Source organism: Chenopodium quinoa, unplaced genomic scaffold (assembly GCF_001683475.1).
Source record: "Chenopodium quinoa cultivar QQ74 unplaced genomic scaffold, ASM168347v1, whole genome shotgun sequence".
In the NCBI taxonomy this organism is placed as follows: domain Eukaryota; kingdom Viridiplantae; phylum Streptophyta; class Magnoliopsida; order Caryophyllales; family Amaranthaceae; genus Chenopodium; species Chenopodium quinoa.
The window spans coordinates 8886291-8958379 of NW_018743252.1; the positions used below are offsets into that span (position 1 = coordinate 8886291).

The window sequence follows — 72089 nt, forward strand, 5'->3', positions numbered from 1 at the left end:
GGCTTCTCAGGAGGCGGCCCCCTATTAGGGGCAACAAAGACAATATCAGGCGGTTAGATGTAAATTCCGTTCACCAAGAACGGCCGTCCAAATATTCATTTCCTGAGATTGTCATCACTGAAGAAGATCTAGGAGGGGTAAGAGGGCCGCATGACGACCCTATCGTTATTGAATGTAAAGTGGCCAACCAGAGAGTTGGCCGAATCCTCATAGATACCAGAAGCTCCTCAGATCTCATCAGTAGCAAATGTCTGTCGAAACTAAAATATCAGACTGATTGCATACATCCGGCCTCCCACCCTTTAGTAGGGTTTGGAGGAGAAGTCGTCCACCCACTGGGATGAGTGGATTTACCCATCCGCCTGGGCGAAAAAGGGGAAGGACGACACATGGTAGTCCGGTTCCTGGTAGTAGAAGAACTCTCGTCCTACAACATGATTCTGGGTTGACCAACCCTGAATAATTCCAAGGCTGTTATAATCCCATCTCTTATGTTGCTCAAGTTTGAGAGGGATAACGGAACAGTCGGCTCCCTAAGGGGAGATCAGAGGATGGCCCGAGAGTGCTATCTCTCGGATGTCAAGCCCACTGTTATGGCCACTGGGTCGACTGGTGGGAAAACAGATCTTGACAAAGTCAAGGAGAGTGCGCCTGTTCAAGAAGCAGGCGGCAAGAAGAGAAAGGCATCCCAGACAGGGGCCGCAAGAAAAGAAAGAAAATAGCAATCATTGGCAGAGGAGCGGTCGGATGAGTTCCGCCCTCAGCCGGCTGGTGAGCATACGGACCTGATCTTAGACGACTCACGTCCTGATCGAACAGTCAAAGTTGGGACAACTGCTCTGAGAGACCTTGGTGACGACTTTCACAAACTATTGAAAGAATACAAGGACATCTTTGCATTCGAAGTCCATGAAATGCCAGGCATTAGTCCTGATCTGGCGGTACATAAACTGGTCGTGGATCCGAAAAATAAGCCAGTACGGCAGAAGAAGCAGAACCATGGCGAAGAAAGAAGTCAGGCGGCAGCCGCCGAAGTTAAAAAATTACTTGATGCAGGGTTCATTCGATAATGTTACTTCCCAGGCTGGGTTGCAAATGTGGTGCTTGTTAAAAAGCCGAATGGCACCTGGCGAATGTGTGTAGACTACACAGACTTAAACAAGGCGTGCCCCAAAGACAGTTACCCTCTGCCTAAAATTGATAACCTGGTCGACTCAACAGCCGGCCATGCTTTGATGAGCTTTATGGACGCCTACTCTGGTTTCCATCAAATTCCTTTATGGAAGAAAGATCAGGAGAAGACGGCCTTCGTGACTGATCAGGGGTTATACTGTTACACGGTCATGCCGTTTGGTCTTAAGAATGCCCCGACCACTTTCCAGCGAATGATAAACACTGTGTTCTTTGATCAGATTGGGAGAAATGTCGAGGCATATATTGATGATATGATTGTCAAGTCTAAACTTCAGAAAGATCATCTTTCGGACCTCCGAGAAACTTTCGCCACACTCAGGCGGCACCATGTCATGCTCAATCCCAGGAAATGTTTCTTTGGAGTTGAGTCTGGGAAATTTCTCGGATTCCTTATCAATCAGAGAGGAATAAAGGCGAACCCTGAGAAGGTGCAGGCGGTCATCGACATGGAGTCGCCTCGTACCATCCGAGAGGTTCAGAAGTTAACAGGTTGTCAAGCGGCCTTGGGAAGATTTCTAAACCGATCAGGCGACAAATGCCTATACTTTTTCCAGGCAATTAAGAAGAAGGCAAGGTTTGAATGGGGGCCGGATGCTGAGGCCGCCTTCCAGAAATTGAAAGTTCACTTGCATTCCTTGCCGAGGCTGGTCAGCCCTTTGCCCAAAGAAGTACTCTACATGTACCTAGCCGCCTCTGATCATGCGTTAAGCGCTGTTCTCCTTGCTGAAAGAGACGGCTGTCAGCTCCCGGTCTACTTTGTCAGTCATGTACTGAAAAATGCCGAGTTGAGGTATCCCCTAGGGGAGAAATTTGGTCTTGCACTCTTCATGGCTGTTAAAAAATTGAAGCCCTACTTTTTGGCACATGCAGTCGTCGTGTATACAGACCAACCTATCAAGCGGCCACTGACCATCATGGAGTCGTCAGGCCGAATGATCAAATGGGCCATAGAAATACAGAGCCTCGAAGTTACTTTCGAGCCTAGAAAAGCAGTGAAGGGGCAAGCCTTTGCTGACTTTATTGTTGAGATGACTCGTCCTCTTGACTCTCAAGTTCCAGACCAAGTCTGGAAGGTATATGTGGACGGAAGCTCTACTTCAAATGGTTGCGGAGCAGGCGTCATATGTCAGTCGCCAGAGGGCGACAGGTACGAGTATGCTTTACGCTTCAGTTTTCAGGCCTCAAACAATGAGGCAGAATATGAAGCTTTACTAGCCGGGATCCGCATGTGCAAGGCGGCAGGGGCAAGAAAAATAGACGCCTGTTCCGATTCACAATTGATAGTGAGTCAGTACAATGGCGAATACGAAGCAACCCATCCGGCAATGATCAAGTATTTACAGGCGGTCCGACAAGAAGTCGGCTCCCTTGAGGATTTCCATCTGATCCAAGTGCCGAGATCAGAAAACAACCAGGCGGATGCACTGTCAAAATTAGCATCATCCGCCTCCTCTGATACTCCTCGAACTGTTTTTTGGGAAGTAATGGAGAAGAGAAGCATCGAGGAAGACCCTATTGGAATCCTAGACAGAAGCTAAACCTGGATGAATTCAATCAGGGCATATCTGACAAACGGTACACTGCCGGATGATCATCAACAGGCGGCAACACTGAAAAAACGAGCCACCAGTTTTGAAATAATAAAGGGAGAACTTCACAAAAAGGGGTACCTTCAACCCTTCTTAAAGTGTGTTACTCCAGAAAAGGGACGAGATATACTAGACGATCTTCACGCTGGTTACTGTGCTTCTCATATAGGCGGTAGGACGCTTGCTCAACGGGCAAGGCGGTAGGGCTACTTTTGGCCTACTTTAGAAGCAGATGCAATGGAGATGGTGAAAAAATGTGACAAGTGCCAAAGGTTTGGCAAACTAATTCACCGTCCGGCTACTGACCTCACTACCATTCATAGCCCACTACCGTTTGCTAAGTGGGGCATGGATATTCTGGGTCCATATACGCCTGCTACAGGCGGAAGGAGGTACATACTTGTTGCCGTCGACTACTTCACTAAATGGGTAGAGGCGGAGGCTGTAAAGGGAATCAAGACGAAGGATGTAATTTCATTCATTTGGAAAAATGTCATCACTCGGTTCGGGGTTCCCATGTCTATGGTTTTTGATAATGGTCCCCAATTTGAGACGCCTGTTCTCAAAAGCTGGTTGGGTGACCAAGGAATTGCAAACTACTTTGCATCTGTCGGCCGTCCACAAGCAAACGGCCAGGTAGAAGCCTTTAATAAAATCATCTCAGACGGTCTCAAGAAAAAGATTGAACGAGCAGGCGGCTTATGGGCGGATGAATTACCACATGTTCTCTGGGCCATTAGGACGACTAAAAAAGGGGCGACTGGAGAAACTCCATTCCTCCTAACTTATGGTGCGGAAGTTGTTCTTCCAATAGAACACTACGAGTCGACTCTTCGAGTAATGCTATAGGACCGTCTGCCTAAAAAGGATCCAGTCTTTAAAATAGTTCGAATACCGATTGGATAAATGGCCGACTGATCGTCTATCCTGGAAACAGACAACCAGTCGTCCGGGGGCATAGGCGGCGTGACTAACTATCCGTACCTGTATGCAACTATCGGCCATGTAAAACAGTCGGTCTAGTGAACAATTGGATATTAGAATATTCAATACTCAGACAAATTTGAAGCAAAACAAACGGCACGCAGGCCGTGGAAAGAATACATAAATCTTAAGAAGGGGGCAGATCTTCAATATTAGCAGCTGCCGCCTGGTCAGCACTCTTCTTGCTGGACTCGGCTTCAGCTGCATCCTTTTTTGATGCATTACCCCCAAGCGGCACAAGCACCACTACCGGCTCCTCCTCCTCCAACGCTTCCTCCAACGCCTCTTCCTCAGCAGCCGCCAGGATCTCTTGATTATATGTATCAGAACACTGGCGGTACGTTTTTTCCCATGAGGCAAAGTCGGCATTGGGGAAGAGGCGGCCCCAAATCATGCGCTGGATTTGAGCGGAGTCTTCCATCATCTCCCGGACCAGCTCTTTCTTCTCTTGCTCGGCCTTTTCCGAGAGCTCCTAAGTAAGACTCTTCTCCTGGGTCACCAGGAGTTCCTTTACGTTGGCCAAGGATTTCTCCAAGGCTTCGTATGAGTACATCTTTAGGCGAAGAGGTTTCAGCTCGGCCTTGAGATTGGTGATGGTCGCCTCTTGCTCGCCATTCCTCTTCTGGGCCGCCTCTAACTGAGCCCGAACAGCGGCGGTAGCCTGCGCCTGATAATAAAGAATATCAATGGTCAGAACTTCATTTTGGGCAATTTGAAACATTGCCTTATCACAGTCAGAGGCGGCCATAGCTTTTGCAGCCTTTACCTCTTTGTTCTTCCGGTCAAGCGGCTTGCGAAGGCCGTTCACTCGGAGCAGGGCCTAAGTACAAAGGAACAGGCGTCAGTTTCCAAACAAAAAGAAAACAGGCGTCCTGGAATTCAAATACTCAAAAATATGCTAAGTATACCTCAGCAAGGACCCCTGCAATCCCGTCTAGGTCAAGGGTGCCGACACCCCTGACCGCCTCCCTTTCAGCTGGAGGAACGGCCCTGATCATAGACTTGGCCACCTCTACCAAGTCAGGCTCCTGAGGGCCGGCTGCATCAAGCATAAACAAACGGATTAGACCTAGTAAAAAAGGGAGCAAGTCTAAAATTTAAAAGGACAACTTCATACTTCTAGGCGGCCTAGTTGGAGTTTTAGAAGAAGTGGCCGGCTGTTTCTCAGCCGCCACATGTTTCCTGGCAAAACCAGGAGAGCTCGCAACAGTCGTCCTCCGGGCCTTGGGGTCCGGCTGTTGGGAAGATGAAGCTCTCGGAGCACCCGTCTAAAAAAGAAGAAAAAAGTCAGTATATGTATAAACACAACTCCAAAGAGAGGGTGAAAGGTTCGGAGCTCACCAAGGGTGCCCCCTTCTTGGGGGAGTCGGTTGAAGCTTGTTGCATGATGGAGGCCCGCAACATGGCCGCCGCAGTCTTGGAGGTGGTAATTTTGCTCATGGCGTCAGCTGCAAAAACAAACATCAAAGTTAATTAAAGTCATAACAAGAAATGTATGGAACAACAGAGTATTCGACAGGACGACTACCTCTTGAGCACCGACTGCTGAGGCCACAGGCGGCCAAAAAGTACTCGTCGTAGAGCCATTTGAAGCTCGGGACGCAGTGCAGGGGTACTTGCTCTCGTACCCCTGAAGTAGAGTCGACCCTCGACTCTACTTTAAAGAGTCCTTTATCAAGGATCTCTTTCTTAGCCTTGGGGGGAACAGGCGGCATGCTACGGCCGCCTGCAAGAAGGGGCGGATTCCTGTTCCACCTATTGAAGCGCTTGTTCAGCTCAGTGTCTGAACTCTCAATGATGAGGAAGGTGCTCCGCCAGTCCTTCCACTTGTTTGCTTTACCTCTCGTCATGAGGTAGCCCCTGTGGCTTGTCAATTGATACCAGCCGGTACCGCCTGCCTTAGGGGTCCGGGTGAGATAGTTCATATGGGCGAATGCCTCGAAGCTCGGCTCCACCCCGTGCAGTTCGCACCCGGCCACATAGCCGAGTACGTTGACCCAGGACTTTGGGGCTAACTGCCATAACCCCAACTCATACCCATCCAAGATCCGCTGAACAGCCGGATGTAATGGGAAGCGCAGCCCAGCCTTGATGGCCGCCTCGTAGCAGCCAAAGCAGGCGCTATCATAACTGGTACTAGCCGGCCAGACGACTGTGTCTTCTGGATCCGGCACAAACACTAAAAAGTCGGGGCCCATTGTGTGGTTTGCGATAAAGCTCTCCACTTTCTCTTGCATGACTGTGATCCGGCCCCGAGGTACCATGCAGTAGTAGGGGGTATTTTGCTCTCGGTAAGAGGCGGATGGCTCCGCCCAATTGTCCCCCTTCTCAACTGCGTGAGAAAGCCTCGCCTCTTGCAGGCGACTGTGTTTCTCTTCTGCGTCCAGAGAAGCATGGCTAGAAGAGCTTGACTCGGAATCGTCCTCTGACGAGTCCGAAGAGGACGACTCCTCCCCTCTCCCGGAGGGGCCCGCCTCCTCTCCTTGAAAAGGAGCAGAATTGTTAACTGTAAAATGGGAAGGGGTCACTATGACTCCTCCCTCAGAATTGCCGGCTTTCAGGCCGCCTTGTTTCACTTCCACATCTGGCGCCTGGTCAGATGTTTCACTAATCGGCACCCTGTGGGAGGAGCCGTCTAAATTTGAGATCCTAGTAGTCTTTTTTGTTCTGGCCATCCTGCTCTGCATAGACACAGATACAGTCGGACTTTGTATAAAGGGCAAAGATGGGTCCGGAAAAGGGCAGGCGGCACTCCTAGTCCTAGATTCAGCCGTCCCCGGTGACCGGCTGATCACTAACCTAGGTCGTGTCGTGTGCTTCCGTGGTGCCATTTCAAAAAAAAAAAAGTAAAAAGAAAATTAAGAGTAAGAGAACCGACAGTTACCTGAACGAGTGACGGTTGATGAAGTTCTGAAAATCCTTTGCAGGCGGCTTGTCAGAACAGGCGGTAGGCAGAAAAGGTCCAAAATGTCAGAGCAAGTTCAGGGGTCCGAATGTTCTCAAAAAGTTCTCAAGTGTGAAAATGACTCAAGACAACTCTCCCTTATATAGGCGAAGTGAGAAGGCGAAGGGTCACTTTCAGAATTCAAAATTTGGGCGGGAAAATCTCTCGGCCTTTCGCCGACTGACACCTGTAGCAGGTCGTCGCCTGTTATAGTGTGGCACCTGTCACAGGTAACACGTGACCAGTCACGTGCCACCTGTGAGGGGCAAATGATTAGGGGATTTTGCTCCCACCAATCGGAATGTGCCACGTGGGCCAATCAGGTCCTGCCAAGTGTCCCCCAGATGGAACTGTCAGGGCATGCCACGTGGCACACGCTTATTCGTCCACCTTGGACATGTTATGTCATGACACGTGGCATACTCCATGCCTAATGGAGAAACCGGCCACCCAGGCCCAACTTCCGAGGGAAGCCCAATCAGCCCTAGGTTAACCTAAACCTAGGATTGGCACGTTTCCCAAGGTTATAAATACCTCCCTTAATCCTCATTAAGGGGGATTACAGAAAAAACACATTGATTACACACAGAGTTACAGGCTGATTACGCTAAAAACTCACATTAAACACTCTCACCTAGAGAGACTCAATCACTTTAATTTCCGCATTAATTACTCCTTAATCAAGTACTAACTTGACCGTTGGAGGCGGAGCTCCCACCACCAGGAGTCTCCGTTGTTTTGCAGGTACAGGCGTCCGGTTCCAGTCTCGGAATTGTAACTCTCCCGCAGGACATCAGAAAACCCCGAAACAATAGCTATGCTAGCCTACCTAGCCCTCGATTGGCTGGGCCACATAGAGGCTACGATTTTCACGTGCGTTGACTTGTTGTTTGACTGATTTTTCCGTCTCGTCGACTCATAAATTCGACTCGATTTTGGACGCTCGACATCGACGCTCTGAGCTCGGTATCCAACGTCTTAGTTCATAAAATCTCTATTGACTCATTTAATCCTTCGGAATAATTCATCACTTCGGTTCGGTTACACGATTGGGTGTGACGGAAAGGGTTCAGTCAAGATTAAGCTGTAATTTTAATTATTCATTAATATTACTAATCGGAAGCGGCCTCCAGCTAGGCATTCCAATCACATGAACTCACTGAATAATTAGCTTTCTAATTAATTCCGAACCCTCTATCAGAATAATACACTTGTTTGAAGGACACCATTCCTTTCAATATCCCACTTGTCTTTCCGAATAAGTGTGCTGATTATGTATAGCATGTTTCCTATGTCACTTAATGTCTCTTTATGAAATATAAGGTAAGATTCATCATCATCCTTATTATATCCAGAAGTTTTTCTCGATTCCCGAGTTCCACTGTCAATAAGCAGATTATTTCTAAAATCCATCTGAGCATGATCGTGCATTTTCACAGTCTCGCTCTTCGAGAGGCCTTGTAAACAACAAAGACATGTTCCTTATGGTTAATAGGGGGACATTCCCAGTCTTGCAATGTTAGCTTCCCTTACTAAGAGGCCCTAGCCGCCCGAGTGTTGTCATTATAATTTCCTTGTACGGAAGACGTTTGACAACATTAAAGCGGACTAGTACTCAAACAAGAGAACTTATATTACAACACTCATGGTTAAGGAAAGAGGTTGCGATAGCCATAATGCGTAATATACTTATGACGTTTGTTAAATCTCTTAAAGTATTCTCATAGGTCGATCCAGTATAGCTCCAAACCAATACCTGTGCAAATGATTTATGACATTCTTGTCCTTGGAGCACAAGAAACAGTGCTATAAATCATACTACACACTAATCTCACACTGTCATTAGTCGTTCAACTTTCAAATGACCTCGATTGGGAATATATTTCGATTTGACATTCAATGTTCACTTAATAGGTGTTCCCCTTGATGTAGGGTGAACTAGGTTGTTGACTAATCCTCCCTAAGGTCAAACAAAATTTATAATCAATTAACAAACTTAAATACAAGTATATAAGTAAGTCAAGGGTCGAACCACTAGGAACAGTTATGCTCAAGTTTTATAATGTGCGCCTAAGCTAAGTCAAAGTCGTAGGTGAAGGATAGAGTAACCAAACCTAATCAACTACCAAAATAAGAAACAAACAAATGAAACACTAGGGAATGGGGATCAACATGCATTCATTATAATCAAGCTAATTAGGGAATTAAGCAATGTAAAGACAAATAGTAGGAGCAATTAGGAGCATTCAATTAATCATCCTCATACTCTCTAACCTAGATTACTCTAGTGCTAAACAATAAGAAGAAACATAATCAAATTCTCAACCAATTATGATCAAACGGATATCAAGTGGTCATGTCGATCAATCAATGCAATCATGCAATCAAGTTAAGCATCATGGTTAGCTACTCCAATCAAACTAAACAACATGCAAACCTCCATCAATCAATTTAATTACAGCACAAGTACTACTCAAATTCCCAAATTAATCTCAATCCATCAATCATACATGCTTTACCCATCCCTAACAAATAACTACTCTCTAACAATCATAATCAAATCAAAGGAGCAAGTAAATGAAATTAAGAATCAATCAAAACATGAAGAACAACTAATCTAATCAAGAATTAAGCAACAAAACTAAATCAAACAACATGAAATTAAAGAAAGCAATAAAGAGGAGAGAGAGTAAGAAATGCTCATTGATAATTGAGAAGATCTTCAATACAATTGTCACCCTTGCATTTCAATCTCTCAAATCACCATTGAAATACCTCACTTTCTCTCTCTACGACTACTCCTAAAACTAAGCTTAAAACTAGAGAGAGAAACTCTCCTAAAACTAGAAAAATGAAATCTGGAAAAAAGGTTCCTAAAATGGGAGGCATGACCCCCTATTATATCTTTCCCAAAAGAAGAGCGAAATCGAGTAAAAATTAGACGAAACCCCCAAAGTCGCGCCCGCAGAAAAATGGGTTTGGGAATAGGGCAACAGGGTCGTGCCCGCGGTGAAGGTGGTTCAAGCCCGCGACTACTCCCTGCCTCGTTGCTGCGCGCCCATGGTGGCAGGAGCCGTGCTCGTGGTGGAGGCGTTCCAAGCCCGCAGCTGCACCCTACCTCGTAACTGTTGCTCGGCTGCTTGGTACAAGGAGTAGCTCAGGCTAACTTAGCTTGCTTGCTTTCTAACTTCTCGGACTCGGTTTCATTGATTTTGAAAGCTCATGTTGGGCTTCCTCCTCGACATTTGAGCCTCGGAAAATCCCGCCACACCTACAAAACAAGTCAAACAAAACAGAAAGCGAGAGAATAACCAAAAAATGCGTTAAATGACAAGAAAACCATTAAAAGCACGCATTTCTCTAAACACACACACAAGCACGCAAAGCAAGCATTATTCCATGAAAACACGACTAAAATGGCTAAAAACGAGCATAAAGTAAAGAAGAAATCTACCCTATGAGTGTCATAAATGGCACTCTTCACAATCTCAATTTAATTATCGAAAGACACATTAAAATATTATGAAACTTAAATCTTAACTGTATAAAAAAATAAAAAATTAAAAAAAATAAAAAAAATTAGCTATAAATAATGCCTTCTACATTTATTTGTATCACTCATATCATATTCTTAATTATTATCCTAGTTATTTTATTTAGTTGCTCAAAGTAAGCACTATGAAGAAGAAAAAACGAAATAATAATTTCATGGTTGTAAGAAAATCAAATAAGTGAATTACCTGCATAGTTTGTTCAAAACAACCAAAGGTGTGTAATTTTTTTTCTTTTTTATATATATGATAAGTATGTAATATTAGTGGTACTTTTTATCATTTTTTCATTAAATATGTAAAGGATTTTCTTTCAATATTGGTTTTTTTTTCCTCCACCATGAAGGGAAAAGCCTAACCTTAGCTAAACCACAAGGCGGAATTTTTACATAGTTTTGCACTCAAATTTGTTTAAACAATATTATGAATAATTTCAAAAAATTATTAAATTTCTAAGAATATAATCTAACTAACTTTTTATGCATGAATTTACAGTAAATCAAAGACAAAGGAAAGGAGAAGGTAATGGCTATCAAGTTCAATTTTGGTCAACAAGACTATGATTGGAAGCTTCGATTGACATTGCCACCAATTTTTACTATGTTGAGTCTAAATCAAATTACTAAAAATCTTATTAGGCGTGATTTCAAATACAAATTCCCTAATAAACCTGCAGGAAAAGGTATGATCAAGCAATAGCAATGAAATCATGAATAATCAAGAAACTTGTGATTAGTATAACAATCATTATCATAATCAAACCATTGTTAGTAGTAAGATCCTAGGCATGATACTAAACGGATTAATAACAAATCCTAGCATGTTACAAATAACAAAATCAATTAAATCATCCTAAACATGATACTAGTAATCAAATATCAGTATATTATTGTAAGCATGATACTAGTAATCAAAATCAATAATCCTAAGCATGCTTTCTATTCAAAATCAAAAGTAATTAGATTACTTACTTTGATGATTTAACCCTCTTGCTATAAAATCAATACACACGTTAGTAACTTTAAGAAAATTAATAAAGTAAAAAATAACCTAAATTAAAAAATGAGTAGAAATATATTTGGGATCCAAACCCTCATTAATATTAATCTTTCACGTCGAGGTCGAAAAGAATATCGAGTATGGCTTAGAGTATTCAAATCTCGCGAAGGAGGTATGGTGTTTAGTGTATAGATATATCAAGGATTTTTTTAGGATGATATGTTTATGCTCGAGAACATAGGATTAGGATTTAGAATTATTTATGATTGATGAGGGATATCGATGATTGTTGTGGCTAATGGTTGATGGGCGTTGTTGCTAATTTGGTTTATTAGCGTTGCAGCTGATTTGAAAATGGGGAAAACAATCTCTATTTATAGGACAAAAGAGAGTCGAACTATCAAAAAAAGATCAAACTTTAAATAGAAGTAAAAATGACTTCGACGCGCCACGTTGGGTCTGACGCGCCGCGTTAGGGCTATCGCCGTGCGTTGGTATCGATGTTGTGTGCTGGTTTTAAAAGATAAAAGACTTCTTACAGAGTTTTATTTCCAATGGAATTATGATCGTAAAATATATCTGAACGTCTTTGAATTTGAAGAGGATAAGGATTATCAAAAGAGAAGTTTATTCAATTTAGAACTCTTTAAGCTTAATCTTTTCAGGAAGGATAAATTAGAACCTTCTACAGGATCCTAGGAGTTCCTAACTGATTTAGGATTAGAAAAATATTTTGGCCCTCGTATAATCATTGAGTTGTAGCTAAGGTGGACTTAGGCTCGATTTGGGCTCGGTTTAGTATTTTAGTCATATATCACCCATTTTAAGTCAGATTTGGGCTTATAATATATATTATTGGAAAGCTCTTTTCAAGCCCCATCGAATTAAATAATAATTGGATTGGGATAATGGACCAAGATAATCAGATTGGACGTATTTTAATGGTTAAGGCACGAAAAGGATGATTTAAGAACACAAAATGAACGATTTTGGGTTTAAGGACACGAAATGAATGATTTTGGGTTTAACGACACGAAATGGATGATTTTGGATTAAAACACTTTTGGTGAATGTTAGAAATATGGTCAAGGCTTAAGGAAACTTTGCGAGACTCTTCAACTCTTTACCGAACTCGTTAACAAAAATGTGTAAGGTACTCATTACCGGGTTTGGATTTTGGGGAGACACAATTAAGTGTCTACAGAGGCCCCCACTTTGACTGAATTTGGGGAAACGTAAGTTTTGAAAACGCTAGTCAAAGTAAGTCGATGGGGATGGAGGATGATTTTAGATCGTTCTGCGATCCTAAATCATTCTTTCAACACCGATATTTGTAGAAAATATTAGTTCTACAAATAAAGGAGTTAAGGGGAAAGAAACACGTATCTGGGTTTGCCGAGCACACGTCTCTAGGTGACATCTTGTCGAATCAAAGTTGTTTTGTTTAACAACCTCCACATTCTCAAGGAGCACTGTCGAAGACCGATTCGCTTTGAGCCATCTTCTCAAATAAGGAGTGACAACCTCCACATTCTCAGGGAGCGTCGTCGAAGACCGCTACGCTTCGAGCCATCTTCTCAAATCAGGGATGACAATCTCCACATTCTCAGGGAGCGCTGTCGAAGACCACTTCGCTTCGAGTCATCTTCTCAAGTTGGGTAACTACCTCCACATTCTCAGGGAGTGGTGCCTAAGACCGCTACGCTTTGAGCCATCTTCTCAAATCTTCTCGTCTTCACGCTTTGGAAGTGATAGTTCCTCACGCTTTGGAAAACCTATTTACTCTTCAAGATTTTACCAAGCCCAAATTGATTTCCGTAGAAATCTTCCTCCAACGGTTATATCTCGCTTAGATAATCTTATCGAACCATCTTTGGAAATTGTGATCGTAATCGGGCCAATCACCAATCAATGTAATTGTAATCGGGCAGATCACTTCTCAAATGTGATCATAATCGGGCCAATCACTTCTCAATGTGATCCTAATTGGGCCGAACACTTCTCAATGTGATCGTAATCGGGCCGATCACTTTTAAAATATTAATTAATAAAGATACGATCGTCATCAAGCTGATCTCTAATCAAAAGTGATCATAATCGGGTCGATCATCAATCAAATGTGATCGTCATCGGGTCGACCACTTCTCAAATGTGTTCTAATCAATTTGTTATTATGCCAATCTTTAATCAAGGTGATCGTAATCAAGCCGATCATCGCTCAAATGTGATCGTCAATGGGCCGACCATCAATCAAATCAAGATTTTTGATAAATTACTCATCACGAGGCTTCTGGAAAAAATCAATTGCTCATCACGAGGCTTAAGTGGATAGCTATTGTCCAATAGGATTATTCTGCAGGAATTCAAGTCTGACGCACCACGTCAGCATGTATCGCACAGCGACAATTATATCGCGATGCGTCAAGTTTATCGTGCCACGATGAATCTATCGCACCGCGCTGAAGTCGTGTTTCCAGTTTTAAGCTCTTTCTTCTTCTCTTTCTTTATTTGCATTCTGCTTCTTGTGTTGTTTGCTCATTTGCGCTCTATCGAATCACCTCAAATCATTTTTAAAGGTTACTCGTCCGCCAGGGAATTAGTGTACCTGCATTGTACTTTGGACTATAGGACTTTGCTCATGTTTATTCTTATTTATTGACTCTTGTGTATTGACTCATATTCAACTCAACTCGATGTGATGTGACTCAATGTGTATATCATGCATACGACTCGTGTGTGTAAACTCAACTCGATGTGGTGACACGACATAACTCAATGTGCATGACTCGTGTGTGCATTGTGTTGTGATTGTGCTCATGTGACTCGAAAATGTAGAAAAGCAAAAAATTTCCGACATTTTTGTGGAGGGTACCGACTTTCTCCCGGAAAGAAAGACGTGAAAAATGAATGAAGGTAGGTGAAAGGGGTAAAGTGTTGGTGAAAGACGAATTTTTTGAACTTCCCCAAATGGAAAAATGATGAAAAGAATTAATCGAGTAATGATGCATGTCGAATAAGCTTAATCAAGTGTATGCGTTGATGTTTTATCTCATGGTGGAAGGATTTGTATCATCCTAGACTATCTAAATTGATGAAGAAAGTATTTTAGTGACTTAGGCGCGGAGGCTAAGTACCTTATACTTTGGGACGCGATGATGACGATATTGCGTGATTCTAAGGTGACAAGGCATGCTTTAGAGTCATATCAGAATTTCATGACAAAGGGTTCCTAAGGGAAGGATTATTTGGCTACGTATTTTTGATGTGTGTGACAGTGACACTAAGGTTAAGCTGCAAAGGCTAAGGGCGTGGAAAAATATTTTGAGAAAAGCTAAATGATGGTGACTCTTAGTCTAGGTAGGCTAATGAAGTAGGGATCAAGCCCCCAAGTCTACCTCTAAATGGATAGGGATGAGCATTGGAGATCCCTTGATATGAACATGCATGAGTGTGGATGAATTGAACATGGTGAATATATATTATGGTCGCACCCTTATGTGAGGTTGCTTACGTATCCATTAGGAATTAGCTGGTCGAACGTAGCTCTAGCCGAACCTCGCACAAGTATGTGTACACCTCAAAGAAGTCTTTTAAGGGTTGTAACGGGGTTAGGCTAAAGGTTAAAGGAGAAGGGTATAAAGGCTCAAGACCCAAAATAAGCCCCCAAGGTGTACAACCATGCATTTGAATCATGGTATTTGTATGCTTGTGGTTTTCTCACTATTGAACTTGTTTTTATTTTTGCATTTGAGATTTGTATTTGAGTGTGGGCAATCCCGATCATGCGGTCTATCACTAATTTGGCACTCATGTTTATCTGCCACGCGGTGCCAAGCACTCGATAAGAAACGCAATCTGAGACATGTTCATATCAAAAACATTGGAACATTTGCCCCTTTTGCAAACTTTTATTGCTTTTTTTTTAAGACTTTGTTGAATCACTCAAGATTTTTGTATTTGTCTTTAAAAATTGCATAAGTTGCACACCATCCCATCCCAAGGTTAGGTATATGTGGGTTGAAAAAATGAAGGTTTATCGTTAGACGAGGCTCAAAGTGATTTATCAAGAAAGGATCATGTAATTAAAAAGGTAAAGGTGATATAATATGGCTATAAGAGGCGCCTCAAATCACTGGTATACCCTGTGCTTAGTTCGGCAAGGATTTTTTTTTTTTTTAAGAAACGCAATGATCATATGCAAGGAAATAGATGTTCGTTTTATTGAAATGGAAGGGGTAAAAACAAACTCATGAAATAAATCAAATAAATAAGATGCAGTGTGTTTATGCTAGACTAATTGAGGGAAAGGGAAACTAATGAACAGAAAGAAAAATCACGAATATCCTAAAAAATCAAAGCGCCTCATGCCTCTTTCATTATTACTCGGTCTTCTTGGCTTTCGAACTATCCTTATCGAGGGCCCAGATTTCATCGTCATCACTATTGTTGATGTAGTTACTATTTTGATGGGAAGAAGCGAAATCTTCCTGCTCTTACTATTGTTACCATCATCATTAGCCTTAGCTTTCAAGAGGTTATCTTCAATGTTAATACTTATGTCATAGACTGCCTTAAAGGTGGTCAACCCCAAGAATCTTAGGTGCTTACAATACTCGTCTTAAAGTTTTTGATGAACATTCTTATAGAGTCCTTTTTGTCTGGGGCCTTAATCATTGTAGCAGAAACTTCCTTCCACCTAGTATAGAATTCGGTGAAGCCTTCATTGTCCCTTTGCTTCAACATTTCGAGCTCTCTGTGATCAGTTTTAACTTGGATGTTATACTTTTATTTATCAATGAAGGCATGTGTGATACCATCCCAAGTAGTAGTTTTCTCAGAGTCCATATAAAAGTACTATTATTGGCACACTAGCTCCAAAGAAAGAGAGAAAACTGAAGGGAAGATCTTCTTGTCAATCCTCTTGATTTCATGACTATTTTAAAAACTCTTAAATGAAAGTGAGGGCTATCTGTGGGTTTGAAGTTAGGAATGTCAGTGGTAAAGAACTTTTGCGGAAAAAGTTCCTTAGCTAATGAGATTCTTTTGGTACTCATATCAAGATACTAATAACCATTGGAAACATGACTTAGTGTCTCTTGGATGCGCTTGATGGTCTCAGGCGAAACTTGTTTCTTTGGTTCTTCAACTCTCTCCATTCGAATGGAGAGTCCTTTGACAAGCTCAGTTAGATTATCCATAGTTTTTTGGATTTTTCAACGTCTTCCTTGCTGGCCGCCATTGGTTTCTTCTTCCTACGAACGGTGTTCCTAAAGAAGATCTCTTGTATGTAGGAGTTGTCTCGAACTAATCGACCCTCTTTCCTTGACCAAACGCTGTAGAAAGGGAAACGATGGACACTGACTATCAATCACATAACTCAAACTCGATTCAACATGCATGGATGAGGAATTATTGTAAAGATTATAGTATATGAGGGAGCTGAGAAAGATATGTATGGGGAGATCATGTAGGAGGATATATGTGTATAAGGAAATTAAGTGAATGTGGAAAGTGTTTAAGAGAGAAGGTGTATTTACGGAAAGATGTGGGAATTTCCAGGAATAGAACGGAGCCACAACTTCAAATGACAGAAAGGACAACTCATGCATGGACCTAAGACATGGTCACGGGGTGAAAAGGATATGTATAAGGTGTGTGCGAAGACTCGTGAGTGTAAGTGTTATTTACAAGACTCGTGTCATGACCATGCGACTAGACATGTGGTATAACTAAAACAAGACCAGGGAAAGACTGTATATTAACATCAAATTGGTTAATCATGATAGTGAGACTCAATATGAAGACTTAGGAAGAAACGACTGAACTATCGCGTAGCGATAGAATTGTCGCATGGCGATGGTTCCATCGTGGGACGACAATCATGTCGTAACTCGATGGTCACCATCGTTCTGCGCCACAAATAAAAAGTGGCGCGCCAAAATTGAAGCGTCACAGTGATCTGTTTTCAACCGTTCTTTCAAAGGTTTAAGCCTACGGTCTTCTAGGTCGAGCATATTCATACTTTAGGTTCGTTTTAATTAAGCAAATTAATAAAGCAAAGTCTTTTAGTATCTGGTTAGTATGTTTATGTAGTACATGGATATATGTACAAGAAACCAGTCAAAGTAAAGGGTTAGTTTAATCACAACTAATATATGCACAAGTAGTCAAGTAGGCACAATATGATTGTAGGGAATTTTTCAAACATCAACTTTGAGCCCCACTGTGATCATGAGTATGGTGGCATCCAAAGGGAAAGAATCTAGAGATAAAAGAGTTGCCAAAAAGTTTTAAGAACTTGTAAATCGTTCACGGGTGTGAAGGTTACACCCCATTCACGATCACGGAGATCGCTAACTCCATAGTGGCCGGAACCATGACTGGATATTAGGGGATGATGGTACGAATCCAACCTAAAAGAGATTGAACCCGCCCTAAATCGGCCTCTACTTAATTCTTATGATATTCATGTGCGCTTTCCGATCAACATACATACAATAGGTTAGCCCTAAACCTGTTTAATCTATGTTGGTTGATTATTAATGCACAAATAAATCTATTATTGGAGATCACTTGAATTAAAATCATATTATCCCTAAATCAAATTATTAATTATCTTATTATGTGTGATTTGAAGTACAAATACCCTTTAAACTTGCAGAAAGGGCGTGATCAAGCAATAGCAATAAATCATGAACAATCAAGCAACATAATATCATCAATAGCGTAATTAGCAAGATCCTAGCCATGATACTAGAAACATGATATTATAAATATTAATTAACACTCTAACATGATACCAGAAATCATAAAACATCCTAACATGATACTAGGAATTAAAATAATATTCTAAGCATGATTTCTATATCAAAGGAATAAACATTAGGGAGATCAAATTACTCACTTTGATGCCTCGTATCTCTTTTTATCAAAACAATACACATGTTAGTAACTTCAAGAAAGAAATAAATCAAATAATTATTGAAATATAGATTTGGGACTAAACCCTCAAAACTATCAACCTTTCACGTCGAGGTCGAAGGCAACTTTGAGAAGGGCTTGGAGTATTCAAATCTCGCAAAGGACGTATGGTGTTTGCTTAGGAAGGATCAAGGATGTGTTTAGGCTAATACTAGAAATCAAGAGAGAGAGGGAAAGAATAAACTTTAGCTTAGAGAGGGAAAGAGATGATGATTGTTGGTGATCAAGCTTGTTGATGATTGAAAAATGGGTGAAACGACCTCTATTTATAAGAAAAAATAAGGTCAAAATATCAGAAAAGAGTCAGAATTTGATTCGGAATAAAAAAGGATTCATCGCGGCGCAATAGGAGTATCGCGGCGCGCTGGAAATATCGCAGCGCGATAGACCGCAGTTTTTTGCGGTTTTGGTTTTATCATAACTTTGATCCAAAAATCAGAATAAGATAAATAATATATTGTTAATATATTGTTGGAAAGAACTAGAAGTATACTTTCCAAAACAATTAGAATAAGATTAAAATATTTTGTAGAATAAAAGATATGAACGAAATAGTGGGATAGCGTCAGTTTTGGATAGAGTTTGGTATTTCGTTCATATCTTTTTCGTTATAGCTCGGAATTGGGATTATGATATATCGAAAGAAATATAATTTCAAGGGCTATCCAACCATATAACATTTTGAAAAAAATTATGAGGCACAAAAATCATATCTAAACATCTTTGAATTCGAATAGAACAAGGACTTTCAAAAAGAGGAGTTTTATTCAATTTCAAATTCTTTGATTTTTATCTTTCAAAAAGGATAGATTAGAACCTTCTAGAGACTTCTAGAAGTTTCTAATGAATCCTAATTGGTTTAGGATTGGGATTAAGGTATTGGACCCTCCACATGATCATTGGGTTGTAAGTAAGGTGGACCTAGGTCAGTTTGGGCTTGGTTTAGTATTTTGGCCATAACTTATCGTTTTAAGTTGGATTTGGGCTTATAATATATCATTGAAAAGCTCATTCCAAACCCCACCCAACTACACAATTTGACCGAGAATATGGACCAAAATATATTGGTTTTGACGCTTTTATAAAGAGGACACGAAATGAATGATTTTGGGTTTAAAACATTTTAGGAAAGGTTAGGAATGGTTAAGGCTAAAGGAAATTCACGAGACTCTTCAACTCTTCACCTAACTCGATAAATCAAAGACGTAAAAGGTACTCATCACTAGGTTTGGTTTTTGGGGAGACACAATCAGGTGTTTACAATGATGCAATCAGTTTGCCACCTAACCATGGCTCTAGTTCTCTAAAGTCAATGATTATGGTGTCCAAGAGGGTTCATGGTTAAGAATCCGGATGCATCACGCGAAAACCTTACCTTAGAAGGGTTGGCACGATGGGTGAGACCCGCGAGTTAAACTTAACTCCATGGTTTGGTGAATACAACAAACTCAGATGCACCCACTATTGCACGGAGCATTTATTAGGGTGGACGAAGCGTGAATTCCCAAGGGCTAAAACCATATGTAAAACACATATGGGTTCAAAAAGGTCGATAAAACTTAATCTAGAAGTAAAATCATCGAGACCGTACTAGAATCAGGCGAAACACGCAAACAGAAAGCTGGCGCAAAATCGCCAGATTGTATCGCATGACAGCAGGGTCCAACGTCCGGCGACAGCATTGTCGCGATGCGACAGTGTTTTCCCGTGGCGTTAGTCACTAATGCCATGCGATGGTTCTAACTCTCTACAGCAGTTTCTATTTTAAGTATTTTTTTCCGATTTTTCGCAATGTCTTTTCTACTTTAGTTGTGAAAAATATTTCCAACCTTTCCTATGTGTGTTTCCTATGTTTTTATGCTTATGCAACAATGTTAATCAAAATTACGCACATAAATATCAAGAATATTTCAAGTCTCATCCTTTTACTCTAATCAATTGCCAAACAAATTGGGAATCAATTTAGAGATCCTCCCCAGTTGAGTCGCCAAAAACTGTAGGGAATTTTTCAAACTTAATCTTTGAGCCCTAATGTGGGTCATGCTATTATGCATAGTGGAGTTTCAAAGAAAAGAAGCTAAAGAAAAGAATCACCAACAAGTTTTAGGAACTTGTAAACCGTTTATGAGTGTCAAGGTTACACCCCATTCACAATTACAGTGATTGCTAACTCCATAGTGGTCTGAAACTATGGCTGGATGTTCGGGGATGATAGTACGAATTTGACCTAAGAGAAGCCAAACCCCTGCCCTAAAATAGGCCTCTACTTAATTCTTAAATATTCATGCACGCTTTTCAATCAACATACATAAATTAGGTTAGCCCTAAACCTGTTTAATCTACGTTGGTTATTATTAATGTACAATCAAATCTAATATTGGTGATCACTTGAATTAAAATCATATTAAGTCTAAATCAAATTATTAATTATCTTATTAGGCGTGATTTGAAGTACAAATCCCCTTTAAACTTGCAGGAAAGGGTGTGATCAAGCAATAGCAATGAAATCATGAATAATCAAGAAACTTATGATTAGTATAACAATCATTATCATAATCAAATCATTGTTAGTAGTAAGATCCTAGGCATGATACTAAACGGACTAATAATAAATCCTAACATGTTACTAATAACAAAATCAATTAAATCATCCTAAACATGCATGATACTAGTAATTAAAGATCAATATATTATTCAAAGCATAATACTAGTAATCAAAATCAATAATCCTAAACATGCTTTCTATTCAAAATCAAAAGAGAAATTAGATTACTTACTTTGATGCTTTGACCTTCTTGCTATAAAATCAATACACACGTTAGTAACTTCAAGAAAATCAATAAAGTAAATAATAAACTAAATTAAAAATGAATATAAATATATATTTGAGTTCCAAACCCTCAAAAATATCAACCTTTTTACGTCGAGGTCGAAGACAATATCGAGTATGGTTTGGAGTATTCAAATCTCGCGAAGGAGGTATGGTGTTTAGTGTTTAGATATATCAAGGATGTGTGTTAGGATGATTTGTTTAGGCTCGAGAACATAGGATTAGGAATTAAAATTCTTAATAGAATTATTGATGATTGATGAGGGATATTGGTGATTGTTGTGGATAATGGTTGATGGGCATTGTTGCTAATTTGGTTTATGAGCGTTGTAGCTGATTTGAAAATAGGAAAAGAGACCTCTATTTATAGGGAAAAAAGAGATTCGAACGATCAGAAAAAGATCAAAATTTGAATGGAAGTAAAACTGACTCTGACGCGTCGCGCTAGGTCTGACGCGCCGCGTTGGGGCTATCGCCATGTGTTGGTTCTGGCTTAGCGCACTGGTTCTAAAAGATAAAAGACTTCTTACGGAGTTTCATTTCTAATGGAATTAGGATCGTACAATATTTCCAAACGTCTTTGAATTTGAATAGGTTGAGGATTATCAAAGGAGAAGTTTTATTCAATCTCGAACTCTTTGATCTTTATCTTTTCGGGAAGGATAAATTAGAACCTTCTACAGGATTCTAGGAGTTCCTAACTGATTTAGGATTAGGAAAATATTTTGACCCTCATAATCATTGGGTCGTAGCTAAGGTAGACCTAGAAAAATAGAGGTCTCTTTTCCTATTTTCAAATCAGCTAAAAAAATAATTGGACTGGGATAATCGACCGAGAAAAATCATATTGGACATTTTTAAAAGGTTAAGGCACGAAAATAATGATTTAAAGACACGAAATGAATGATTTTAATTTGGGTTTAAGGACACGAAATGAATGATTTTGGATTTAAAGACACGAAATGAATGATTTTGGATTAAAACACTTTTGGTGTGGTTAGAAATATGGCAAGGCTTAAGGAAACTTTGTGAGACTCTTCAACACTTTACAGAACTCATTAACAAAGATGTGAAAGGTACTCATCACCAGATTTGAGTTTTGGGGAGACACAATCACGTGTCTACAACCTCTACTTATATATTTATCGATGCAAGGAGATGTTGGTGGAACATTTGGTTAGATCTTCTCATCATAGGTTGGGATGACGAGTTTGTATCCATCATATCCATTGTATTATTTGGTTAAACTTTTTAGACATGAAACCTCAAACCAAAAGGGTTCAAACTCTACCACATCTTAATTTCTAAAATTTCATAATCATCTCATCTCCTAAGATTCACAATTAAGTCCATTCATTGATGTAGAAACCATGTCAACATATATAAATTAAACGACCTTATATAAGATTAGTATCCATACCTTTCTAATATGAGATTTAATAAAAATCTATTTCAATTTAAAGGACCAAGCAACCCTTAATTGTAAAGTCACGATACTAGCCTTAATTACACATATGGGATTATATGGTTGGTAGGAGATGCATATCTACTAAGACTTCAATAACACAATCTCCGAATTAAGTCATGTTTCTACACTGGATTACCCTTGGGATTATACAGTTGAAAAGAGGTGCATGTTTGATAAGACTTCAATAATATGTACTAAAAAAACAAAAATTCCATAAAAATATGCAATAATAAGTCTTGTGTAAGGCAAGTGCGTGTACGTTAATTTTATTATAAAACGGTCAGTTTAAGGGTAAATTTAACTATTGTTATGGTAACTTTAACCCTTTAAGGGCCCACCTGGATTGAGGGTAATAGCCCATAATACTTTCTGGGTTAATTATTATGGACCTTTTGGTATACCTGGATTGAGGGTAGTAATTTAGGCCCGTAATTTATTCCTCCCAAAACAGGGGTAAAACATTATTCTCCTCCCCCCACCCCCACCGCCCCCCCCCCTCAACGTTATATTTTACAGGTTAAAAAATCAGAATTGCTAAACATCGCCCGCAAATCTCCACATAAAGCCCACAAATCTATATTGAATTTACCTTATTGCCCTAGACCTAAAAAAAATCTAACCCATACCCACACTCTAATCACCCAAAAATACGGCAATGTCGAGGCGGCAAGGTAAGAACTTGGCGGCCACAGCGGCGGAGGGAAGGACGGCTCACGGTGGCAAGGTTTTGTTTTTAAAAAAAAAAAAATTAAAAAACAACCAGAAGTGGTGGGGCGCTATTAAAGTCCCTCGTGGTGAGGATATTACTTTTTGAGTTTAACTTAAGCTCGATTTAATATAATTGATTTGTGTCAAACTTTTGACCATATTTTAGGAACCTGTTATTTGGTTGATGCTGGTTACACAAATGAAGAAGGTTTTCTTGCCCCATATAGAGGTCAAAGGTATCATCTTAAAGAGTGGAAGGAGGGTTATCAACCTACTACTCCGGAAGAGTACTTCAACATGAAACACTCATGTGCTAGACGTAATTGAGAGATGTTTTGGTTACTCAAAATGTGTTGGGCAATACTTAGAAATTGTAGTTTTTATGGCATTGAAACACATGCTGATATTATAAGCGCTTGTTGTCTTCTCCATAACCTCATTCGTAGAGAAATGCGCTTTGATCCACTTGAGCTGTTATTAGATACCGAATTCGGAAGACAATTCATGGATGACGGTGATGACGATTATTTCAATGTCCTTGAGACTTCTAATGCGTGGACTATTTAGAGAGATAACCTTGCTCATCAAATGTTTGATAATTGGGAACTTCATAGAGGATAAATTAAATGATTTTTGTGACAAATTTATGTTATTTTGTTTTTTTATTTATTTTTTAATATTTGACTATATTTTGTACTATTAATCAAATGAAGCTTTAATGTATCTAATTTATGAACCCCTAATGCTTGATAATATAATTTGTTCTATGACTATATATATTGCCTACTTGCTTAAGTATTTTATTTCTTTGCATTTTTAGTTTTATAAAAATGAGTGATAGGATTTCTCCGAGGAGATGGATTAGTGAAGAAGATGAGTTGTTGGTCAGTTTTTGGTTGAGATGAACTCCGATGGGAAATGGAAAGGCGAAGGTGGCTTTAAAAGTGGTTACTTAAATCATTTAGAGAAGCTATTTGGAGAGAAGATGCCTGAAGCAGGATTAAAAGCATCAAACATTGATTCAAGGCTATCTTATTTGAAGAAAAGGTTTAATGCATTGTTGGATATCAAGCATAAAGGTAGTGGTTTCGGCTGGGATGACACTTTGAAAATGGTCTCGGGTGATCGTACTTTGTTTGAAGGATGGGCTAAGGTAAATTTTCTTGTTTTACAAATAATGTTTTGTTTTTTGAAATAATGTTCTGTTGGTTGATGTTAATTGAGTATTTTATAAGCCTAAAGCTGCCCTCCACCTCCCTGCACCTGCACGCATTCCCTGAACCTGCACCCCTTTCCAGCACAGCCCCTCTCCTATCCCCTGCACCCCCTGCCTGAAGATGCTTTGACTGTGTTTGGTTTATCTTCTAACTTAATAATAACATTCTAACTTTGAGTTTATTTTTGTTCTGTTTTCTACCATAAATTTACAGTCTCACAAAGAAGCAAAGGGCTTGTATCGAAAACCATTCCCATTGTTTGACGATCTTGAGGAATTGAAGTATTTGCAAAAGATAGAGCAACTAGAGTGAAAGTTTGACGATCTTGAGGAAGAATTTGCAAAATATAGAGCAACTAGAGTGAAAGCTGCAATGCCTCTTGATAGAGATGATCAAGTGAATGTCCAAGACATCACCCAATATGATGCCACATCATCAAAAAAAGTCTGCTGAAGTATCGTCTACAAACCACGATGATGATGTGTTGACTGAAGGGTCTAGTAAGAGCACTATAGATGAGGGTTCATCCAAGAAGCCAACTAAGAAAAAGTTGTGAACAACCAACAAAGAAATTCAAAATGTTCAAAAAAAATTTGGAGTCGATGATGGGAAAGATGTTGGAGAATAGCAATGCTCAGATTAATAAGTTGGTGATTATTCTCGAAGGGCCAAAAAATATCATGGTTGGATTGCATGAAGAATTAGGAAAAGTTCCTAGTATTTCTACGGCTAATGCTCTCTCTTTGTGTGTTAAGATGACTGAAGATGATATTGTGATATTTCGAGACTTGGTGGATGATGACAAGAAATATATTTTCTAACTATGATTTTAGAGAAGGGTGGTCTTTAGGAGTCAATGTTGCTGATACATCAAGCTTGAGCCTAAAAATTTGTTAATTTTGACATATGTACTAATAATGTTGATGCTACTTTTTAGCTAATTGTCTATTTGACTATTTCAAGGTACTTAAGTACTAATTATGAATTTATTTTCTTAGCTTTTTAATGTTTATTTTCTAAAATAATTTTACATATTGGGAAAAAAAATCTCATAAAAGAAACGTTAGAAAAATAAAATGGAAAAAGGGCTTTCCTTTCAACATTAAAAAAAAAAAAAAAAAAAAAAAAAAAAAAAAAAAAAAAGGAAAAGAGTATGTTATTACAAATATTACGTAAGTTGCCTTGAATATATAGTAGGGGAATATAGCCAAACTTGGTAAGACCACTCTCAATGGTGAGCAAAAAAAATGTCCACCCACTTTCTCTCTCAACAAATCTATGCCCATGGGCAAATTTTTTTTCACAATTTCTCTCCCAATGGTGAGCAAAAAATATGATTGTCCACTACTCTCTCTCTCTTACTTTTTCAATACCCCACCATTACTTTCTCTCTCCTACACAACACTTCTTTATTTATTAATTTCATTTATATTTTAACAATATTACTCCAAATAAATAAAAACTAGTCTAAATTTGTGTAACTTATTTTTTTTTATTTGTGTCGTTTTTATCGTTAAAATAAAGAATATGGAGGATTTATGGTATTTCTGAAAATACCAAAATATACCAAAATGCATGTCTATTTATAGAGAATTAAATTTTATGACCGTTGGTAATTTTAATTTTTTTTTAATAAATATTTATTTCACAATTTGCATTACAAAAAATATAACCATTGCAAATTGTGAGGCCCACCAGAGCACTATTCATCCTCAAATTTGCCCAAGTCTTGGGCATTTTTAGAAATGCTCATGAGCATATTTTTGCATTTCTTCATTTGATCACCATTGTAATGCATGAGTATATTTTTTGCCCACCCAAAATACCCATGAGCATATTTTTTTATCATCATTGGGAGTGCTCTTAATGGGCTGGAATTTATAAACCCATTAAAACTCCCAAACCTGATATATATTAGCTCCTGAAAACTTTGTCCACCACATCTCCTCCCCTTGAATAGTTAGTGCATGAATATCTACCCCCTAATGATTACTTGTAATCCAGGCATCCTCTAAAGGTTAACTTTTAATTTGTCGTTGGTTTGAATTTTTATTTTAATGCATACTGTCTTATAGAATCATGATTAAGTACTATAAAGGCTAATATGATTAATCTAATACATTACTAGCTTTGTGCCCGTGCGATGCCCGGGTAATTTATTCAATTTTAAGATTAAACTTTTTATTTGTATCCCAAATTTTAAAACATATCATTAAGATAAACACTGTTGTAAGAGGTATATATCCCTTTTGATTTAATATAATTTGACGTAGGATACCATTTATTTTTGTAAGTGTGCAATATGTATTATAGAAATATACATTATATATAAGAAAAATATTTATGTTATTCAAATTTTCTACTCATGGATTAATAATCACTTGACAACATACTTGTAAAACAAAAATATAGTTTTACCGCTCATAAAGTTGTGGGTGATTTTGAAAAAGACCTTGAGCTATCTATTAGTTCTTGAAAATGACGCAAGTAGCATAGTCAAAGCAATTCGAAAAAATCAATTTGGAGCTGAACCTATTTCATGTAATTGAATGATATTTCTAGTATGAGTTGTGATTCTAATGTCTTTAATTGTACTCATGTTTGATAGGCGGGTAATACGACTATAACATATGGTAGCTAAATGAGGGATTGATATAAATTTGAAATATTTTATGTATGACTCATTTCCCCCTAAGTCTTCATACTTTTGCGAATCTTGATTTAATTTAATAATACAAAATATTTACAATGTCTTTACAAAAAACAAAAAAAAAAAAAATTAGTACAAAATAGCAATCATATAAGGTTGAGAACCTTTTATTATTAGTTGATTTAAATAATCTTAAATGGATCTCATTTTTAATTATCTTTTAAAACAATTTTCATTACATAAAAATACTCTATAGCAGACTTATAAAATATATTTTTATTGAAAGTTTTAATTTAATTTGTACATATGAAATATTATTGTTATATGATCCCTCGTGACATATAAACTTGCTTAATGTTTTTTAAGTTCGTAATATAGTTTGTACAGACTTTAGCATAATCTTTTAAAAGAAGACATTCTTAACCTCAGATTTGCTAATAGTGGTGTTACTTATTTCTTGCATGATTTTCGTGAAAATTGGTTGGTAAAAAAACTAATACCACCAAAAAAGTCAACTATACACTAAGTTCTCAATTTTCATTTAAGAACCATTGAACTTCCATACACAAACAATTGTATTGAAATCTTTAACAGCTTCATCAAGGCCGTTGTAGTATAGTGGTAACTGGTAAGTATTCGGACCTGTCATTTAGGTGACCCAAGTTTGATCCCCAACCATGGAGTAGTAATAAAATTGTTTCCCTTTGTCAATTTTTGTTTCTTGATACGGTTCATTTTTGTTAAACCTCACAAATCACCTCATCATCTTTTTCTTTTCATTACACTATAAGACGATTGACTATTATAAGTATTTTTTTTAAAAGATGATTGGTTAGGAATTTTTATTCATACCAATTATTATTTGATTTGATAGACAATGAAACTCTAATATTTTTTTTTTTCCTGAACAGATATATTGTGACCTACTAAAATTTTATCGAATATTATTTATAAGATATTTCTTGAAAGTTACAACCTATTTTATTCCTATGGAATTTAGAAATCCTATCATAAATAAAACTCTAAATAACTTTTTTTATCCTAAAAAAATCTATCTTAAATTTGCTTATCTAGCGTGAAAGGTGACAAAGTATAATATGATAATTTGCTTATGTGGCGCGACACTTGGTGAAAAATTGGAATGTCAAGTGTCGTTTCTTGTGCGCTTGCTAAAAGTTTAGCTTTATATATCAGATAAGTTTTTTATAAGATAAAATTTATTACTAAAAAAAAATAACTTTTGTGATATATAGGATAACTTATATACTTTTAAGTTAACTTTAACCCGTCTTACAATAATTAACGTTCACCTGCCTTTTTTCTGAGAATTTGGGATAAATATGAGAGTCTGATTTGAGTTTCTAGCTATTATGTACTTCTTCTTTTCTTTTTTACTTGACCTGTTTCTTTTATCACGCTTGCCAATGCAAAACTTTAACGATCAATAACTTTAATTCTACATAAGTAAAAAAAAATATGAAAGTTATATATTATGATAGTACTTATTTAGACGAATTCAAAAAGATCCAATATGAATATGTTTTTGCTTACATTATTTTCACAAAACACGGTCAAAGGAGAGGTGATTAATAGTGCAAAAGTCAAAGTTGGTCAAGTAAAAAAGAACGAAGGAAGTATGATTTTGCTAATTAGTACAGTATGTAGTAATTCTACTTGCATAGTACTTATTGTAGGTATTGATTTTTCTTTTAAAACCATAAGATAGGAAAATTAAATACTACGTATTGTGGTCCTTGGAGATAGCGAATTTTTATCCTTCCCTTATTTCTAAGGGCAAAACCATTTTAGCTAAGCGGGATTATTTACAATAAATTTCGATAAATAATTGTGTTTCTAAATTCATAAGTACTAACTTGTGAGGAGGAAAAAAAAAAAAAAAAAAAAAAAAAAAAAAAAAAAAAAAAAAAAGGTAATTACTGATTTATTTTTCTGTCGAGATTAATTTAGGATAAGGTTAAGGTTAACCACCACTAGATCCACCATGTAACATTATCACCAAAAGACGAGCATAACATGATATTAATTCTCAAGAATCGTCAAAATTGATGGGAAATTCTACACTATAACCCTCTAGTATTGACTTTTCCAAGCTGTATCCTCTCCTTTTGAAATTTACACACTATAGCCTTCAACTACAATTATGTATCAATAGTGACCTTGCCGTTATCCTACAGTCAACCGTTAGTGGGATCCATTTTGCACTTCGTAGTCGAGATATAATATTGCAAGTTCCACAGCTTTGTATTCAGAGGCTATAGATTTTCCCAATGGATATCCATCCTTACAGTTACCTAAAACAGTTACATAAAAAAGAATTAGTAACAAGATAGTCGATTAAATATTCATAATAATACAAGGCAGAACTATCCTGATACGAGTTAAACACTATTCTAGTTTGTATACATTAATGGGAAGTAATGTAATTTTTTTGATGTCATTCTATATGATTATAAAAATGACTTATAAAAATGACTTACAGAGTCTTCATCTTGGCATCTAATTTAGAGTCAAGATAAGATATAACATGTTCTGCAGCTTTGTATCCAGAAGCTATAGATTTTCCCACAGAAAGTCCATCTTTATGGTTACCTAAAACATTAACACAGAGAAAAAATTACAAGACTTAAATTTTCATAATAATAGAAGGTAGAACTACCATAATAAGAGTAGATGATAATTCTAGCTGTCTCTTTTCCATTCACTTCGATGTTTCATACTATGAATCAGAAACAATCAGAACTTCAAGCGACAAAAAGCACAAAATTTCTCCTTTGAGCAGACAAAAACTCTCTACCTCTGCCACAAGCTTGCATGAAATACAACTTGGAAAACACTCACTATGCTGAAACAAGTCTATTCTCTTGATAGATAAGCCAACTGCACTAGAACTTAACAATAACAAGAAAGGACAGATCACCTGCGTAAAAAACTCCGGGAAGATCTCTTTCCATCTTCTCTATTGCTCTTAGAACTGAGTCATAATTGCGACCATAAAGAGGGAATGCATTGCTCCAGTAATAATGACTATTGCCAAACAAGTGCAAGGTCTTAGTTTCAATGATTAGTCACAAATAAGAAGCACAAATCATGTAATGGTGTGTGAAAGATATCAATACTTCATAAAACTAGGTTCAGCATCAGTGCCCAACAGCTGCTGGAGGTCAGAAGAAACTATTTGCTTTAGTTCATCCCTATAATCAACAAATCAAAAGTAATAAATTAGTAAGGCAGTCATATAAAAGTGGCAATAACAGTAAAAGAATAAACAGACATGACAAACATTATAAAACCTCATACTTTGAAGCTTTTGCAAGTTCTCTATTTCGGCTACCTCCAACAAAGGTAGTATATAGATACACATCAGAGGGAGCACGATCAGGAAACATCATAGAGGAAAACAAAGTACCTGAGATGCTAAGAAACTAGCATTAGAGTCGAATATATGATTAGCTATACAAGCAAATAAGAAAATTACCAAGAGTCTTCAGTCCATTATGCTGTTCATTAGATGGGACAAGAACGCCAAAACCCTCAAGAGGTCTCTTCACATTGGCCTTCTTGAATGTAGTAATAATAACAGAGAGGGGTAGACAAATCACCTGCATAAAGGACAAAATCAGTATCAGGTTGCCCCCATCAACAATAAACATGTGAGGAAAAAGAACAAAGCTTTATGATCCATAATATAAGCTAATAAAATGCTTCACAATGTAATTAAAGACCTCCATATCATAAGTAACCAGGAGAATAATAATAGAATTTACAATAAACAACAAAGATCAATGAGATCACAATATAATACCTAAAGACGAAAGGTAAATTAATTATGCTAACGAATCAATCAATAGCCACATTTTAACGATGAAGTTGACTTTCTACCAACAGTGCTTCTACTTCTAGATACTGAGAGCTCCAATCTAACTTTATGGAAAGAAAATTTTCAACAAAAGACAGACTTCCAAAAATTTCAAAAGGATAAAAATCATGTGAGGTAGGATCATAATATACAAGATGCTACTATTTCTACTATATACACTGATATGTATTATGAGAATTTTTTTATAATTAGAATTAAGGGGAAAAGTTAGGTATAAATTTAGCCAAATAAATCAGCATTTCTTTAGAAACGTTAAGCATAAATATTTGTAAATTCGTTTAAATTAATTAGTGAGGAGACCTTGTCCTCATGCTGAACTCGTTTACCAATACTTTACCATCTAAGCCAATGCCAACAACTTTACGCAATTTTGTGGAAAGCTTACATTCAAACTTAAGATGTATTCCATCAATAAGCATCTTTGAACCATTCAACCATAAAATTGTTCACATAAAGGATCAAAATCTGGCTTTTATAAGACAAACTATTACAAGTTTACAAAAAACTGGTTTGAAAATTCATACATCATCATCCACTATAGTCTGCTCAGTGATCCATCCAACATAATCTGCTTATAATGCTGTTACTAGAACAATAATCTTTTATCTATCCAAATTAATAAAGAAAAAAAAAATCAAAACTGTTGATTTTACACATACACCTTTATTATTAATTACTAATTTACTATGCTTAAAACCTTTTACTAACAATTATCTTTGGAAACAGTTGAAGTGTATGCTTATTAATCATTTTGCCACTTGCATAGCAACGGTCTTGAGTCTTGATTCTTGAATCATGACATCATAACCACTAAAAATAATAAGGAAAGTCCGCATTCCTCATAATCATGACCATAACTAGTTTTGTGGTAAAGTACGTTAAAGGCTATGGCTCACAATTGGTCATCAAATCTCTTAATCTACTTTATTTCACCTAGTAACTATTTGACATGTCATTTTATATACTTAAGTGGCATCAATCGTGGGGTTTGATCATCAAAGCAAAGACCCATATTATTAAGGAAACTAATAGAAACCCCTGTTCAATTACATGATAAATAGATTGCTTCAGGCATGGGGAATTGGTTTCAAAAGTCTGCTGATTTTTCTTGTATAAATACAATAATCTCCTATATAAGATTTTCTTGTCTAACAAGTCAAATAATAACTAAATGATCTTAAACAATATAACCTGAAAAAGCCATATGGCCTTGTTTGGCAATAAGCATGTTAGCGCAAAGCACATAGAATAGGCATCTAGCTATTAATGGCCAATATACAACCAGAAACAACACATTTCACCATTAACAACTACCAGTTCCTTTCCAAAGGAGTAGTTTGGTAAGATTGCAGCAAGGTGTTCCTCTCATTTCAGCAGTAGTATATGCTCTTTGCCAAACACATGGAAAAAGCCTTTTTTACTAAACACACGGAACCAACTACTTCTGATGCTTACATATGCTTATAGCATCATTGATACTATAATAGTTGGTTCTACATGCTTACATATGCTTATAGCATCTTTGATACTACAATAGTTGGTTCTATATATTTTTTTTACTATAAAAAAATATATAGAACCAACTATTGTAGTATCAAAGATGCTATAAGCATATGTAAGCATCAAAAATAGGCCTATAGACCCTCAAACTTCTCTAGAGAAATACAAACTTATTTCCACCATTTAAGCTTGGATTTCTCACTAAAGGCAAAAAGACGAAGGAGAGAATAAGAAAACCACTTCTTCAGTTGGTTGATAGACAGGTTATGTGTTTTCTCTCAACTTGATTTTATAAGCTCCAAAAGGCCCATCATTATAATTATTCAGGCTTGGTCTCCTATGACAAACTGGTTCATAAAATCTATTGGTCTCAATGAAAGCACCCATATCAGAACACAAGTACCATCATTTTATCAGTTTCCATGATAATATATGCTGGAAAGAGAGCACAACAACTAGGTAAGTTCTATAAATTATTTAGGAAAAATTGCAAAATACCGCCTTTTATAACAACTTTTTTGTAAAAAAAACACCTTATAAATTTTTTTTTGTAAAAGCACACCTAAAACCGTTATTTTTTTGCGATGTCACACCTTACCCTGATTTCCGACCTTTGACTTGGTTTTCAGGTGTTGACCTGCACGTGAAGAGCACGTGTTCCGGTCACTCTCCCCTTTTATTATTTTTTCCCCTTTTTTTCCCTCCAATTTACCCCATTTCTCCAACTGAACTTTCTCTCTCCTCCCTTCTTCTCCATCAAATCCCCAATTACTCACCATTGACGAAGGAAACTCCATTTTTAAGCGTGAATTGCTCCAATTAAACTAATTTCGAGTAAGGTATGTTGGTTTAATTATTGAAATTTCGTGTTCGTGATGTTTTGTTTTCGAAATTCCCCAAATTAGAGATTAGGGTTTGAATTAAAATTTGGGGTTACTTTTATAGGACTAATGTAATTTGGTCCACCTTCCACGCGTTCTCTTCGCAGCAAGCTTGCCTTTTTTACCTTTACCCATGGCAGACACAAAGAAAAAAGGACGGAGCAAATTAGGGAATTACAAAAGTAGAAATTGACTAACAAGAGGAGAGAGAAAAATTACAACTTTTTCACTTGGCCAGAATTAACCAACGAATTGGAGCATTCAATTTGCCCCTGCCATGGCAGACCTACCTTGCAGAGTAGTAATGGTGATCTGAGGAAGACATAGTGAAGTAATGAGGGAAGAGAGGAGAGAGAAAGTTAAATTAGAGGGGGGTAAATTAGAGGGTAAATTGGAGGGAAAAAGGGTGAAAAATAGTAAAAAAGGGGAAGTGACCGGAACACGTGCTCCTCACGTGAAAACCAAGTCAAAGGTCGGAAACCAGGGTAAGGTGTGCTATCACAAAAAAAAAAAAAAAAATAAATAAATAAAAACGGTTTTGGTGTGCTTTTACAAAAAAAAATTTATAAGGTGTTTTTTTACAAAAAAAGTTGTTATAAAAGGTGGTTTTTTGCAATTTTTCCATTTATTTATTACTACTAAGATAATGTGAGGAAGCAATGTCATACCACCGCATCAGGGCATAATTAAAATTAATTACAAGTATGTCATCCCTCAAATTTCTTAACGACAATGAAAATACATACCTCTGGAATGAAGTCAAGAGAAAATGGATTTCCACCTTGTATAATCTTTAGTTCTTTGACATTGCTGATGGGAGCCTATCATAGAAATTATAGAATCAAACAATGAGTAGCTTTGAAATACATGAACTAATAAAAACTTTAAATGGACACAAAGGTCAATTTAGAATAGAAAAACATAGAGTAGAGAACACATGACGAGAGGAATACATGACGAGAAAAGCGAGGTTCCATTTAACAGGTACACAGACACAAAGGTCAATTTAGACTAGAGGAATATAAACATAAAGTAGAGAGATCATAATGAGACAGAATGTAAGTATTATGGAAATTTAAATTTTACAACCAAGGTGGAAACTTTTCATGCAAAAGCTGCTATGTAGATTATAAGACTAAACTTTTCACTCTCAATAAAGTAAAAACAAAAGATACCAAGTAACCCATAGTGATGAATTAGTTATAAAGCATGAGTAAAAAATTCCCAAAATTAAATAAAGATTGCATGTTTTTATCAACCATCAAAGTATTGAACAAGATTAAGTAAATGAAAGAATCAAAAATATAAACTCTTATGTCATAATATTGAGAAGATAAAGAAAAGATAATGGAAAATGTTGCCAAGACCGGCCATATTCAACTCCCATATGAATTATCTACGTAGCCTATCATTGGCGGAATCAGGGGGTGGCTGCGAGTAATCATGGCCACCCTTATAAGTGATAAAATATATTAACTGTTGAGATAAAATGTGGTGCTAAACTTGTCAAAGTTGTGTACTTTGGCGTTTAAGTAGTTTTGAACTTTTTTGTTGAGGTGTGTTCAATACTTGCAAAGACCATTTACATTGTTTTCTTTGCTTTAAAAGGAACATTAATCCATTCATACATTTTATCCTCATATTCTATCTTTCTTTTAATTTTCATTTTTCCTAGAAATTGCATATGACCTTTCTATTTTTCTTTAAAGATTCCAACTTTCAAAATACTCGGTGAGAAGCACAACAGTAATTTATAAAAATGGTCCCCTTCATTAAAGTTTTCTGGTTCTGCATCACTTTGATTGTATCTAGATTTGAATTGTGCTCATGGGTGCCTTTTTTCAATCATCATTCAGATATTGACAAGGAAGAAAAATGCTACCTTGCCTTTCATTAATCATTGTTTGGATGTGGATGGGGAATGAGTCAAGTTACGAATATATTGTTGGTAAATGGAGGTATAGATTGAGTATGTGCAAGGAATCAATATTAAGGAGAGGGCATATTAGTCATAGTCTATTAGTAGCGACTTGGGGAATAAGCTAGAGGTTTGTTAGGAGACATTTCCTATAAATAGGCCTCATTAGGAGGGAAGAGGAGAGGTTCAATATTGAGTGACTTATCATTGGGAGAGAGTGAGCCTCTCGAAAACTCATACTAGGAGAGAATCAACCTCTTCTAGCCAGCTTACCGGGACTGCCACCTAACCACTACCATTGGCACCACCCCCCTTGAAATCTCCTCCTAGCGAACCACATGATACACTATCGAGGTCATTTCCCAATCTACTTCTCTCAAATTTGTTGTGAACACCACCAACAAGTCCGTCGTCGGTGATACTACCATGATTTCCACCAGCAGATTTGAACCACCCTCCTCCTCCTACAACACCATACTTAACTTCCTCCGGAGATGCAAATTCTCCCTAGCCACATGAGAATTCAGTGGTGGCAATTTCTCCCTCACCACATGAAAATTCAGTGGTGGCTCACTGCTCCTTAGCACTGACTTGACGTTCTTCCTCCTTGAGCCCTTCTTGAATTAGACCTAACTCTAGTCGAAACCGAGAAAATGCATTATCAAAAATCTTCTCTATGTTCTTGCACATACTCTCTGTAATTTCATCTATTCTCGCCTTAAATTCTAGCTGTGAGAACACATCATCAAATTCACTATTCACCGGAGCTCGACTTCACCAGGGACCGTACTGCTTTGATACCATTTGCTAGGAACTGACAGCTCTAACAATGGCAGAAAATAAGAAGAAAAATGATGATTATATTGATAAAATGAGAATTACAGTGAATTGGATGATAATTCCACTTTCGAGAGGTAGATTCCCTCCTAGTTTGAGCTTTCGAGAGGCTCACTCTCTCCTAATGATAAACCACTCAATATTCAACCTCTCCTCTTCCCTCCTAATGAGGCCTATTTATAGAAAATCTCTCCTAACAAACCTCTAGCTTATTCCCCAAGTCACTACTAATAGACTATGATCATCATGCCCTTCTCTTAATATTGATTCCTCGCATTACCATTTGCTAGGAAGTGACGTAATTTTCAGCACCAACAAATAAGAAGGAAATTGATGATTATAGTATTAAGATGAGAATTACAGCAAATTGAATGATAATTCCACTTTCGAGAGGTGGATTCTCTTCTAAGTATGAGCTTTTGAGATGCTCACTCTCTCCCAATAATAAACCACCCAATATTCAACATATCCTCTTTCCTCCTAATGAGGCCTATTTATAAAAAACCCCTCCTAACAAACCTCTAGCTTATTCCCCAAGCTACTACTAATAGACTATGACTAATATGCTTTCCCCCAAATATTGATTCCTTGCATTACCCGCCACCCAAATTTCACCTTGTCCTCAATGTGGATAGTAGTCGGCACTTGATACCTGGAAGTGGCAATGATGAGTTGTGTCAAACTTGTCGTCACAATCGTAACCAAGAACCTGCATCAGTGAGGTTTTGAACTCGGCAGTGGAGAATTTTTCCCGTAATGGAAGTAAGACATGGGTTGAATTGGTGGTGTTGGTCTTAGATTTATAAGGGCAAGGATTGAGAGCGTTATTAATGGGCCGGTTGTAGTCATCAGGTAGTAGATTCTAAAATATATACACAGTAATGGGGACTAAGGCAGTGTTTGAAAAAGCGCGCCTAGGCGCTGAGGCGCAAGGCAATAGGGCGTAAGCGCTTTTTTTGCCACGCGAGGCGTTTTCAATAAGACGCACCAGGTGCGCCCACCTGAAGCAAATTTCTGCCAATCTTTTTAACTGTTTATATAGTGCACCTCACTTCAAAGAGGGGCACTGAGGCGCGCCTTAGGCTCACCTAGGCACTGCATAACCCTTATCGCTTCAGCGGCGCCTTTTAAAGATGGGTATTGGTCCTCCATCATGTGTCATACATAGGCTGGAAGGGACATGAAGGAAGGCTTCCTTTTGAGAGTTGGGTACGGCTGATAAAAATTGGAGTGGGCTGAAAAGTTAAATGAGATGAGTGGGATAGGTACTTGGGTATGAAAGAATAGGTTGGGAACTGAAAGCTTTAGAAATGGGCCTTGTCCCATTTACGATAATTGAGCCCATTTCCTCCCTTTTCCCCTCTTCAGCAACTAATTTAACCTTTTGGTATGAAAAGAAAGACCCACAAACTCTTACCACATCCGTTATAATGACACAAATACCCTTACTAACTTCTTCTGGAATTATGCTTCTCTCCAAGTCATCAAAAGATTCATTGTGGCTTCTCCCATACTCCACTGTTTCTTGAAATTTTGTGACCTGAGAAGTATTGGGGTGAGGAATGGTGATTTCTCTGGTGGCAGCGGTGATTATGGTTGTGAGCGGCGGAATTGATGGTGAAATAATTGAATGGTTGTTGCTTGGTGGTTTCCAGAATAACCTAGAAAGAGAAGAGTATGACAGAAGCTTCGGGTCTCTTGTTGGCTCGGAGAAGAAGTCAGAAATGGAATATGCTAGTAAGAGTATTTTTGTCAATTACCAAAATAATGATCTAATGGTTGAGGTAAGACTTTGTGGGTCCTTCTTTTCATACCAAAACGTTTCATTGGTTGCTGAAAAGGGGAAAAGGGAGGAAATGGGCTCAATTTTCTTAAATTGGACAAGGCACATTACTGAAACTTCTAGCTCACAACAAATTCTCTCATACCCAGCTTACCAATCCCACTCCTCACATTTAATTTTTCAAACCACTCCAATTTCTATCAACCCCACCCAACTCTTAAAACGAAGCCACTATAGCCTTGTGCTCCCATATTATCCAGTAGGCCCTTGTGCTCCCATTGAAACCACTTACATGTGGTTCCGTTCATCAGCACCACTATAGCCTCCAACTTTTCCTCCTCTCATACAATAGAAATCAAAGTGAATATCAGTCCATATGATTCTATCATCGGGTCTTTCCTTAGGCCACCGCCCACTGCCTCTTCTTGTACACACTATATGGATACATTTGTCTCAAAATAGACCTCCTTTCCCCGGTCATCCGTCACTGGACCTATTTTTAGGTTCTTTCGACTTCTTTTCCCCTTACACTATAGCACGGAGTTCCTGTTGAAATACCTCTCGCCCCCTCTTGCCAATTTATCGGAAATGATTGATGCGTCCTTCTATTTTCTTCGTTGCTCCATCAATAGCTTCTTTGTTGCTCTTCGTCTCTGCTGAAAGCATGGTAAAATATTGATCTGTTTAGAATTGGTGGCCGGCTTCCACCACCTTAGTCTTTACTGTTGCTACGATACAGTCAATCTCTTGTTGTTCTCTTTGATCTTGCGCCTAGCTCAATATGTCCCAACATCTTCGACCTTCTTGAGGCCGACAACGACATTGTGATAAACTAGTTTTAGGTTGAATGTGGGATTCAATTGATTAATATAAAATTCTGATTACCAAAAGAGGAGTAGCTTCATAGAAGCTTAAGGTTATTAGTTTTAACATGATCTTCTACTCTCTACACACTCTCTTTCATTGACTAAAGCATTAGCTGCCAAAGTGTACCACTATTCATTAATTCATGTTGTTTCATTCTAGTGCTAAAAACTGATAAGTACTGGTGGCACCTTAATAAGCTATTGTTGTCTTCTTCTCCCATGTTGTCCTCTATCTCTTCCATGAGTTACTTTCCTCTTGCACTGGAAGCTTTTGTAGCTCAAGCAGGTTCATTACAAAACCCTTTCATAAGACCACAGCTATATCTAAGGAAAAATTAAAAAAAAATCAGATTTTAAATGGGTCTAGTTATTCAGCCAGCTGTAAATGTAACCAATCTTATACATACAATTTTTTATTTGATGAACAGTTTGAATATAATTAGCCAGCAAGGAATTGTTTTGGTCCACCAAATTAGATTTGATTCAACGACTGTGCAATTCTACAAAAAAATAACTAAGGTAGATAAGGTTAAGATGAGTTTGGATGAGTGAAGATAAGGTTAAGAACACACTTAAAAAAAAATTTACAAAAAAAGTCTAGATAATATAAGTCAATATTATAAATATCGAATCCCCTCTCTTGAGTTCCTAAATTTCTGAGATTCCTTTCGGAGGAAGAGGAACAGTAGTAGGATAGCATGCTAGAGCCATGCATAATTTGAGACTGCTAGTGCATCTTCTAAATATCGAATCCCCTCTCTTGAGTTCAATTTATTCCAGTTATTATATGAATTACACTTACCACATAACTGAACTTCAATCAATCCTTTATAGACCTGAATCCCTGAAACATTCCCCTCTAACCTTATAGCATTGTTTCAATCTAGATAGCATTGCTAAAAGCTAATCACAATGTTTGTCAAAAGAAATACATGCAATAAGAGCAAACAAAGTAAGCAAAAACTCACAGTCACAATGACAGCATCATATTGTTGATCTTGGATGTTGTTGTTTGACATGGAAGACACAGACCAATTTTCTGATGAAGGGTTCTCATTAGGGCTGTGTGACAACGACAGCACCTTACACTGAAGTTTGAGTTCATCTTTACCAAACTGTGTGCACATTGTATCAACAAGTGTCTATAGAAGATAAAGTGATCAGTAAACAGAAAAGGTTTTATAAGCTAATCAGTATAGAAGTAAACAATTTCTATGCAATTATTCAGAGTCATATGTCAAAGACAAAACACCTTACATGCAAGCTTGACAAGCAACCTTTGATAGAGACTACTATAATATCAAAATCTATGCTACAATTTTATTAATGGCTAAAATACCATTGTCTAATGATACTTAACGAAACGAATCTTATACAAAAATAAAATAGAACAATTACTACCTCCGTTTCATATTATGTGCAATAATTAAATTTTTTACGTCTCACAAAAAATACCCAATTGTTGCACATAATGTGAAACGGAAGTTATTTTTTTTATATACTATAATAAATATTTTTTTTAAAAAGGCATATGTAGGCACCTAAAAATGTCTCCCCGACCGAAACCTGATGATTTCATCGCCATTTGGTTCAAGTAGAGTGTTGAAATAAAGGAGTACTTAATTTTATTTCTAAATCCAATCCATTTTACTTATCTAGCCCATACTTATTTCTATTTCAAGCCCAAACCATTTAAATTATTTTTATTCTTAAGCCCAATTTAAAAATTGTCCAATTTACAAAACAATCGGAGTTTAAAACGAACTTCTAGAATTCCCAAACGCTTACAAAATCGGTAAAATGGATAAATTTCCACAGCACAACGCGTAAAGGGATAAATTAATGAAATTCTGGGTTTTGCGTTCTGCCGCCTCACGACAGATTTGTTGCGTCGAGCCAAAACCTGGCGCCACATGACGTTTCTGTCGCACAACGCCAGTTTTATCGCATCGCGCAAGATGCTGACTTGGCGCGATGGTTTTGATATTTTGGCGATGTATTTTCTATCTTTTTCCCGTTTTATTCCTATAAATATCGTAGCCTTTCGTGGGTTATGGGCACAGTTTTCTGCTCACGTTCTCTCTAATATTCTTGTTTTCCTAATCTTTCATCTCTCAAATCTTTCACAATTCCTTCTTCAAATGCTCCTAGACATCAATACTTCACTCAAAGCTCTGGCATGAAAGGTGGATCACCTTGAGAGTTTCAATCTAAGCTCAATTTAATTTGATTTAATTTAGTTTAGTTTAGTTTAATTTATTTTAGTTTGTATATTTTATTGAAGTTACTAACATTTTATTCATGATGTCGTATTCAAGGTTGTACATTCAAAGTGATTATTTAATTCTCTTAAATTGATTTACTCTTATTATTTTTACTGCTTTGATTACTAGCATCATGTTTAGGTTTGATTTCAATTATTAATATCATGTTTAAGCTTTATATTAATCACGTTAGTATCACGCCTAAGGTTTTATTAATAATCTATTAGTATCATGTTTAGCATGCGTTATTTGTTCCTTTGATTATCAAGTAGCTTCCAAAATTTCTACATATATTTATTCTATTTATTGTTTTGTTCGCCTACATTGCATGTTTTAATCAAGACTTGTAATTAAAAATCACGCCTAATAAGATAATTTGAACAACAGTTTTAGGTTCCCAGTGATCTTGTTGCTTAATCAAGGTGATCACAGTAATTAGATTCATGTGCACATTTAATACACAATTGAAAAGTAGATTTTATGTTAACTTTTGTAGAGTTTTAAATCCGTTTTTGTAGTCTTTATTCTCTTTTTAACCCTTTTTCTAACTCATTTTAGTGCCTTGATAGTAGCATTGGTCCTCCCTTTTTTTTTTTATGTGTTTGTTGATGTTTGTAGGTATAATGGACAATAGCAACTTTACTCAAGAAAAGCAAAGTCAAAGAGTTGCCCAAGACAACTAGGAGCGGGCATGCATGGCAGTGAGAGCGCCCGCTCCAAAATTTTCTGGAATTCCTGCTTCAATTTGAAACATTAGGAGCAACAACAAGAAAACCCCTAATTCACCACCATTGAAGGTTGAGCAAGGAGGAAGAACTTGAAGCAAAAAATGGTAATTTGCAACAAATTTGAAGAATTTAGAGTATTTTCATACTCTATTTTGTACCATTTCCATCCTTTCTTCACTATCCCTCTTGAACCCTAGGAATCTTCTTCAAATTTAAATTATAATTGTATATTTTTGCTTAATTGTGTAAGAAATTGCATAATTAGGTTTTACAATTTAGCAATTGTTGTAGGTTGATGGCGTGATTGTGAGTTGGGTTATTTAGTTGAAGCTTGTTGGTGTTGAATTTGTGGTGTTGGAATATTATTGTTGTTGTGAGCAGGTACTTGATTTAATTAGGGGTTTGAAGTTAAGGAGATTGTGATGGTGTTGGTTGTTAATTGAGTCTAGTTTTCCTTCCCTTACCTAGGACAAAATGAAAATGAAAAGGTTGTTTGGAGGAGGTAAGAAGAAAAAAGGGCAAGAAACAATTATCCACATAAATGATGAGCAAACATAAACGATCACTTGTTCACTTCAGGCTCTTTTGTCCTTGGAATCCCTCTATCTTCAGCTTATCATGGGAAGAATTCTTTCAACGTCACAAGGCTAAAGATTACTTGTGTCTTGGACACAGACTATAGGAAAGACGAATTGCTTGACATTTCTAGGGAGCAACCAACATATCCTTGAGGATAAAGCTTCCTACTGCAACTCTTCAAAGGCTGCAGCAGAGTGCTAAGAACGCCAGATCTGGACTTTCCTTTCAAGATTTTGCGGATAAATTGTGTAACATTTTTTTTTTGGATAGATCATTTATTCTCCATACCCCTTTCTGGGTGTAAATGACAGCCCCTATGTTAAGAAGGACAAAAGGTTACACTAAGAAGCTTTTATAATTACACGTCAAGAAATCTACACTCCCTAAAAGGTCAAGGATTTTATTAAACCGGCATTCATAAATCAAACAGCAAACTCAAAGATATAAGAAAAAGAAAAAAAAAAAATATTGCTTTCCAAGCTCACTTGTGTTTTACTTACAAATGGTGCAATTGTGCATTACTTATTTTTGCAAGTGGAAGATTGCTTCATCTGATGGCACAAACATTATGAAGTCCTAAAGGAATAATTCATGGGAATGGCTTCCTTTATTACACACCTAAAGGTTTCTATTTTTTTCTCAATATATCAGGGTAAGGAATGTAGTTTGAAATGCTACCGGGCAGTTTTATGGGTGTTGTCAATAATGTTTTGAAGTTGGATCTCTCGCCAAGTCACTTCATTAGATCTAGTTTCTATGGCCGCTCTACAGTTCCACACCCCCATGCCTTGGAAGCCTTTTTGGGACTTCTTCTTTTAAATATAAAATCTAAATGACCCTCTTTATCGACCTTCTACTAAGAGAAAGGACTCTTGGTCCTCTCATGTAATATTTTTTTCTTAACTCAATGAAGTTCTTACACTATCTTGTTATATCAACATATCCCAAATTACAAACAATAGTAAAGCGAAGCAAATCTACTTTAACCAAAAAAACAATTGAAAGGTTGATGTGTGTGATTGCAGATAATTAACAAAACCTGATATATTTTGGCAGAAGTAATACAAAAGATAAAATTTAACCTAGATGTGAATACCTGCATTCCACCCTGGAAAGAAAATGAACCACGTACACGTGGCTTCTTGTTAGATCCTCCTCTCTTTTCTTTCTTGGATGACAATTTAGATTGAAAAAATCCAGCAATCACCGAACCAAACCTAATGAAAGGATTCATGCAGACAATTGATAAGACATGGGTCACATAACAAATTAAATTGGACAACAAACTTGCAATGGACTCGTCAGTTCCACAGCCAAAACCATGTTCTACAATTCAGATTCTTTTCATAACAAATCTCTATTATATAAGTGAAGGGAGAGGTGGTGGAGTCCCCTAAAATACCCATTATGTCCCATATTATTTGACAAAACAATTTAACAAATCTAACCCAAAGACATCAATCAGTGTAAAAATAAAAAAATAAAAAATGCTTAAACTGACAACTAAAAAGAATAAATGAGAAACAGCAATCAACCAAGATAATATATTCCTTCATTGAACAATTTAAAGGAAACAACCAGTCTAACTTTTTACATTTCATTCTTGAACAGATTAGTAATAAATCCACTGATTGACGCTTTTACTTTACATCGTTGAAAACAAGATTGCCACACTACTCTGCTTAACGACAATTCACCACCAGGTATGTTCAATTATAATTAGACTGTTGCCATCTAAGATGTGGGATTTGTGATTACTATGGGATGAAAGATCAAATTTAGAATATGTTATGTTACCAAGGGATCAGAATTCTCTCTAGCCTTTGGATTTAAGAATTACTTTTGGGTTATACGTCCACAAATTAGAGACTCTAATCCACAACAGTTATACAGTGTTAAGTATGTATTTGAAACACTGAGTACGTATAAGAAGTTGAGTGGGCCAACAAGTGCATGTGGCTAACAAGCAAATTGGTGCAAATTAAAAAAATAAATGATTACCAAATACTCAAATACAATGTTCTTATGTTAGTTTGATTACTCTGATTGTAAGCAAAACAACGGCATGTTTGTTTATGTTATTGACAAAATAAAATAATATCATAGCTTAAATGCTATTTTAATTCAGTATTGATACTCATACATCAAAGTAGGCATCGCGTGCATAGAGGACTAGCAGCTGACAATACATTAAACAATACTAATTGCGGTCGGCTGAAAATTACTTGAATTATTCTACTTAATCAGCCACAAACACGAAATAGAAAATTCTAGAATGAGATATAAGAAAAAGCATTTGATTAGACACGAGGGATCACCAAAAATATGTTCCATCCAGGGAAGAAAATCACAAACACGATTTCAAAAGTTTGAACACATGACATGGGAAGAAAAAGAAATGGTCTTACACAAAGAACAACAATTATACCACTATGCAACCTTCATAAATCTTATTTACCCTTAAAAATAATTATATTTTATCCTACTTGAGGCCATTGTTGTTAGTATGTCATTTCACCTGTTTTTACCGACAAATATGGAAAACATTTTCAAAAAAAAAAATTCCAGCATATTGATGTTCACTTCTTATTGCCACTAATGTGTGTAAACTCAATAGCTATAACCCATTTCAAAGTTAAACTATTGGTTGGCCATAAAAATATATTTCCAAACTCAACTTCGAAGCATATTGCATGGAGTCATCTTTGTAAATGAATAATAACTTATCATCTAACATTGCAGGAAAATAGTTACTTCCTATTTTTTTTTTTCTTGCAACACATCCCAATGACAAGCACTAGGTTGAAGGAGATTACACAAGGTAAACAAACCACTTTATCAAAATAATTTATATAACTAATACCCATACCCTTCCTCCTTACCAGTGTTTTAGTTTTCTTGATGATTTGGTCCATCTACCAACTCTAATTGCTTCCTTAAAGTGCATGCCATAAGGCTATATTTCAAATAAAATATTAGACAGAGATGATATTTAGATAGAATTATTTTAACCCCTTAATTCTAAGTTCCCATCCCTTTCCTATTGCAATTAAATCTATCGTCTCCCCTCCCCTTTTTCTCTCCCCCGTCTTTTCCCCCTTATAATTCCACATCCCTGCTTCAACAAAAACATGAGCAATAGGGATCTGTATTATTCCCAGCACCCAAAGTTTTTAAAAATTGGAGGCAATAAGGATTATTATTCTGATAATAAAAAGAGAGAGCCAAAATTAAGAGTGCAAGAGCTTTTTGTCTTAATTAAATACACTTCTAGACAAATCTGGTCACATATTTTCCCATACAATTATAAGCAAGTTCATTATCACTGCATCACATCTACAAACCAGAGGCGTGATAAGAAATTTAATTTGAGCAGCATGCAAGTGACACAATTGCATAAAAGGGAAGTAAAAGTGAAGGGCCGTGGTAGGGGTTGAAGAGTGGTGTTACAATAAATTATGTTTTTCATTTTCTTTGATTTTCAGTACAAATAATCCAGGTTGAACACAAATATTATGATTAAATGCACTAGAATAAGGTGAGATCAAGTAATCTCTCAGCTGTTGCAAACTTGCGCAAGATTGAACACTGTCAAGACTTTTAATGTATGTGTTGAGTGAGATGTTAAGAAAAGCTGAGATGAAAAGATTGTACAGTAAGAGCTTATGTTTAACATAAAAGAGTTCATTTGATTTATTTGTGATATAAGTTTATCAACATACATAGGATCTTGAATGCAAAGTATAAATTTGAAAATTAAGCGAAGTGGAAACATAAACAGACATTGAAAATCTGAAAGTAAAATTAACATATGGCCTAACACACACACTAAAGGCTTTTATGGTCCCCACCTGTTCTCAATATTCCATAAATCTGGAAACGCATGACGCATCTGCATAAAATATACTATGTTAACACAAAGAGCAGTTCCATATATTGACTTCAGAAAAGATAAAAATAAAATAATAATAATAATAATAATAATAAATATAATATAAATAAATAAATAAATAAATAAAACATACTTATATTGACAAATTTGATACGTCTAACAGATTCTATGTAGGCCAAATTTAAGCTTCTATTGAGATCTACCACTCTTAACAATCATGAGTACAAGTATCAGTGTATAGCATGGGACCTAAAAGTTTTTTTATAAATTAAAGGCTATATCCATCTTTGGCTGCACAACTGGAATGAAATTCATTTATAACCTCCAAAGGATTGGAAAGAAATGAAACAGAAAAGTTCACTCACAGAAAGTGATTGGGGATCTCCACCACTTGTACCCGCAACAAAAGGGTCAATTACATAATCAACAAACTGCACACACAAAAAAGGAAAAAAATAAAAAAGTATCAGCAATATTAGAGCAGAAGAGAAGCATCTGTCAATTCACCATAACTATACCTCTTTCCCAAAATGTCTCTCAAAAAATTCACCCACACTGCAGAAAAATAGACATTTATGTCAATCCAATGGTCATCTAGGTTGCACCGATGCGGACACGGACACGGAAAAACGGCAATTCAAAAATAGGGGACACGGGTACGGCAAATAACAAGACAAATAATATATCAAAAAAACAAGATTTTGACAACCTATTCCGCAAAACATAAATAATTAACCTTAAAACAAGTCACTTACCATAGCTAAATAATATTCTCCTAATTCACATATAATAATGTGCTATGAAATGTGTTTTGAAGGCGCTCGTATTATAACTCTTACCTTTTTCTCTCATACTTTACCTTAACTTTCTAATTAAAAAAGTTAAAAAGATGAGGTGACATATCAAAATGCAAACCGGATCGTATCATAGTAGGATACGATTCGTCTCAAAATGTCTAAATATATTAAAAAACCGGATGCAGTTTTTATGTGTGTCCGTCGTGTGTCGAACGAGTGTCGGTGTCCGACACGGTGTCGGACATGGACACGGCTGTTGGACGAAGTGTCCGTGCATCCTAGATGGTCATACATCACAATTGACTAGAAAGAATTTACATAAGAGCTTAACAATCAAGCTCTTACTTTGATGCTAGTACATCATTGTACTTCAATAAATAGCAAATCTAGCAAATAAGTCCATTTTATATTGAAATTGATCAGGGAAATAACCCAGGAGTTTGAATTGTATGTTCAGCTCTCAAGATCATTATAAGTGAGGTATGATAATTCTCCTGAATTTTAGCAACAGAATATTATACTAATGTTTAAACAAGGATGGAAAGTTACCTTTCATGAGCATGGTCATCAGAATCCTGAGTAGCAATGTGTTTTTTCCAAAGAAAAGGCTCCAGCATAATTTGTAGCTGAGTAAGAAGCAAATGACCGTTTGTCAACAAAATAAATGATTAAAGTTACATTCACACATCCTCCCTTCCAAATTTCTTAGACAAACAGCCACTCTGAAAAACACATAAAAAAGCTCAAGGTTTTTTCCTTTTGACGCAACCTCTTAGACAGCTATGCAATCCAAAAAAAAAAAAAAAAAAAAAAAAAAAAAAAAAAAAAAAACCCACAGTTTATTGCATATTTGACACACCAAATATAAGGAAATAATAAGAATTCTCAGCATCAAGCACCCATTAACATATAATTACCTTAGATTGTGCTGAAAGGATATTGCTCTGCAGCAGTGCAATTGGATTTGAAGGCAACTGCATCAAAAATAAGCAGCTGTAAATAAGATACAGAGGAGGGAACTTGCCTCATGCTTCATCATGTTTCCAGAGTTAGATAGTTAAAGTGATCAAATCCAAAAGCAGCAAACTAACCCGCATTGGAAGACCATCTCTGACAATGTATCTTTTGTTTTGTGAGATTGGCTATGACAGAATTAACAACCAAATAACGCTTTCAGAAACTTAACCATGAAACAGACTAGGAAGCATTCTAAAGATATACCAAGCTGCAAATAAGAAACAAAGGCCACTCCAATCTTCTGCATAAAGATTTTGTCACTCTAAATTTGAAGACTTACAAGTTGTAGTTTCTCCCGAAGCTTGAGATCATCGAACAAACTCGTGACTTCCTCCTCACTCTCAGTCTGTAAGCACAGTAGACGATCCCAAAATAACCACAATAATTAGCATATAATTGAACCCATGTCCAGAAATTAAGTGTCAGCTAAAGCGTAAGACCCGGCATTGTTCACAAACATTACCATAGTATTTGCCCCCTCATCCCAGATCAAACCATCCTTTACAACAGTTTTGAGTTTCCCTCCAGCTCTACTATCAGCTTCATACAATGTCACATTCAAACCATTCGATTTTAGTTTATACGCCGCAGCAAGTCCACTACAATTCCATCAAAACAATACACTAATCATTCAAATAGTTTATCCATCTCTAAAAAATGACCCCATTCCATTTCTTTGAAGATACATAAAGGGAAATTCTTACAATTCATTTCGACATATTCAATCAATCAATCAATCAAAGAATCAAAGTCTTAATCCCATAATTGGGGTCGGCTACATGAACAAAAATTGATTATTCAGTATAATCTTACAATGCTTTTCAACATATTACCATGCCAAAATGAAAGTGACCAATTTGCATTGCATTTATCACATAAATTGGTAACAAATTTAAAAGACATACAAGTAATATTGTAGCAGGGGGGTTAAAATTACCTAACACCAGCACCAACAACAGCAACCCTTTTAGCAGAACCTGAAAAAAATTAAATTAAAAAAAAATACATAAAATAAAAATAAAAACCGCAAAAAATGTGTAATGCAAAAGAGAATCGGTTGGAAGACTTACTGGGTTGATTCCGCTCAGAAACGTTGCCCATAACAGGATAATACTTTGAGGGAAAAACCAACGATGATCTTAAATTTGTTGATAGGTGGGAAATGGAATATATTACCATGTGAATTTGTATGATCAGTGAAAATATGCAAACGGATTAAAGAATTTGAGACAATTCGTTTGGAGTGAAGTGGTAGAAAAACGACACGGAAGACCGGAGAAAATAGAGACTAGTATAGATTTTATTAGTTTTTTTTTTTTTTTGAAAATTTGTTAGAAAAAAGCTTTTTAAAACACCATTTTTTAAAAAAAAAAAAAAAAAAAAATCCCTTTTAAAAGATTTTTGGTTAAAAAAAATCAACACTTTTTTTTTTTTTTTGCGAGAGAAAACCTATTTCCTTAATTACTCTCTTATTAATTTAACTACACTTTAATTTCCTCTTATTAACCTCTAACCCACCAAATCATATAAATTATATATCATATCATATCACTAATCAATAAAGCCGGTCTCGCAGTCAAGCCACAAGATAACGACACTTAGCATTCCAGTTTTACGCCAAGTGGGTCGCGTCAAATAGGTATTATTGTGACACATATGATGATAAGTAAGCGAAGTTTGGATAGATTTTTAAACATAAAAAAGTTGTAGAGTTTTATCATCGATATACTTCTAATGTTTCATATATACAAAATTAATCATAATTTATTAAATATCTTATAATTCTGTACTATTTCCATCATAAAATTCGTTTTAAAAAATTCTTTAAAATAAGATCCATTTATAGTATATTTAATTTATTTACAAAAACAATAGAGAATTAGTGAAAATAAGTTTTAATCATGAAAAATAATTTTTGTTTTGGTAAAAATACTTTTAGTTTAAAAATAATAATTTCAGTTCAATAAAATATATTTTCATTCAGTATGTCTAAATATCCTGCATTATCAAAAGGGATTATATAATCGTATTTAACATTCAATCCGAAAAGTTTATCCTAAACTTTTATCAACTATCTGGGCATCGCCCGGGCACAAAAGTAGTCACTAATATATAAAGTCGATCTCGCAGCCACACCACGAGACATCGACACTTGGCATTCCAGTTTTTCGCTATAGTATCGAGCCACGTAGGCGACAAATAGGTATTATTGTGACACATAGGATGCTAAATAAGAGAATTTTGGATAGTTTTTTTTTTTTAAGATAAAAATGTTGTATAGTGTATTAAGCGAGTTTTGGATAGATTTTTATAAGATAAAAAGGTTTATAGTGTTTTATTATTGATATAATACTTCATATATACAAAATTAATTATAACTTTTAATAAATATCTTATAACTCATTACTATTTCCATCATAAAATTCGTTTTTAAAAGTTCCTTAAAATGAGATCCATATATATATATATATATATATATATATATATATAGAGAGAGAGAGAGAGAGAGAGAGAGAGAGAGGAAGGCATAAGAACTCATTCTTATGTAAGAACTAATCTCAGCCTTTTATCAGTTGTGATCTAACCGTTCAAAACAATGCCCTAATAATGGCACTTTTGTAATTTGGATTAAATTATACAATCCCTTTTCCTTTTTTTTTTCTTAATTTCGTTCTTTCTCTTTGTACAACTCTTAGCTTCCCCCTATCTCTCTTTCCTCAGCACATCAATGTGGCGGAAAATTAATCAGATATTTTCTCAGCTTTTAGATCAATTATTGTAAGTATCAATTTTTTTTATATATATATAATTCCGGTTTTATTGCGAATTCAGATTGTAATTCCGATTTTTATCAAAATCTGTGATTATGATTTTTCTCTTTTGGTTAATCTGGATGATTCATGAATTTTCTAGCTTTTGTGATGGTTGTTGTCTTGCTGATATGATTTTGTGCATTTTACTTTGATTTTGATGTGACTTTTGGTAGTTATGGAGCATTTTTCTCATATTCTAATCAAATTTCGTTCATTTTGGTTGAGGTTTTTTAAATTTTGGTGAATTTCCGATTGAATAATGTAATTTCTTGCTTTGCTTGAACCATTAATGATTCTCATAGTACTTTAAAGTGTTTTAAGTGTGATTATGTGATGTTTTATCAAAAATTTGATGATTTTGTTTGGTTTAATCATATATTTGGTCATTCGGATGATATTGTGTGAATTTTGTGCATTTTAGTGATTGCATTTTGAGGCTATTGCTCACCTATCGATAGCTCAGGATTCTAATTACTAATTACTAATAAGCATTATTTTTAAAGATTTTGGTGTTAGCTGTATGACTGGTAAGAAATGTAGGAAAATTCCTCAGAATTTAATACTTTTTATTTACCAAAATTTCTAATTAAATTGTTCAATTTTACTTGCTTCGTACTCCGTATGTGTTTGATGAGGAGAGAAGAATTATTTAGAGCAAAGCAGAAAATATGGTGGATTTAGAAGAAATAATTTGAACATAAGCATAAATATTTTAAAAATATTCAAAAATAATGAGAACATAAGGAGATATTATTAGATCATACAAGTATATTTATTCTAAAATACTGTGTCATAATCTTTCAAAATGGATGGATTCCTTGTGTACATGTTTAACCTGGTTTTATCAATAAGCTAGCTTCTCCGTAAGACCTTAGAACACCTATAAGTAACCAACTTTTGAGTTTTAACGTTGCTGTGAAAATCAACTACCTGTGCACTAACCCCCTACTAGATAATGAGATAGCCTAGATAGCTTGTCATCCCTTCCAACTCAAATACTTACAAATGTTAAACTGATAGCACTCATGATAGATCATAAGAGGGAAAGCCAAATGATGGCTCGGGTTTTAAGACCAAGGACAAGGACAACTAGTTCATAAACAAAAAATTGGGTTTTTAATATCACATGGGATCAAATCCACTATGTTCTAAAGTTATTCTTTTATGTCCTGAAGTTTACTCTCTCTACGTTATAAAGGTTCTAAAGTGAAACTTCTATGTTCTAAAGTTTACTCTCTATGTTCTAAAATTTACTCTATATATTATAAAGTTTCCCTTTATGTTCTAAAGTTTACTCTATATATGTTCTAAAGTTGTTTTTTTTTCTTTTTTTTTTTGCGAATTTTCTTGAGTTTTTTTCATTAATTTCATCAATTTCGTTTTCTAGTTTTCTCTTTCTTCTTCGATTTTTCATTTCCAGATTTTTCTGTTTTTTTCCTTTGCTTGAGTTTTTTAACTTCGTTTTCGATTTTATCCCTTTTTTTTCTAGATTTTTGATTTTTAATGGATTTTAATTTCTGGTTGCTTTTTTGATATAATTTGTGTTTTTTAAATTAGGTTTTTGCATATTGATGGATTTAGATGGTGTTCAACCTAATTATCCTTCTTCCTGTGTTACTCATTCATATAATTTTATTGTTTTTAATGCTTTAATTTCAATTTACTTACATGTTCTAAAGTTTCATTACTATGTTCTAAAGTTTTCTCTATATGTTCCCATCCGAATGATAAGCGCAAATGTCATGTTCCGTTGCCTGTTGAACTCCTTTTAGAATGCAGAATACATCAGAAAAAGAAGCTTGACCTTACAAAAACTTAGTTGACTTTGTCTCTAAACTACAAATCGGATTGTAATTCGATCTTTACTTGACAGCATTTAGAAGCAAGGGAGAGTTGATATTACATTTACAAGTAAACTGTATGTCTGTATGTATGCAATGTATCATGTATGTGACATTACCAGCTTCTACAAGTGAGTCCATGCATTGTGATTTTATGTGGATTAAAATGCATCCTCTCCGTTTCTAATATGAATATGTATATACAAAATCCTCATTTTCTTTGTATGAAATACAAATGTGTTGGAAAGACTGATGCTTCCTGCAAAAATGTTCTGAAAACATAGCAGGTTGCCTCAATCAGATACTAAGTTAGACACATTGATCACACAGAAATTACATGTTCTTAAAAAAATTCATGAAACATATATAGGCACATCTTGTTCCATAGTTTCCTAATATTTGCACAATGATCCATACAACAATATTAGAGAAACAGTCTCATCCAAAGTAAGAGCAGCACCATGCCTTGAGAACGTCAGAGTTAACTGAGCAGCCCATTATACTGAACTTCTCATAAGGTACCTCGTGCATCAGTTACAAACTAACCCAAATTGCTTCATAGGCCGCCCTATATGATCACTTGCATCTCTGAAAATGGAAGCAGTGTGAATAAGCTGCTTGGCCTAAGCCACATCAACCTCAGGGCTCGCCTTGGACCTGGCCTGGGCATTGGGGGCTTGGGAGTTGGGAATGCTACTTTATCTTAGCAATCTGACATAGGGATAGCAGATGCATGTCACTGCCACTGGAATCACCGATCCATGGCCCCAGCAATCTGACATAGGGAGTAGGGAATAATCTCTGTTTGCTGGTTCAATCTATCTTAAATTCTGTTACATTTATTCTGCATTTTAAAATTTGGATTTGCTGTTAACTGAAAGTAGTCTGGAATTTTGGATAACTGTAAAAACATAGCCATTTGAATAGGACGAGTAGAGGTGTTGATTTACCTTGGCTATTAAGAATGTACATTAACAAATAACGACCAAAGGAGAATTTGAACTACTGTCCTATTTATTTGGATATATTTGTTGATCTAATTCTCACTGACAATGGGCACAAGTCCATGTCTAGCTGACCTTGTACATTAACCTACTAGCTCAATAGGTAGAGTATTGTGCAAATGCACAAAAGATGTGGGTTCAAATCCCACGTAGGTTTATTTGTGTAATGTGGAGACGAGCATTGTATGGTGAGAGTTCACTTGTAAAAAAATTTCTATAGTTATTAATCATTTCAAGCCAATTTTTTGCTCATATAACTTAGTGCTAATTTAATTTGTTTTATTGGATTTTCTTTTTTTTTAAAAAAAAAAACTTTGAAGTTTTTTTAGTTATTTATAAAGATAACCTATGTAGGAATTGAACCTACATCCTCTATGCATTTTCATAGTGCTCTTCCAATTGAGCTAATAGGTTTTTAACATATGTTCTAAATATTAGTCGCACATGTTCTAAAATTTATTGCTTTAGCTCTAAATTTTTCAATCTAAGCTCTAAATATATGTATGTTTAAAACTATTTTCCTATGTTCTACATTTTATTGTTTATGTTCTAAATTTTTCTGTCCATGTTCTAAATATATATCCTATGTTCAAATTTTTTGTCTATGTTTTAAATTTATTTCTTATGTTCTAAATTTTTTTTCGTATGCTCTAAATTTTATCCTATGTTCTAAATTTTTTCTACCTATTTTCTAATTTTTTTTCCGTATGTTCTAAATTTTTTCTATTTATGTTCCAAACTTTATCCTATGTTCAAAATTTTTTCACCTTATGTTCTTATTTTCTATGCTCTTATTTTTTTCCCAATATTCTAAATTTTTTCTATCTATGTTCTAAATTACATTTCTAGTCTATATTCTAAAACTTTTTTCCTATGTTCTAAAAATCCGTGGTTTAATTTTTTTTCTTCTAATGTTCTAGATAGTTTTCCTACGTTCCAAACTTTTTCCCTATGTTCTAAATTTTTCTATCTATGTTCAAAAAAAAATTCATATGTTCCAATTTTTTTTCCTATGATCTAATTTTTTTTTTCCCAATGTTCTAATTTCCTATGTTCTAAATTTTTTACTATGATGCAAATCATTTCTTATGTTCCAAATTTTTCCTATGTTCTAAAGTTGTTCGTATATTCTACACCTATGTTTTAAAGTTTATTTTTCCTATGTTCTAAATATTCTTTTACCTATGTTCTAAATTCTTTTGCCTATGTTCTAAATTTTGTCTACTTATGTTCTACAGTTTTTTTTTCCTATGTTCTAAATTTTTACTACCTATATATGTTCTAAAGTTTATTTTTTCCTATGTTCTAAATAATCTTTTACCTATTTTCTAAATTTTTTTCCCATTGTTCTGAATTTAGTCTACTTATGTTCTAAAGTTTTTTTTTTCCTATGTTCTAAATTTTTTCAACCTATGTTCTAATTTTTTCTATGTTCTAAATATTCTCTTACCTATGTTCTAAATTTTTTTTTCTATGTTCTAAATTTTTTTTCCTATGTTCTAAATTTTTTCTACCTATGTTCTAAAGTTTTTTTCATATGTTCTAAATATTCATTTACCTATGTTCTAAACTTTTTTTTTCTTTTGCCTATGTTCTAAATTTTTACCTATGGTCTAAATATTTGCTTTAAATTTTTTTTCTGATGATCTAAAAATTTGATTGACATATCATGCAGATAAAGAAGGAGGGACAGTTTTCCCATTGCTTTTGAACTTTCGTTCCTTTCATACTATTTTTTTGTATTTTTTTTTCTTCAAAGTTTACATAAAAACATAACCAACTCTCTTCAGCTGTGTTTTTTCTTTCTTGTTCTTGCCCTTTTTTTTTTGTGGGTTGTTATACTAATTTACATATTTCAACTTGCACCACCTGCATCCTACACCTATCTCCACATTAAATAATTAATCAACTAGAATAATTTAAAAAAAAAAACAAACAAAATCAATTAATTAGATGTCACAAGGCAGCAACCACCATCTGCTTCTTGTTACTTGACTCCATGGTCAACAACTCCACCTCCCTTGACCTCTTCCCATTTCCACATCCATTTTCGGTCGCCGCTTCGGCCACCACATTTGCACTAATCACAATTGGAGCTTTACAAATATCCACCCCAAACAATCGTAGCGTTGGCCCAGTTGATCGTACCTCCAATACTGGGCACTGGACAACAACACCCTATGCAGTTCCTCAATAGACTCAGACTCAACCGCGCACCACCAAATCACCATTCAGCAGCACCCCACGCTGCTCCTAACCACCGCACCACCATTACTCACCCTCGACCTCAACCTATGTTCTAATTTTTTCCTATGTTCTAAATTTTTTTCTATCTATGTTCTAAATATTTTTTTACCTATGTTCTAAATTCTTTTGCCTATGTTCTAAATTCAGTCTACTTATGTTCTAAAGTTTTTTTTTCCCCTATGTTTTAAATTTTTTCAACCTATGTTCTAATTTTTTCCTATTTTTTCTACCTATGTTTTAAAGTTTTTTTTTTTCCTATATTCTAAATATTCTTTTACCTATGTTCTAAATTTTTTTTTCCTATGTTCTAAATTTAGTCTACTTATGTTCTAAATTATTTTTTTCCTATGTTCTAAATAAGTTTTTTTTTTTTTTCCTGATGTTTTAAATTTTTTACATCGTTGCCAAGCTCCTGAGGTTGGAAGTAAGCCATATCATGTGCTAAATTATTTCCACGTTTTTTACAAAAGACCAATCTAATCAATTAAACTAATCGAACATATAATTTAAAACATTGATACAAAATATAATAATGCTAATCAATTAAACTAAGTATACTAATGCTGCAAATTACATCTAATCAATTAATAAATAATTTCAACTATTGAACTTGAATAATGAATCAATAGAAACTAGATTAGTCAAATTCAACATCGGCATAAATTAACTGATCTAATCCCAAACTATGTTGTGAAAACCAACTTGCTATTACAGTATCCATCAGCATAACATTACATAACCATCCAACTAAAGTAAATCCGGATTAGTATTCTTATTCATACAATTATAGTATGCGATTTTCGATTATTAGCACATTAAAATTAATCAATTTCTAGAACATCTACACATTCAGTTCAATTCAGTCTTCACAAAACTATTGAAATCTAGATTCATTTGAAACACACAATAATTCACCGATTATTCAAACATTTACCGATCAACAAAATATATATATAATATAAAAAAAAAAATCTAACATCTCCAAATTAGTTTCGATTGATTCTAGTTCAAAGTATAACAATCATCAAACCCTAGAAAACGAGATTCAGCGAAAACTTACTGTAGGAAGCGAAGCAAGAGCATCAGCCATGGTAGCATTTGTGGTATTAGCAGGGATATTGTGATATCTAGAGTTATTTTGCCAAAATTTGCTCTTAATTTGTGAAATTTAACTTATTTTATGATCAATTTGTTGATTTTAACCGAGAAAATGAACGAAAATTGTTGAAAGTTCTTCGAAGTGCAGCTTCTGGCGCTTTTGAGGAGAGAGAAACTCACAAACATTTAGATTGAGGAGAGAGAAAGTGAAAGCTATTTGAGTTTGAGGGTTTGTGATTTGTTTTAATCGTGGCCGTTCATATCAATCTAATCCTACGGTTGAGATTGGTTCTTATATAAGTAGGGTTCTTATATAAGGAGGGGTTCTTACCGGATCCCTCCCCTATATATATATATATATATATATATATATATATACACACTTATCTTAGGGTTTTATTTTCAAAAAGTTTTGGATAGATTTTTAGGATAAAATTGCTGGTCTAGAGTTTTATTTTCGATAAGATACCAATATTTTATAACTTTGAATAATCATAATTAACTTTCAATAAATCTATTTTAAGCGCATAAGCATCCTAAGTTATGACATAAGTGAGTAAATCCCTACAATTTTAAGTTGATGTACAATCAAGATTATAGCAAAATAATTTTAGATACTATTATGCAACATTGTTTTTTTTTTAAGGACATTTGATCGGATTAATCAAGTAGCAGAATTAATTAAAGAGAGAGTTTTCGTATCATTCTCTTTATTAATAATAAGATACGTACAAAAAGTAGGCACTTCCTATTGAGTTACGTAAGAAAAATCCTATGTAATTTAATTTATTTTAATTCAACTAATATAAGAATTCTATTCATATGATGAAACTAATTAAAACAAATTGATGCTTATATAAACCCTCTAACCTTTGCTCAACGAAACTTACGAAGTATTTACATTCAATTTCTGCACAACACACTAACACTTACACTCACTCACACACACTCTGTGACGCTCAATTTCTACACATGCGACTTTAATTTTATTAACAGGTATAAAAGTTTTAAATTTGAAAGTTATAATTTAATTTATTTTTCTTAATAATTTATTTTTATATCATAATATTCGTGTTAAAGAGTACTTCAAAATAAATCCATTTATAATATACTTTAAAAATTATAACGCACAACTGTATGAGCAGAAGTACTATATTTTTTTATTTTAAGGTATGATTGTCAAGTGATTATTAATCCATGACTAGAAAATTCGAATAACATGAATATTTTTCTCATATTTTGTATATATTTCTATAATATATATATTGCTCTTACAAAAATCAATATTATCCTACGTCAAAATATTCTAAATCAAAAGGGATATATACCTCTTACATAACAATGCTTTTATCAATGGTATGTTTTAAAATTTGGCATATAGATAAAAATTTTATTTTAAAATTCAATAAACAAATCAGGCATTGCCACCAGAATTAAAATTCAAATAGCAAATCGTCTTTCAAAAAAAAAAAAAAAAAAAAAAAAAAAAAAAAAGATTATTACTTTATAATTAATTTATAAGTAGCCAATTAATGTAAGAATTTTTAAAGGCATAAGGATATATATTGCGGAGGAAATTCGGGGCATAGCCCGGGGTACATACTAGTTACTAAATAATTAGATTCAATTTATATATATAAAAAACCTCCACTCCTAACCACCAACCTATCACCCCCTCCGTTTCCTCCTCCCATTCCCCCTTCCCTGGCAGCAACCCCCTCCCCCACCGGACCCGCCACCCAGATTCTCCCACCTCCGGCGACCTACCTCCACCGCCGGCCGACCCTCTCATTCCCCCTTATCCCCGCCGGCCACCACCACCTTCTTGATTTTGAAAAATCCTAGAAAATCGATTTGGGGGTTTATAATTTTGTGCATCTTGTTTGCAATTGATGCTTGTTTTGGCTTTGATTATGTGAGTATGTGATCCTAGGGTGATTTAGAAGCAAATTGCAATTGATTTGGACTTGATTTGAGCATGTTTGAGTAAAATAAGAACCAAAAATTCGAAGGGGGGTAGTGGTCGCCGACGGGGATAAGGGGGAAAGGGAGGGCCAGTCGACAGTGGAGGTGGTCGCCGGAGTTGGGGGGATCTGGGCGGCGGGTCCGGTGGGGGAGGGGGTTGTTACCAAGGGAGGAGGAAAAGGAGGAGGAAGGGGAGGGGTGGTTGGTTGGTGATTGGGGTGGTGGTTTCATAATATATATCAAATCTAAATATTTAGTAATTTGGTGGACTAGAGGTTAATTGGAAGAAATGGGAGAAACTTAGAGTGTAATTAAGTTAATTAGGGTAATTAAGGAAATAAGTTTACTCACACAAAAAAAAAAATGCACGTGGTGATTTTTTTAACCAAAAAGCTTTTAAAAGGTTTTTTTTTTTTTTTTTTTTTTTTTTTTTTTTTGCAAAATAGTGCTTTTAAATGATTTTTTCCGACAAATTTTCCTATTTTTTTTTTATCCCTGCTAACCCTGTTCACTTTACTAAGTCCAGAACAAATTATTCATTAATTATATAGCTATATAACAAATAAAATAGATTAGAAAAATATCATAGATATGCAATGAATATCGGAGACCTAATTAAATTATGAATAATACAAAACGTAAACATAAACTGATTAAATAAAGTAAGAATATAAATAAAGTAGAATGGTGAACTAAAGGTAGTTGACCGCCAATCGCTTTAAAAATGTTTCAATTTATCTAAGGAAAAATTCATGGGAATAATCCCACCTTTGGGCCATTCGTTTTTAATAATCCCACCTTTGGATTATTTTTTAATAATCCGACCTTTAGGTGCCTTTAATTTTTATTGGTTCCAACAGGTCAGGTAACCTTTTATAACAGGTTACGACACGTGGCGGCCTGTGATTGGTCAAAAAAAATGTAAAAAAAAATTAAATTTATTTAAAGTAAAAAAAAACCAAAATTAAATTAACCACCCAGCACCACCACGAGCACCATGAAACCACGAACCAACACCACCACACCTCCACCTCCGGCAGTAAGGAACCCCACCCCACCAGCCACCAACCGCATTAACCACCGAGCCGAGCCGCACCACACCACAACCAATCACCACCTGCACACCATCCACAAACAACAACTTCAAACTAGTGCACCAGCTTGCCACCATCTCACGCACCTTACCCCTACCAAACAGCCCAACGCTAGTCTGCAGCAACAACAACAACCAACCACACCACTTCCACCGCAACATCACCAGCCACAACTCCCGCAACATCACACTAGCCGCACCTTAGCTTCGCCCACCAACAACACCATAAACTACATCAATTTGCCACCTGTAAACATCAATTCGCCACCAATTGCAGCAATTTCAACCTTTAATTGCAGCAATTTGGCAAGGAGCATCTTCAATCTTGGACCAATTGAAGACCTAGAAGGTGCGTTCATGAAGAACGGTGACACGACACCCAGAAAGAGAGGGGAAGGGAAGGGGAAGGGAGTGGCGGAAATGAGAGGGGTCGCCGGACGGGGATTCTGGCAGCCGGAATCAATGAGGAAGGGGGTTGATATTCTTTTTTTTTGTTAAGTTAAAAAAAATTGAAAATGAATTAAAAAAAAAATTGAAAATGAATTTTAAAAAACATGAAAAATTTTGACCGGTTAACCGGTTTCTGGTCAAATGGGACCAATAAAAATTAAAGGCACCCAAAGGTCGGATTATTAAAAAATAATCCAAAGGTGGGATTATTAAAAACGAATGATCCAAAGGTGGGATTATTCCCATGAATTTTTCCTTTATCTAATTTATTTCATAGAGTATTTAAGCAAGATACACACCGCAATTAACTTGTGATTATGTCAGTAATGTCTAGTCCAATTTCATCATTAACTCCAGCCAATATCTCATCAAAAAATCCATTGTCCTATTCGCAGTCGACATCAGTCGTTAATCGCTGAATTGAAGCAAATGAACAAATTTAATCGTCAGTTTACGAATAAATTTAATTGCTAGTTTAGCAATAAAGACATGGCATTATATTTGTTAAAAGAAAAAAAATAATTGTGCATGATACTAATTAAGACTCTTTTTCAAGTAGACTGTATAATAGAAAAAGGATTTTTTTTAAGGAAAAATTGATTTTAATAATCCTAACTTTGACCGATTTTCTTTAAATAATCCAACTTTTGATTATTCTTGAATAATCCCAACTTATATAGGTATCTTTCTTAATTAATCAGAACATTTTTTTGTTGCTTTTGTTGATCCCTTGTGGGACTATTATTTATAACAAAAATAAAAGTTCAGATTATTATTAGAAGATGTGATGTGATTTTTAGTCCGAAAACTAAGCCTCACAAAGATATGAATCTAACCTAATTCTATACAGAAAATTCACCAAGAATTAAGCAAGAAACTTAGATTAATTAATCAAGAATCCACCTAATTAATCAACCTAGGTGATTGTTTTAACTAAAACAAACAAAACAGCAAATTGGAATCCATCAATCAAGAATTTAAGTAATCCAACTTAAACAAAAGCAATAAGAAATATTATTATGAATGTATGATTAAACTTGTATATTATTCGAAGATTACAACCCTATATTTATAGACTCAATCAACTATCCTAATCCCACTTGAATTAGAATTCTAATCCCCTATCAAAAACCCACGGATTGCATAACTTAATCAAGTTTAGATAACTTTGATTTAGTTATTTAATCCGACTTAAACTCTAACTACTCTTAAGATAAAACTTGCCTATTTTATCCTAACTCAAGCTTGCACTCCAAGCTATTATTGACGCCTACTAGACTAAAAACAATTCCTAATCAACTTAGGAACTCACTTTGCTAAAAACAAATCCTAATCAACTTAGAAACTTGCTTAGCTAAAACTAGTCCTAATCAATCTAGGAACTTATTAAGCTAAAACAATTCCTAATGCAATTAGAAATCCTAAGTGCTTAAAATAAGAAAAACCCTTTCAAGTGAAAGGTAAAAACTTGTAAGCAAAAACCTAAGTAAAGACTCACAAAATAAAACTAAGGAAAAGAAATCATTCTTTTCATATCGCCGCCTGAACACCACTTCACGCGCCACCACTTGTGACACGCGCCACACCACCTTATATATTGGCTCAGTCCTGTGCCGGAAGGCAGGCGCGTGGGAACCATCTCGGCGCGTGGCCGTCTGTATCGTCGCCGAAAGTGAACTGCGCAACTTCTTCGTTCTTGGAAATCATGCTTCTTTCTTTCCAATTTAAGCTATTGAACCTTTCCTTGATTATTTCCTTGTTTGGGCAGCCTATAATGGAGTTTTTTAGACCATCTAAAAGTACATTAGATCTTTCAAAAGAATTAGCTTCTTGATTCGCATCAAGATGCCCACATAAGTTAGGATTAATCCAGAATAATCAAAAGTTGGGATTATTAAAACCAATTTTTCCTTTTTTTAACTTGTAATTAACTTTAGGCTCCAAAAGTACTCCATATGATCTAGCTAAGTAGTTATGAAAATGCAAAAAGATGACAACATCGACCACAAACCAAATTGAATAACAAATGTCTCTGACAATGCAATAGAAGTTCTAATAAGGTTGAAAATAAGCTGGCATCTATACTATATATTAAAAGGAATTCCTAAAAACTTCGATGTATGTGCCACATAGACCCTTTTTAATTACGCCACGTCAGCTTCCCAACATCTCATGATGCCACGTCACCTTTAACAATCCTAACTATTACGCCATGTCACCAAAGAAACCAACATTACTCCATATAAAGTGTTGAACACACAACCTCTTATAAGAAGTATGACTATTTAACCATCTAAGCCAATTACCAACCACGTTATCAATATGTAAAAAAAAAAGTATATAAGTGCATAAGGTTCAATTTTTAAAAAAAAAATTAAGATACTCAAAGAATAAACTCAATAAGTATGGACGAAAGGCCTGACAAATTCATCTATCTAATAAGTATAATACATGAGAACTATAAAACAATAATATATAACTTATTACCAGGAGCATCGTCCGGGCTAAACACTAGTTTATTCCTGCAAAGGAGTATGAATACTTAGATTACATACAACATATACAAAAGCATGAAAAGTTGGTAATATAAGAATGAATAATACAACAAATACAAAGTAAGGAAAATTGGTAATATAAAAAGCATGAAAATGGTTTTTCCACTACTAAAATAAATATTTTACTTTAACGCAAAAAATAAAGTTGATTTTACCACCACTTAATAGTTTTTATCGAAAAAATCCATTAAGTAAGGTCCACAATGCCATGTTATTGATTAAAAAAATGATAAATTAAAAAAATATAAAAACCCTAAAACTAATCCAACCACCCACCGCCACCACCGACACCCTTTCCCCACCCAACCTAGGTGACCACCGCCGCCTGCCCCCACCTCCAACATACCCCTTCTCTAGCCCAGCCACCGAAACCGCCCCCTCCCTTTCCCCCGCCTCAAGGCTAGCCGTCACCTGTTTCCCTACCCAAAACTTACGCAATTCCCAAAAATGACCATCGATTTCGGCCACTATCGGTCGAAATCGGCCGATTTAGGGTCGAATTGAAATTTTTATAGAATAAAAATACTTTGTAAATTAAGGTGGCAAAAAAGGAAAACTCGAACTTGAAAAGAAATGAAGAGTTTTTTTTAAAAAAATATTAGTGATATTATATTTGTAGTATGACATTGCTTGATGTCATAGGGCCATTATTTATAACATACTACCTCTGTTTTATATTATTTGCAATGATTAGACATTTTGTACTCTAAGATAAATAGATTTGGTATAGATGGATTTTATAATTTCATATTTGATGTAAAAATGTAATTTTTATAATTTCATATAAGTTTCGTATTTAATTTTGTATACAAATTAATGATTAATTATAATGCAATTTGAGAATATGATTTCACAATAAAGCCATTTGGTTTTACAATTATTGCATTGGTAACTATTTCTTGAAAGATTAAATCTTACTACTTTTTTGCTAGATTTTTGAAACTTGCAAAAATACAATAGTTACAACTTACAAGGGATCACCAACAACTAGTCAACAAATAAACGCAAAAGCTATGTCTGACTCTTTCGACATTCTTTTTTTATGATTCAAATTATTCGGATTTGTCCAAATTAATCTATTAGTGCTTTTATAATTCAAACCCAACAACAATGAGCAAATTTAAGTTTATAACAATGAGAAACAATTGGTGTTTATCAAGGGCTATATTGGTCTTTGTAAATTATAAGTTAGGGGTAAAAGTATAATTTTGAGTTTAACTTGGATGAAAGAGTCGTAACAGAAATTTGTGTCATCCGTTTGGGCTTTAATATCAAGGCAACATCTCTCTTGTCACCGCATTCCATCTCTCACCAGAATATTAGCTCCAACCCCTTGTTAATCCTAATCTTCCTCATCATAGTATAGATTATTGATGAGCTGATTTTTATTTTCACCCATAATCATTTTGATTTTTGAGCCCAACAACAAACAAGAGTTAAGTCAACTCAATTGCAGACTCACGCCCAAAATCAGTACTTTAGATAAGCAGCTTCAATGGAGAACAATAAAGGAAGGAAAGCTCATAAGAAGATTACAAACACTTACCCTTTAGGGTTGACTATTGTAACACCCTAAAATTCCTTTCCTTTAAAATACATGTTTTTCTCTTTTTAAAATACGAAATAGGAAAATCTAAGACATTACCGCCACCGTCATAACGGCTAAGACAATTATCATAGACACACAGCGGAAGACTCACTTTAAAACCATTCAAAACAAGTCAACTTAAAAGTTAAACCAAACGAAAGTTAAGTCAAACTAAAGTCAAACGAAGTCACCCTACAACTTGGAACCATTGTATGCCCTTTTCAAAACCTAAAACGAATATTTAAAAGTATTGCGTTAGTCTCACAATCAAATGTATAATAATCAAAGCAAACAAAACACATCATATTCTTATAGAAATTAAACAGGATTCGCTCTTCACTCATGCCCATCATGAATATGCTTCATCACCTGAAAAGCTTCTCTTTACTTTGTCCCACTCGCCATTAGAAATGGGTCATTGTAGGGCCAAAGATAAAGACAATGCCAAACAAACATACAAACACACAATCAGCAATGTTGAGTACATAAGCGTCAACAGTACACACTAACATGCTCTCATCCTAGCATCACACAACTTACCTTAATGCACCTGTTTACAAGCATACAACATACAACACCACTAACTAATGAATTAATTGCTTATTTAATTTGATTACTCATCGAACGAGTTTCCCCCCGAACCTGCCCCAATAAAGGGGTACTAACACGAGAGCAACCGTGCCAATATAAAAGAACCACTCGTAAGCGGTGGAATTCCTGCGCATAATAATAAAAGGAATACAGCGTATTGTACTCCCATTAGAAGCTATGGTTAAATATAAAACCCCACAACTCCCCTCATACGTTCATACTCAAGGTATATACGTTCAAGAGTTTTGGTGCGTAATCTCTTTCACTTTACGTTGTTTACATATTTTAGACTTGGTGATTACTCTTTAACCATAACACAATCAATCATCATAAATCATTCAAGCAATCAAACATACCAATTTAATTCTCAAATAATTAGTGACCACATTTAATTTAATGTTGAACCTTTTTAAACTACTTCGGCGTTAAATAACACCTTAAGCGCATAATGCACCACAAATCATATCCCTCGGTGTTTGGAACACCTTAAGTGCACTTAGGCACCAAAATATAATTGAATCCTCGTATACATAGACACTTAAATTGCTCTTTTTCCATCCATCAATAAAAATTATATAAACCATAATAAAATTCCCTTTTCATAATCCAAACCAAATTAAACATTTAGTTTAATTAAACATGCTCTTGATCATGCCAATAATAAAAGTGTAGTCCATATACAATATTCCAACATCATGAATTCCATCAATAATCCATCTCAAATAATTCATGCTTCACATATTAATCACCAAATCAATCCATTCAACAATTCCAACCAATACCTATCATGATACTATCTTGGAATTAATTAAACAAAGTCTAGCATGCTTCTACACACTTAAATAATTATCGAGTACACGCAAACGTACCTCAAATATAATCTCAAAATCGTCATGGCTATACAAAATCATTCACTTGGAAGTCTCCTACAACCCAAAATTACAAAGAGACATTAATACCTATTCATAATAAATTTCGAGCAATATATACACCCTTTAAAACACTTTTAAACCTTCTAAAATATGCTGAAAATTAATTAAAACCTCCTACTTTTATTCCCAATCAATGGGTAATCAAAAATCCTTTCAAGAACATAATTCTAGCCTCTACATAAAAATTCCAGCATTATAACAACTCTTAAACTTGTTGTAATTTAGTTTAAAAACATTAATTTCAATAGTTTAAATCAACTACAATAAAATTCCATCAATAAACATCAATTTACAAACCTAGGGTTTACCAATTTGGGGCTTTTTAATTCAAAAACCAAATCTTAAAATTATATACATATTAAACATTATTAAAACATCATAAAATCATCACACATAACCAAAAACAAAAATTAATCAAAGCTAGATTGAATTAAAACAAAAGAAGAATTTTTTTTTTTATATATATATATACACACAACTGCACGCATACACATACGGGGGAGGGGGCTGTTGCCGCCCTCCACGCCGGCGGCTACTGCTGCTAGTGGCGGTGGCAGTCGGCCACCCTAGTGTGCGTGTGTGTGTGAGTGTTAGTGAGGGAGAGGGGAGAGAAAAATAAGAGGAAAGAGAAATAGAGTTTACCTTTGGGTATTCTCCACCTTGGGCAAAGTCTAACTTGCTCATAAGATGGGTATTTATATTTCATCTCAAACCCTCCAAACTTAATTTCCCTTTTTAACCTTAATGATTCTCATTCCCATCCAAATTGGCATATTGCCTTTAATAAAAATCCTTTTAACTTTAAAACTCCTTTATAAATCCAAAGTGCCCCAAAGCTTCTAAATTGATGAATTAAAATATTTCCAAAACCAAATAAATAAATAAAATGGATTTTTAATTAAGATAAACCTTTTTAAATTATTAAATACCATAACTAATTCATTTTGAATTATTGAAATACTTCATAAAATACTGTTTTAAATTAATATACATATAAAAATACGGGGTATTACAATAAAAGAAGGAAAGCTCACAAGAAGATTACAAACACTAACCCTTTAGTGTTGACTATTCCCTTTATTTCTATAATATTCTTAGGGTTTTCGTTGAACCTTCGCCGCCGAAGTCGTCGGAAATGATGGTGAAGGTGCTTGTTAATGGTGGTCTTTGCTCCATTTTCTCCATTGAAGCTGCTTGTTAATGGTAGACATGGGAGTAGAGGAGAGAGAAAGATACAAAAAGACACTTGACATCGTCAACATTACATCTTCCCGTGAATATATTCATTTCCAGCTCAAATGAATAAAAAGATAGTATAACACAAATACCAAGACAAATATCACCAAATTGCAACTAGATAAACAAGTTTTGTCTATCACTATGATAAACCTTGGTAATATAAGAATGAATAATACAACAAATACAAAGTAAGAAAAATTGGTAATATAAGAATGAATGTTATAAAGACTAAAAAAAAAAAAAACACCATAGGCATTCTTTCAAATCTCATATTAATGAACTTTTTTGAAGTGCATCTGTTTATACAATAGGCACTTACTATGTCCCAAGAGAGGCTAACGAAGTAGCCCATTACTTAGCCAAGCTTGCGATGGATATGGAGGTGCCCATCAAGAATCATCCTGTTGTTCCTCCCTGCGCAAGGAATGCTTATGATAACGACATCATTGATAGCAGAAACTGAGGTTTTACCTATGCTTAACTATCTCTGTAATAGATTAGATGTAAACTTGATAGCTTGTGGTATGTTTTGGATTTGGTGGAAGGACCCCTATTAGTTATAGGTTTGCTAGCAAGCCTATTAATCTTGTACTGCTGGATTATTATTAACTAAGTAATGCATTTCCTTTTTTCTTAAAAGAAATGCTCATAACTTTTTATTGATTTCCCTGATTATCTTTTGCAAAGTTAAACTTCTTTGCCTGTTCAATTCTAGAATGTTACTTTTAGACAGTAAACTCATCTAATAATGGTTCTTTTAACAACATAACAGTTGTTAAAATCATATATTGAAGGTAGCACTGTCAAAACGGTTTGACAGTTCGGTTTCGGTTCGGTTTGAAATCGGTTCGGTAGTTAATCGGGTCGGTTTGGAATCGGTTTAATTGTCTCACGGGTCGGTTTTGGTTCGGTTTAAATAGTTAGCGGTTCGATTCGGTTTCGGTTTATTCTTAAGCGGTTTTAATTCGGTTCGGGTTGTAAACAGTCCGGGTAGTAAACGGTTCGGTGCAGGCGGGTTGCGGTTTTTTAACGGTGCAGTGTAAACGGTTTTTATCCCGGTTCAAACAGTTTCGGGTTGGAAACGGTTTCAGGTTAGAAACAGTTCGGTTCTTTTTTGGTTCAGTTTATAACTGGTTCGGTTCTTTTTCGGTTCAGTTTATAACTGGTTCAGTTCTTCGATGGTTTAACCACTTTAACGTTATTCATATCGGTTCCATTTCAAGTTTACTAAATTACGATTCGGGTCGGTTTTCGGTTTCAAAAAATAAATTGTTTATCGAGTTGTTTGGATTCGGGCAGTTAAATGGTTTAGGTTTGAAATTTGATAGTACTTGCTAACTTTTTGCGTTCACAAGTTTTATATAAAGTCGGCATGTCGCGAATCATTTCTTATTTAGGCATCATATTATAAACAAATTCTCATTGATTTTATAAATACATATTATGTTCTGTTTCAAGTTTAGTCATACTGATTTTACTAGTTTATTACGAATTAGATTATAAGAGTTAGTGTATTAATGTATTATTGTTTTACAATTAGGTTATTATATGCTTCTTATTTAATCATTTATATACTACGCATAGTATCATAATCATGATTTGATGAGTTTTTGACTTCTTGTGAAATGGAAATTTGCAATTTGGTAATTCGATACTTGATTAGTCAACAAGACTGATAATTATGACTCGTTTATCATTATATATTTTCATGAAATTATGAAGATATTACAAAGTGCTTTGATTTGTATAATGAAAGAAAACACTAATGACTAATTAACAAGGTAATATTGATTAGTTCAATCGATCATATGTACACATTATTAACACATGGCATCTAACCATCTCATAGTTAAATATTCGTATCATCGTTATTCGTATGTATTAGTACAAAGTTATAGACTCATTAGTGGTCTTTTTAAATTTATCTATTTATACATTTTATTAATATAACGTTTTTATAATTTTTACGTGTATGAAAATAAAGATATATACTAGTAGATGTTTTAATACGTGTCTTGGGCACTGATCCCGATCAAATGGGGCAAAAAAATACTAAAGAATTGAGGGAATAATATTTTTGTAGATGAATGTACAACACACAAACACACACGGATCACCACTCTCAACCATAGATTAAAAAATCAATGGTTAGATTTTTTCTCCCACAACACACACGGATCACCACTCTCAACCATAGATTAAAAAAATCAATGGTTAGATTCTTTCTCCCACAACACACACAGATCACCAATCTAAACCATAGATTAAAAAATCAATGGTTAGATTTACATGAAACCCTTTCTCTTTCATCTTCTTCTTCTTCTTCTCGCCTCTCTCTTTTCTCATCTTCCTTATCTTCTTTCCCCCCTCTTTTGATTTACCACGCCGCCATCGACTATACTACCACCGCCAACACTATCAACAACCAGATGCCACAACACCGTCGTGAAAAACACCAACACAGACTCTACATCAACATCAATGGTGCAAAATAACGGTTTTAAGGTCAAATTCGACCATGAAAACTCTAGATCTAGAGTTTTCATGGTCAAATTTGGCCTTGTAAACCCAATTCCGAGGTTTTTGAGTGATCAAATTCAGTTTATAGCTCAGTTACAAGTTGAGAACTACTCCGGCGAAACGGTTGTACTCGTCAACGGCGCCAAAACAAAGCCATGAACTCCGAATCGAGAAACTCCATGGAAATTGCATCACCTTCGCAAGAGAATGATCAATCCAAGAATTTCAGAACCCTAACTTTGCTCTACTCCAATTATCTTTGGTCTCGATCCTCCAATTCTCCTTTCATCGGTAAACTTTCCCGTTTTGTCGTCAATTTGGTCGTGCTAGGTCTCGTCGCCAGAAGTTGTGTTTGCCTCTTCCTCTTCCTTCCAAATCGGTTCATTCTTCACTGTAATTTCTCTCTATTTTACTCAGATTATGCTGAATTCAACTTAATTTTGTTTGTTTGATTGCTTGATTTGAGCTTGAGTATTGCGTACTTTTGCAATTCTTACATGTTTGATGTTTTTGTTGATTTTGTTGTAGTGTTGGATTAAGGATTTTTCTGGTGGTTTTAGTGTGATTGTATTGCTAGATTGTTTGAGCTTCTAAAATTGTGCTGAATTTGAAGTTTTTGAGCTCGAATTACTGAGAAATGTTATGTCATTGAAATTCCTTTTACATTTATGATTTTCGAGTTGGACAGGATGATAGTTCAACATTTACTGTTCGAAGTTAAGGTTTACTAAATGTTGTGACAGTATATTGCAATGTTGGGTAGACCTGGGTTGGGGTTTGGGTTTGGGTTTGGGTTAGGTGGGTGGGTTACGGTTTCGGTTAGGTTTAGGTTGGTGGATCTGGCTTTGGGTTAGGGTTAGGTAGGTGGATCCGGGTTGGTTATGGGTTGTGGTGGTGGGTCTTTATAAGTCGGGTTATGGAGAATTGCGGTGGTGGGTAGGGTGAATTACGGTGGTGGTTTTAGTGGAGGGCGGGGTTTGTTGCGGTGGTGTTAAGGTGATTTTAGAAAGGAGTGGTGGCGGGGCAAACCCTTTTTTTTTTGTTTTTTTATCAGAATGTTCCGACGGAATTTCCGTCGGAAATTTCTGGCGGAATACAATCCATCGGAAATTTCCGACGGACTTTGTTGAGCTTGAAAATCTATTCCAACGAACCCTTTTCCGACAAAGGGTATTGCGACAACCGATTACAACGGAATTCCGTCGGAAATCCGTCGTTATTTTCCTGATTTCTTGTAGTGGTAAACGGTTCGATTTAGAAGTGGTTTGGTTCATAAACGGTTCGGTTTATAACCAGTTCGGTTTACAATCAGTTCGGTTTTTAAATGGTTCGGTGCAAACGGGTAGCAGTTTGCTAACGGTCCGGTGTGAACGATTTTTTTGCCAGTTTAAACGGTTTCGGGTTGGAATCGGTTTCGGGATAGATACGGTTCGGTTTTTTTTTCAGTTCGGTTTTCTTTCAGTTCGGTTTATATTTGGTTCAGTTTGTTAATGGGTTCGGTTCTTATACGGTTTAACATTAATCGGGTCGATTCGGTTTCGGGTTTACTAAAATACGGTTCGGGTCGGTTTTCGGTTTCAAAAAAATCGGTTTTTAATCGGTTCGGTTCTCATTTGGGTCGGTCGATTTCGGGCAGTTAAACGGTTTCGGTTTGAAATTTGACAGCACTAATTGAAGGTCTACATTTTATGACGCATTTGAGATTCCAATTTGTCAAATCATCTAAGTAATAGTTTTTTAAAATCAACTAACGATGGCCGCACTAAAGTAATATTTTTTAAAAAAATAATAAAAAAATCACAAACTTAATGTAAAAAATAGATAGTACCTCATTGTATCAATTTTTAAAATGCTTCTTTGTATACTACATTGTGGGTAGTATTAAATGTCCGGCCTTCTTTATCACATATCAAAACTTTCAGTCCACTTTTCGTTATAACTCTTGAAATCACGACACATAATTGACCGTGACTAGAGACTAGCCTTGGAAGATAAGACCCACATGTGAAAGAGATTGTCCCTAACTTTTGTTTATAGTCATTGCAAAACAAACCATCAATGGATATTGCCTTCGTTGA

General features: G+C 35.5%; 2 protein-coding genes across 2 annotated transcripts; one reads left to right on the forward strand and one right to left on the reverse strand.

Annotated features, from left to right (window-relative positions):
- The first annotated feature begins 23195 nt into the window (after nucleotides 1-23195).
- LOC110734929 lies at nucleotides 23196-23815 on the forward strand. Its single transcript, XM_021915053.1, has 3 exons — nucleotides 23196-23211; nucleotides 23415-23535; nucleotides 23617-23815. Exons 1-3 carry the CDS (start codon nucleotides 23196-23198, stop codon nucleotides 23813-23815), a joined length of 336 nt encoding a protein of 111 aa, XP_021770745.1.
- Nucleotides 23816-29090: 5275 nt separating this feature from the next.
- LOC110735179 (protoporphyrinogen oxidase, chloroplastic/mitochondrial-like) lies at nucleotides 29091-49447 on the reverse strand. The gene is made up of 19 exons (XM_021915354.1): nucleotides 49146-49447; nucleotides 49013-49052; nucleotides 48539-48674; nucleotides 48356-48421; nucleotides 48150-48200; nucleotides 47976-48032; nucleotides 47608-47684; nucleotides 46780-46816; nucleotides 46627-46692; nucleotides 46221-46261; nucleotides 43466-43586; nucleotides 39767-39940; nucleotides 34141-34215; nucleotides 30612-30735; nucleotides 30434-30542; nucleotides 30253-30327; nucleotides 30054-30160; nucleotides 29614-29725; nucleotides 29091-29427 (listed from the first exon to the last, which is right to left on the reverse strand). The coding sequence occupies exons 1-19, from the start codon at nucleotides 49252-49254 to the stop codon at nucleotides 29424-29426; spliced, it is 1581 nt and encodes a 526-aa protein (XP_021771046.1). The 5' UTR covers nucleotides 49255-49447; the 3' UTR covers nucleotides 29091-29423.
- Between the last annotated feature and the right edge of the window lie 22642 nt (nucleotides 49448-72089).

What these genes read in the sequence shown, in the direction of transcription:
- LOC110735179 (XM_021915354.1), bottom strand. Translation starts at nt 49,254, where the DNA reads ATGGTAATATATTCCATTTCCCACCTATCAACAAATTTAAGATCATCG. An exon ending in GAGATGGTCTTCCAATGCGG is followed by an intron (nt 48,033 to 48,149) that starts GTTAGTTTGCTG and finishes TTTTTGATGCAG; the next exon opens with TTGCCTTCAAATCCAATTGC. An exon ending in CTCTTGACTTCATTCCAGAG is followed by an intron (nt 30,736 to 34,140) that starts GTATGTATTTTC and finishes TCCTTTATGCAG; the next exon opens with GTGATTTGTCTACCCCTCTC.
- LOC110734929 (XM_021915053.1), top strand. An exon ending in CAACCTACTACTCCGGAAGA is followed by an intron (nt 23,536 to 23,616) that starts GTACTTCAACAT and finishes GGCAATACTTAG; the next exon opens with AAATTGTAGTTTTTATGGCA.